General features: G+C 40.8%; 1 protein-coding gene across 1 annotated transcript; it reads left to right on the top strand.

The window, feature by feature from the left end:
- The first annotated feature begins 16757 nt into the window (after positions 1 to 16757).
- WIF1 (WNT inhibitory factor 1) lies at positions 16758 to 54924 on the top strand. Its single transcript, XM_030960589.1, has 10 exons — positions 16758 to 16941; positions 17033 to 17172; positions 34847 to 34955; positions 40742 to 40882; positions 43999 to 44094; positions 45674 to 45769; positions 47101 to 47196; positions 51070 to 51165; positions 51764 to 51859; positions 54091 to 54924. The coding sequence occupies exons 1-10, from the start codon at positions 16806 to 16808 to the stop codon at positions 54210 to 54212; spliced, it is 1128 nt and encodes a 375-aa protein (XP_030816449.1). The 5' UTR covers positions 16758 to 16805; the 3' UTR covers positions 54213 to 54924.
- Positions 54925 to 72089: the final 17165 nt, after the last annotated feature.

The following is a 72089-nucleotide window of genomic DNA, read 5'->3' on the forward strand; positions in this document are numbered from 1 at the left end:
AGAAGGTATGCTGTCCTGCAAGAAAATGAGGATCCTGCCATCCTACCAGTGCAATTCCTATCTTCTCTCTTTTTATTACAGCAAGGGCATGAGTTATTTTATAAAACTGTCTACTTAGCAGCAGGAGTACGGTAAATACTATAAATAGTTAACAATTGAAAAATCACCTGCAAAACTTGAATAATCTCCTCAAAAATGGAATAATCGCCTGCATGTGGATACATGGAACAGCTGACTGAGAAGTCTACATATTCCAAGTCACGATATAAAATCTGTGTGCCAAAATATTTTGAAATGTTTAAAAAATATGTCTTCTGGTTGTACTGAAGTTAGGATACTTCCATTACCAGTCCAAAATCACATTTCTTTCATAGAATACATTAGTATCAATCCCTTATTTTTATCAATATCTCCACATAGTCAATTTTTAAGTCAATACGGAAAGCGGTTACTTTTCTAAAGTACTTTTCTAATTTTTGACTGCAAGGAAAAAATGGTGGTTGTTTTTTGGATAAGAAATTTTGGGTTATATTTTCCCTCTCATCCTTAAAGAACTGGTGTTCTAATGAAACTGCCAGTTCTTCCATTACGTGAAAAGCTGTTCTGGAAGTTAGCAACCATACTTAACGTTGACTTTATTAGACTGGTACTTGAAGTTGTATTTTAACTCCTCTCTTATTTTTCTTTCCTGATTCCAGAATTGTGTGATATTTATGCTTTTTTAATGTTCTTAGAATGTGTGAATGACAGCTGCCTTTCAAATGTTAGCAAGTCTCTCACTGCAACTTCCTCTTCAGTTAACACAGCCCACTCCCCATACAAATCACTGTTGCATACCTGAAGCATGTAGAAATCATGAGTCACATCTAAACGAAATATTATCCTCTTGTTAAACTTCCAATATTGTAAGTGCTTGTGTATTTCTATTTACCTTTCTATTTTTGAGCCTTAAGGTATGCTGAGATCATATTCTCTTAGGAATGTGATGGTAATGAATGTGAATGTTAGTAAAAAGTAAGAATGTGCCTTTCCTGTCTTTTTTAATAAAAGTGGAGATAGTCACACAATCACAGGCCTCCAGGAACTAGTGGAGTTACTCTTATGGCAGTATGCCTCAGAAGAAATCACTCCACTCTGAAAGCAAACTATACTAACCTATTTTTAAGCCTATTTACTCTTGTTTATCCAGTTGTTTCAAATACTACATGATGAACATGAAATAACCTTTTCCTTTTAACATTGAATGGGCTTTTTTCCCAAGAAAACTGATCTTACATATTATTGTTACTTCCACATTTCTGAGTGAACAGACTCACTTGCCTTCTTTTAATTTCTTGTTTCTCCTCCTTATAACTCCCATATGAGTTTTTTTAATAAGAGCAAATCCATATTTGTTAAAGTTAACTGTGGTGTTATGGTACTAATATGTACTATTTGTTTATGTACTGACCATGCCATTCAGCATGTGAGCCTATGTATGCATTTTTCTTTCCTGTGGGCATCCTATTAATGTTCAGAAGGCTTATTCTGTCTCTTGCCTTTGCATTGCTGCTTTTGCTGCTTTTTTGTGGCTAAGGTGTGGGCACATGCAAAGTATCCCTTGCCCACACTTCCCACATGGTGCTGGACCACTCACATATTGCAGCAGCATGAACACGGTGTGCTATTCGCTACCTCCTGCAAAGAGACCATGACCACATTACAGATTACAGTTCTTTCCTAAGTGTCCCACACTAGTTCCACTCCCACAAAGTTAGTGATGACCTGCTGTTGACTGTGCAGTTCTTGCTGCTAAAAGTGAACAATCCTAGTTCATGACTCTGAGACCTCAAAAAGGCAACAGAATCCCCTCCTGCAGTTAACGTGTCAATGTCTGTATAACTTAAATGGATCCATAGCATATCCTCTATTGGGTAGTCATCCCATATCAGGTAATATAATTTCTGCTCACTTTATGATATCTGTATTCCTGGGCATTGGCCATTTTGATGAAACTGTTTGAGGCATTACTGCTGACCCTGTACTTTGAAAAGAAATGATCCACAAAGCAGAACTCTAAATCCAAAAGACTGGCTTAAAAAACTGTATTTATTTTTGAAAGGACAGTTTATTTACATATGAGCTTTTCACTTAAATTTACTTTCTGTATTCAGTTCTCTTCTCAGAGACCAGAATAGGTAAGTATATTTATTTTAAAACCCGAATCTGAGCCATTCAATTCCTCTGGAACTGAGCTTAAAGAATGTCAGCTATCAGAAAATGAGAGATTTCATAACAAATTGTGACAAAGAAATAATAGAATTTAAGAAAATGCCAACAAGAGAGACAAGGACTTTAGAAGTAAAACAAAGGAGTAATAGTGACTAAAAGTTGATGTTTATTATAATAGTCAACTTTCTCCTTCCAGCTTCTTCAGGAAGCAAAAATGTAGCTACAGAGGGGCAGATGGATGAAATCATGAATACAGATGAATGGTTGAGGGGATCATCCTGAAGCTATTCAGAGAGAATGGAAAAATCTCATTAGTAGGAGAGTATCAAAATGCTCACCCACCTGTTGGTCCCTAAAAGCTTCTTGCCCTACTATTTTATGTCTCAGAGAATTGTTGCTAAAGACTACCGCATGTTTTAATCAACACTTCTAACAAAGTGGCAAATCAGTTCTGTTTTGTTCTCTAAAGCATTGTACAGTTACAAACAGAGCTTTTTGTTTAAATTTGAAAAGGAAAAGGTGAAGCTGAGCTTGGTGGTCAGGCAGAATACTTTATTATTGGTTCACTACTCTTAACATACAGAAACTCCATCTGGGTAAATCATGTACTTGCCACGTGGAATTGGCAGAAGTACTTCTACATATATAATGACCTCCCAGCACACTTGTGACCAAAAGTTGTGACAATACACTACTCGGGCTTTTGAGCATCTACTTTCCTATGGTTAGGTGTCCCTTGCAGTATTTCCAAGATCTAAGGAACGATAAAAACTAGAGTTGTAGGCTTAACCACAGAGGAATACTGGGAAGGGATCCTGCCTTTCTGAAATCAACAGAACCCTGAAAACCTGGAGATGCCTGATTCCCTACGTTCTTGTACCTCTCTCACATAAGGAAACGCCTGTTAACACCATACAGGATGTAGACATGTTAACTACTCCTGATGAGATTTTTTTTGCTGTGACCCAAACAACCTTTAGTGTGGCTGTAAGTGTGGCACTGTAGCCTGAAACCTTGAATATTGTTTGGCACCAAAGGGATGACCAGCATAGATGGAGCCATAAAGAGCTCACTGTTTATAATTACATCCTTGACTTTGATCCAAAGCTAATTAATGTCTTAAAAACTTAGGATTATTTAATTCATTTAATAATGCTTAAAAGAAGAGCCATCATGTGCAGAAAGAAAAAATGAAGTTTATATTTTACCTTTTCGTACAAGTGTAATTGTATAATGCATTTTTCCTGTGCCACAGAATTTCTAGTTTCTAATTTCATTTCATTCAATAACTAAGCAAAATATAAATTCATAGAGTTGACAAAAATAACCACATCCAAGAAGTAAGAACATGGTCACCATTCTGTTTTCTGTCCGTGTCATTAGACTGCTGCAACGCACTAAATTCAGTGTGTTCCAAATAATTATTGGTATTGTCTATGCCTCTTTAGGACTTGGAGATCTGACCCATTTTCCTTGCTCTTTTGTACCTGGCTCTGTGCAAACACAAGAGAAGACACTCCCCCTTGAATACCCTCTTTCTTCCATTACCTCTGACTTGAAGTGCAGACAAGGTACATAAGCAGGAAGGCAGTAGCCCTTAGAAGATTCTCTCTTTCTAGAGAAAGCACTTGTACATTTCAGCAGCGCAGACTGCCACAAGTCTCTCTGTCTCTCCTACTCTCAGCTTCTTACTCAGTATTGAATCAATTCTTTTGTTGTTAGCGAGCAGTGGTGTCATCCTGGCACATTTTAAAGACTTCCTTAGGCTACAACATTATTTCCACTGTTTATAACTTCACTCACATAGAAAATATCTCACAAAGAGGAAGGAAGAACTTCCATAAGAACTACTCACAGACAATGGAAAAAAAGTACCACTAGCCCTAAGACAACAATTTCCTTCTCAAAGTACATGCTGCATTTCTAGAACTTTGTTTTCTCCTGTAAAAATCAAGTACTTTTAGGGAACATTAACAACAACCAATTTTTGGCCTACACAAACATCTCCATCTAAAAGCAGATTCATGCTGTCTGAACTGAATCTTCTGTGTCACACATCATGGAAGTCCCTAGCATACCCAAACTCTCTGGTTTTCTTAACACGTGTGAATGTCGTCATTGCATTCGTTTCCTTCTGTCCTTAATTCTTATTGGTCCTTACAGGCCAGAAATCTCTCTCTGCTCTTCAATGTTAGACTTCCTGTGAAGGCTGGATCCTTCATCTCCACAGCATACCATATAGCATTCTGTACAAAGGTTTAATTTCTCAGACCAGAGACACATCTGACACCATTTGTTGCTGTACCTGGAAAAAAGATGGCCTTCACCTTGCTGAACTTGTATTAGAACTGCAGTCCTTTTACTGTAAACTGTTGGAACAGCTCCAATATCACTTCTGAGAAATCCTCACAGCAGCAAAACCCTACTCCTCTCCCTGCATAGCCAGACATGAGCAATGATTTCTGCCAGTTCTCCCCATGCCTCTATGATGAGTTGGCCTGGAGTGGAACACCTCCCTTTTCTCATGGAAAAGAAGCATAAAAAGGGAAAAAACCCAAACAGAAATGAAACAGAGAGATGCAGTAGATACAGCAGAAAGAGTATCAAGAAGAAGTAAGAAAGTTAAAGGGAACAGAAGAAAGAGGGAACAGTGAAAGTAGTAATACTGAAAAAATTAAAAACCAAATACTGAAATGCCTGCTTTGTACCCCATGAGACTTTGTAGGACAGTGAAGAGGTACTTTTATAAGGAAACCTAGAGGAAATTTTTGGAGGAGATCTATGTGCAAATGGGTAGGGCAAGGGAAAAAGTAGGTTTTTTGATTCATACACACTGTGTAGGGAGCAGTAGTTGGAGGAGTGCATTCTTCTCTCATCTGCACCCTGAGTTCATCAGGAGTGCAAACAGTTGTTCTCCAGATGTCTATGAGAAAGGAAAATAGTATTTGCAAATCTGAAGAACTGGGGGCCCATCATACACAGGCATTGTACCCTTTGATCAGCAGAACACAGGCTCCTCTAACTCACCATTTTCTGTCATGTACAGACACAAGTTTCCCCTGGCTAGGATTAGTCTTTGTAAGAACTTCCTGGGCAAAAAATAATACAGCATGAAAAGAAATTTAACAGTATGCTGAACAAAAAATTCTTGGTTTCGTAGTACCTGAGAGGAAGGATGAACCATGTCTGTAATATATCTGATGTATCAGTGGAGAGTTGTCGTCCAATTGTGATCATTAAAAAATTAATCATGCACTTCAGTGTTAGGAGAATAAAGGACCCAAAAGGTCTTACCTAAGGTTATAAAGAAGACTGTGGCAGAGCTGTAAACTGAGTTAATGTCATGAGGGCACCAGGCAGGAAATGAGGAGCCTTGTTCTTTGCCCTTGGCTCTGCCACTGATTTGCTGCATGGCAAATTACTTCCTCTTAGGTGACTCAGTTTCTCCCATAGGCAAATTGAAATAATGATTCATCTTTGTAGAAGTACTTCAAGAATGATGATGGAAAATGTTATAGAAAAGCGAAGTAGGAATTCCACTCCAGTGTACTCCCCAGGCTATCATTTGTCCTCTTGCTGGATCTTTGAAAATGATGTCTTTGTTATGGTGAATGGTATATTTTTAGAGATAATAAAGCTGCAAAATTATATAGCAAAAGCAAAATTAAATGCTGGATGACTTCTATGTGCTATATGTTATGTGCTATAGCAAACAAAAGATGTGCTAAAAGGAAGTTATCTGTGTAGCAGAGTCAGCCAAGCAAAAAATGAAACGCCAGTTCAGTACTCAGTCTGGAGGAAAAAGCAGTATATGACTAAGGAATTTTAAAATTTGTCATACTATAAGAAAAACAAGGTGGCCATGTATTATTAGACCTTTCAATGTGTCCTGAAACAGGCACAGATATAAAAATGAATGAAAATATGTTAGACCATAAAAGGAAGGCTATAATTTAAAAGTCAACAACCTTATTTACAGCAAAAAAGGGAAAACACATAGCAATTAAGGCACAAGAGAAGTACAGTCCTTACCTTGTGGTTGGTACCCAGGGAAACTGAATTAACCCTGCAACAAGCTTCAAGAAGTAAACCAAAGTTTTCAAATGAGCCTTTTGTAATGTATTCCTAAATATTCAAGTGTCCAAATTGAGTTGTAGAGAAGACCAGCTTTTAGAAAAGTTAATTATTCACAAATTTAAATGAAATTAATTGGAAAACCATCTAGAAAAATATAGGAGGGTAAACTTACCAGCTAAGATTTTTAATAGCTATTATTATTATTTACTTGAATGAGAATTTTCAATATCATACATTTGCACATTTACAACCTAGTATGCATCTGACATTTGTTATAAGCCATATGAAGAAGCCAGCAGTATCTTATATTGACCAAGATGGTACCTTCGAATTAATGCTTTAATCTACATTTTACATATGCAACTGAATGTACATAGTATAGAAATCATGCTTTGATTTTATTTATAAAATATTTTAAACACTTTGACATCGAGAATATTGTTCAATCTCAGTAAAACCAATGTCCAATAGGTCTTAAAACACAATTTTGTTTATGCTCTTACCCAACCAAGTTTTTCATGCTCCTTTATCCTCAGCTCCAGGACAACATCATGTCCATTCCTAGATACATCTAGACCTATTTTTATCATCTGAAAGGATATAAAGATATGTATGAAGCTGAATTGCTCTATAAAAACACTAACTGCCTAAATAGTTTCCATATATTTTGCATGATGTTATGACATTTATTTTATATCACTACCTTGTAATTGCATTTTAGATTTCTTTAATAACATTTATTTGCTTTCCATGGCTTTTTTACTAACTCTTTGGACCATTTCCTACTTCAATTATCATTTACTGAAGCCATGCTTTAGAACCTATTACTCCTTGTTCCTTCCCTGAGGAAACATTTTACTATGCACAGTTCAGCAATTTTTATATTTTACATCATTCATCTTGACATTGTGTTGGCTGTAAAAGTTCCCTCATTCATTCTGTGAACTGTGGAAGTCAGGACTCTTTTATCTGCAGTTGTCATTAGGATTTTCTGAAGAATTGATGCCAGGCAAAATTTTCTAAATACATCTTGTACATAATAGATACATTTTAGCACTCTCATTATCCATTTTTTGCTCTCAGATTTCATGTTTTACCTTCAGCTTTCCCATAATCTCACATTATTTCTTCTCTTTTTGACAACTGGTAATGAGTGCTGCAGCTTACATAATGAATGGATTGCTGAGGATACATACAAGTTCAGCTACTCCATCACTCCCTCCACTGAATCCCTTCATTCCATGGGTTTCTGTATTGAATTTGTTTGTTTTAGCATACCCACTATGCTTTGCCTGTTTGGTACTCATTGTGGAGTACTCAGATTGTGGAGTACATGAGCTATGCAATTCAAGAACATCCTGTGTTTGAAGGGATACTTTAACCTATTAATAAATATGCTATGAGGTGGCTGTTGTCACTCTGTTTCAGGTGCTGCCTGTGCAGTTTGGAGCTAAAAGGCTCTTTCTTGTTCTCTCCAATCTACTGCTTGGGTGAAAATATTTCTGGTCCTGGCTATTGAGAAAACCCTAATCTCCAGCAATTGATGTGACAGAGAGAAATCCCAATGGTGAGCTCTCCAAGCAGTGTAGTCCCTTTATACGTCACTATTTGCCACAGACACAATTCTCACAAGTTCTCTGGAATGCCTACTGCTTTCAGTTAAAAAGCTGCAACAACCTTCTCTAGAGATGCAGAAGTCTTATTTTCTCAGAATGTCCTATTTTAATTAGATTATTTCCAAACATGTCATTACATAAACATGAAAGATGTTTAGTGCAATTAAAAAGGCTTGTGGTGATTGTGTTTAATGCCAAACATGTTGTATGCCTTTGCTGATTGGATCTTTTCGTCGTTTTTGACTTTGCCAGCACCCCATCTTTCTACATCTGTTACTGCATTTCTTCTCTTAGGTTTCTTCCCTGAGTGCTGGGGATTACAGCCCTTGGCATTCAGTTCCTCAATTTCTTTACCAGCCCAGGGTGACACTTCAGCAGCAGCTTCACAGTTGTTCCAGGAGGATGGGGGACTTTAGGATGCATACTGAGACAGAAATTCTGGCCCTGTTAGGTCAATGGCAGTTTTGTCACTGCCTTTATTTAGGCTAGGATGGCATCCTGCTTGTCTGACTCATGTTCTACCAAAACCATGAATTGAGTATCAGGGTCTGTGCCCTGCCCATCCTTGCTCTTTTGTTTCCTTGCTGTTCCAGCACAGGGACTGTTTGAACCCCTTTCTTACAGTTCAAAGTATTTTATAAATTCTCATACCTGCTCTAGGGTAGTGTACAAAGTCAGGAGGAGAACATAGTTGAATGGCTCTGCTTCAAAAATTACATTATTTTTGGATTATTTTTGTTCTCCCATTGAGTTTAATGCCAGAGAGGGATATATGGCTCCAAGTGATTCTTTTCCACTTTACAATTCACATATTCTTTATCATATGTAAGGCATTACTTCATGCTATGGCATATATAATCTTTCCCATGTCTATTCTTCTTTACAACAGAATGGACAATATACATTTGGTCTTTCTGCTCCTGAGGCACTGTCATTTTGATGGTCATTTTGGACACTGACTGTGGTTTTCCAAGGATGTTCCTAAGAGAATTTGAGGTGCTTTTTTGTTGTTATTTGTGTGATAAATTGTAATGATATCTTTAGTTTTAACCTTGATTCTGGAAGTGCCTGAGGTTTTCTTGCTAGGCAAGTCACAGACCACTAGCTAGCTCAGTTATCAAAGAAGCTTGCATGATCCTATAGTTGCAGAATTTGAGCTTTTAATCTCCAGTATATGACAAAAGCACCAAAGGCTTTGTGGGCAGCCACATTCAGCTACAGATCATACTGCTGTCATACATTTCATTCCTTTTCAGTGAGTAATATTTACACAATCTGGCCATTATCTCCTCCAATAGATGTCGACTTTAACCCACTGGAGCTGATTCTGCAGGTAAGTAAATTTGATAAAAGAGATTGCTTTGTTTGGTACAATATTTAAAAAAAATGTGAAGGATTAATTGCTCAGATCTGTTACTCATGTTCTCTGTAAGTTCTAAGGCAGAAATTTAATTGCATCCACTTTTCTCTCCTTCCATTTTATTTTTTACCTTGTTAAAATCTTCTTCCTCTCAACCCTCTGAGATGCTGGACCTACAGCCTTAAGGTCCTAAGGCTGCCTTTTCTGGGTAATGCTACATCCTCACTCAAACAACTCAGTGCAAAATAACTTGGTGAGTCTGCAGTCACTAAAAAGCACTAAAGAAGTTCCATGAAAGCAAACAATAGAAGAAAACTGGTAGAAATAGTTTCGTATATACATACTTCAATATAAAAATTTCATTTTCATTATTTCTGAGACTATTTTACAACGAAATGCTTCAATGAAAACTTAAAAAAACCCGAAATTAATTTTTAAATCCAATTGCAAATCTTATAAATAGGGAAGGTGCAATGAATTGTGTTAATAGTAATGTAAGTATTTAGTTTGTATATTTTTTTAGTGTGTTAAGGACACAATTTGCATTGCAAATATATTTTTCAATGAAAAATTCAACAATCAAGATTCAAGAGAATAGAAGCAATTAAAAATATACTAGCATGGAAATTATTTATAGAAAAGCAATGAACAAAAGAAGACTACTTTTCTTTCTTAAAAATTACTTTAGTCTGACAGTTTAGAAACAAGTATTCACATCTTCCAGTCATACACAAAATTGGTTTCCAAAATGGAACTTGAAACCTGAAGCAAAGTTAGAAGGACAAAGAGAATCACCAGATGAGGTAGCTGGGAACTGAGGCCTTCAGGATAATACCAATGATTAGTCTGGGGATTAATAAATAAAAATAGCGTGCGCTGTTCTGTGGGAAATGGAAAACTTCTGTGGGAAATAGAAACTTCTACAGATTCAAGAGGATTTGATCTGCAGCCTTGGAAGGAGCTTGGATTGATGAAAAAATAAAGTACATAGACATTAAGTAGACAAATCATAAAGTTATATTTTTATAGTTGTAAGTAAGAATACACCTTAAGTAAATAAGAAACTGTACTGGGTAAGATGGTGAAGAGTTAATAGTATAGTAACAGGATTGTATAGAGTAAGTTAAGAGTTTAAAAGTTATAGTAGAAGCAAATGTGTGTACATGAGTTAGAAGCCCATTGGGTGAAAATATCCACAGTGCAGTAGAAGAGAGTAAAGGTGATAGGTTAGAAAAGGAAAATAACTGTCCATTGGATCAGAAAGTTATATACTGTCTTGCAACAAAGAACTTGGGACTACTTTGTGCTATGGCTGACTGCCTGCTCCTCTAAAATCTCACGGCCTCTAAGACTGATGCTTATCTGAGCAATAAATCATTCTTAGCCCAACAATTCTTAGCCCATCCCTTATTTAAAACAGTGGCAATGATACTATTTATTTTAAACATTAAATAATTGAGGTCTGAATTTACTACAGTCTATGAAAGTAATGGAAATTGCAATAGTTTTAATTAAATTAAAGCAGTGCAAGCATTTACTAGTGAAGTTTAAAAGGTTAGATCTGCTTTTTTAGAAGCAGGGAAATGTCACACAAGTTTTATATTAAAAAAACTCCCAAACCATTGAAAATTCAATTACTCAAAAACTTTAAAAACTTCTGGGATAACATAACCAGATTCTGGGATTTTACAGACAAGACCAAAGATCTGATGTCAGCTGCTCTAAAATGAAGAACAAAATTGGTGACCAGCTGGGAAAAAGAATGAAATAACTTGCCTATTGCCACTCAAAAATATGACACAAGCAGGACAAGGACATCTCTCTCTAACTTCTCTAACAATTTGATAATTTTTATTTCTGCAAGCTTTCTTTTGCCACAATTTTCAGCTTCAGTAAAGAATGGGACACTGGCTGTAAAAATAATTGTCTTCTTCAGTACCCAGCTGGGTTCAAAGCCAGACTAACTTCGTGTTCTCCAGTGGATGATCCAGGACTATTGTAGGAAAAGAAATGAAAGAGATAATGAACCATATCATAAGTGATATAAAATAGAAGACTTCTGCCTCTAGAGTATTGTGTGTTACAACATTCAGTATTGCTTTGACATAGTTTTTTAAACTACAATAAGGAGTATGTTCAAAAATAAATAATTGGGATGTTATATTCAGAATAATTGAAGGTGGAGTCTTTAATTTCCCATTTGAAATTTCAGAAACATCAATTTATTTCGATGGGATTTTCTCCTGACAGCTCTTAATGACAGTTGTTGTGGCTTAATTTAAAAGGATCTAATTCCCAATGCATAAGCTTTGTGTCTGCAGAGACTGGCAGGAATTTTATGATTCACTTCAGTGAACACATGCAGTGAAGGCTGAGCACTTTTGAAAATCCTGCTGCAATTTGGCATCTTCTTGTTTATTTAAATTGTGCAGGTGTTAGTTATTATCTACCAGTGTTTACCACATAGAAACAAACCAATAAAATCTGTATTTGCTATTTCCGTACACCTGAGGTGAAGTGTCACAGCTGGTCGTGTTCAGAGTGCCGCGACCTTCCTGAAGAAGCATCTTGAAAAAGACACCTCAGGGGCAGAGGCACGTCTGTGCTCCCTTTATTTATTAGAAAGGCTTCTTTATTTACTAAGGCTTCTTTATTTATTTATTCTTTATTTATTTAAAAGTCTTCTCCCATGGCTTTTTTACAACAACATAAAAAACATGAAAACATAAGCAAAACAATAAAAATGACAATAAAAATCTACAAAACCTTTTTAACTAAAGCAAGCCCCCAACCCTTGAATCCCCACTGTCCAAAGAATTGATTAATTCTGTCAGTGATTTTTTCTGTTTGGATCTGTTGGACTTGTCCATTCAGCAGCTGGGGTCCTGCGGGGCTGTGGAGGGTTGGGTAAAGGGTTTGGGGAACAGGCTGGAGGTAAGTAGGGGTTGAGGAAGGGAAGAAGGGATGGGAGTGTGAAGGTAAGTGTTGGTTTTCTTAGTTTTTATAGAGATGGGGTAACTGAGAGGCATTTAAAAAATTATTCTATTATAAATCTTGATGGATAGTGAGACACAAGAGATGTAAAACTCAACGCTATTCTATCAGAAGCTAACCTATTTCTTGGTTACAATACCTTATAAATGTTTTCCAGCCTATTAGCTTGTGCCACACAATGCTGCTATTACTTCTAACCTATATTATTACCTATATATTACCTATATTTTTCCCTACATAATTCTGCTACAATGCATCTTTTTCAGTTTTAATTCTCTAAAACATCTACTTGTTTTGCAAGGCCATATTTTGAAACTTGTTTCTTGTTCAATCCCTCCCTCAACAATGTCATCTCTATTCCATGGCCTTCCTAAGTCAGTACACTTTATCTCAGCATTTGCACACAGATGTACAAGATTGTGTGAGCTTTGAGTCAGGTTTTGAGAATTCCTTACAAATCCATTTACCACAGTCCTATCAGGTTCTTTTTTTTCTTGTTGAAATGTCAATTCATCTGTTTCTGTTCAGTCTCTTTGTTTACCTTTTTTCCCTGATTTTAGGGATTTTAAAGGGAATAATTGTGACAAGTTTTGGTCTATTTCCCTACACCCAATTTCATCTGGGTATAATTGATTGTAGTCACTCCATTTCAAATTTTTGGGATTTTTCAATTTAATTTTTGATTGACCATATCTCCTTTCAGGAGTGTTTGTTCAACTCTGTCCTCCAATTTCAAGACAAGAAACAAAAACTACCGAGGCAGGGAAAGCAGGGGTTTATACATGGATTTTGAGGGGTGGGGCAGAACACCAGGGCCAATGGGATGAGGGCACAGGGGTAGAATGAGGGGGAAGGGCCAATGGGATACATTGAATCTGCATGTCACAGCAAGGCATGCTGGGAGAAGCCTTTTTCCTCACCCTACCAAGGTGGTTGTGGCTTGAGGGGTTTTGCCTCCAGGGGGAGCATTGTGAATTCACTCCTTGTTGGCCTCCGCAGTGAAGCAGCATCTATAAGCTTTGGAATGAAGATTATTGCCTCAGGCCATATTTATGCCCAATACTGTTATTACTTGTCTTTTTCTCCCTCTTTTTATATTATTCATAGCTGATGATCAAAGGGCATCAGGCTCTGGCTTCCATATCCTTCCCTGGATATGTCATCATTCAAACCATTCATTCATTTATTCATTCCAAGGCTGTCATCAGGGGGATGCTGTCAATTGCAATGAATGTCAGAGCAGGCCACAAACACACTATATATGCATTCTTATGAAAATTAGTGGAACTTGAAGCCATATTCACAATACAATTCTGTTTTCATATATGTTTTCCATTTCATTAAACAAAGAACCACAAAATATTTGTTTTCCCGAGTATAATCCAATCCTCTCTTCATAATGCTCTCAACTCATTTAAAAAGAGACTATTCTTCCCTGAAATATGTTGTGTAATTTAGGAGAGACATTTAAAAAAGGGATCAAGAACTATACCAAGCTTATATCTAGATCTCCACATCAAATGCAAGCAGGCAGTACGAACAAAAGTTTAGCAGACCTTACCCTCAGTGAATCTCATTGTGCCACAATACTACAGCAGACAGTAACTGGAGAGTGCATACACTGCAGTACAACAGGCCAGTCTCAGCACCAACAGAGGATTCACCTAAGCCTTGGCAGGTGCTGGAGGAGAGACTAAAACACCTACAGAGGTGCCTCTGGGCTTGGATAGTCTGTTGGTACAAACACATACCCATCAAACTGTACTTCAGTCGCTAGGCACCACCTAATTTCTGCAGAAAGTAAGCTTAATTGCTATTGCATTTTTACTCAGGAGTTTCAATTGTATCATCACAGTTTTGGAAATTGTGTTCCAGTGTTATTACTTGGCAATTACATTTTCTTCTTTTGTTGGATCTTAAGAAAGCCCCTTTAGGTGATAAGTAACAATGTAAATCATTGCATTAGAATATTAAATATTCTTGCCTATCTTGAGGTCCAATTTTAACCTCTTCCTATAAGTTTCATTTTAGATACTATTTTTCCCCACTATATTTATCTTTTGTAATACAGTTAAAAATTCTTATGTATTTTTAAGCTGAGGAGGCTCAATCACATTGGCAAGCGAATCTCTGGGATCAGGTATTTACGCGGTTGTTCGGGGAGTCGCTGGCAGCGCATGCTGCGGGGACGAGGCCCCGCGGCGGCCGGGGCTGCAGCGGCGGCGGCGGCCGGCAGGGGGCGGCCCGCTCCGCAGGGAGAGCCGCGGCCCTCAGCGGGACAGCCCGGGCCGCGCGCCCACGGCCCTCAGCGGCGGCAGCGGGACAGCCCGGGCCGCGCGCCCACGGCCCTCAGCGGCGGCAGCGGCACAGCCCGGGCCGCGCGCCCACGGCCCTCAGCGGCGGCAGCGGCACAGCCCGGGCCGCGCACCCACGGCCCTCAGCGGCGGCGGCGGGACAGCCCGGGCCGCGCACCCACGGCCCTCAGCGGCGGCGGCGGGACAGCCCGGGCCGCGCACCCACGGCCCTCAGCGGCGGCGGCGGGACAGCCCGGGCCGCGCACCCACGGCCCTCAGCGGCGGCAGCGGCACAGCCCGGGCCGCGCACCCACGGCCCTCCGTGCAACCACATCAGCCAGACCGGGGAGTACAGCGGAGTATGTGAGATAAAAAAAGCATTTTACACAAAATAAATGGTTTGGGCTGGAAGGAAACTTGAATGATCATCTCAAGTTTCAAGTCACCTATGACTAGGTTGTGCAAAGCCCCGTCCATCCTGGTCTCTAACACTTCCAGGAATGGCGTATCCACAACTTCTCTGGGTAACCTGTGCCAGGGCCCCAACACTCTCACAGTAAAGAATTTCTCTCTGATCTAAACTTACTCACTTCTCTACCCACTTTGAGATTGAAGCCATTCCCCTTTTTCATATCACTACAGGTCCCTGTGGAAGTTCCCTCTCTGGTTCAATTCCCTCTCTGGATCTTTTCTAGGCTGCCGCTAGGTCCTGGAAAGATGATCTAAAGGTTTTTTGTGAGCCTTGACCAGGATGAACAACCCCAACTCTCTCACTCTGTCTTCATAAGAGAGGTGCTCCAGCCAACTCATCATCTTCATGGCCCTGCTCTGGACTCGATCCAACAGGTCTACATCCTTTTGTTGGGGGCCCCAGAACTGGATGCAGTGCTCCGAGTGGGGGTCTCACAAGAGCAGAGTAGGAGGGGAGAGTCACCTCCCTTGACCTGCTTTTCACACTACTAAATAACCAAAAAATAGCAAATAATCACCCCTATCTAGCAACTTCTAGGGGTGAGGTGTTTCTGTTAGAGTACATACACTGATTCCAGTTTTTGGAACCTAAGATTTTTCATCTGGGCAAGTTACTAGGGAATGCCACTCAATTACATCTGTCTGGAAAAGAAAGACCAACTTAATGTTGGTGTCCATTACATAGAGAATTCCAGCCCTGGTAGTATTACCGAGGTAACTTTAGCAGTCACACTAACAGGATCAGATGGAGTGCCAGCAGCATCTAAAGCAGTAATCACAGGGAGAAAATACCCTGCAACTCCTTCCAGAACATGACAGACAGAAACTTGGGGGTTTTACTCAAACTTTATCTATCCTGCTAAGTTTTGAATTTTTGGACCTTTTTTTTTAAGGCTTTTCTTTTTGTAATGGAAAAATCCAGAAAACTTAGAAACATTTTTTGTATTCCTTTAGAAGGGGTTCTGATAAAATAATTTTTGAATAGAAGATTCTTTCAAGCTTTATTAAGTTTCTATACCGAGACAGTCCCAGTTTCTGCGTAAATGGCAACATTTCAGTGTTTTTCAGTCTCCACTGTTCTCAAGACCTTCGGACAAAAGCCAGGTGAAAGCCTCTTCTTCCTTTAGCACGTCGCCTCATTTTCTGCGTCGCTCTCCGGTGCTGGGAAGCGTGTCCCTGTGCCGGTGCCCAGATGATGGCTCGGTTTAGGGCCTGACCTGTCCAGGGTCGCGGGTCCCCGCTGCAGCCGCGGCCGCGCCGCACCCACCTGCCGCTTGGGTGATCTCTGACTCGAGATGCCCCCATCTCTGACTCGAACCCCACGTGTGCCAGGGGGGCGGCTACGCACGGACTTCGTTTCTTCACGCAGACACGAGTGACTCCAGCGACTCATTTGCGACCGTGGCGGTGCCACCGTGACGGCCGGAGTGCCGGGGTGCCCCTGCGGGGAGGGTGAACACAGGGAGTGGGGCGGGACGCGCGGCAGGGTGCCACCCGACGGTGTCACGGGTCCCCTGTGACAGGACGGGTGTGGGTCACGGTCCCGGCTCTCGGCTCTGCTCTTGCGGGAGGGGGCGGCCACCCGCAGGCCCGTAGCGCTGACCGCCCTCCGCGGCGGGGAAAGGACCGTGCGAGCGCCGCGCTCCCGGCCGCCCGCGGCGCCGCCCGCCGCCCTCCCCGTGCCCGCCCCGCCGCTGCCACCGCCCCGCCGGGCCGCCCCGCGGCAGAGGGAGGGAGGAGCGGCAGCGGAGCCGGCGAGCCCCGGGCGGGCGGTGCGGGAGCATGGCCCCGGCGGGGCGGCTGTGCTGTGCCGCGCTGCTCTGCGGCGCCCTCAGCCTCTGCAGCCTGCGGGCCGCGCCGCGCCAGCCCGACACCCTCTACTTGTGGATCGATGCCCAGCAAGCGCGGGTGCTCATCGGTAAGTGCGGCCGCTGACCCGAGCGGCGGGCGGGAGCCCGGAGCCGAGCCCGGCGGGGCCGCCGCACATTGCGCCCCTTTGCCTTCTGCAGGCTTCGAGGAGGATATTCTGATCGTGTCCGAGGGGAAGATGGCCCCGTTCACCCACGACTTTAGGAAAGCCCAGCAGAGGATGCCCGCCATCCCCGTCGGCATCCACTCCATGAACTTCACTTGGCAGGCAACGGGACGGGTAGGTGCCGATATGGGGCCGCGGCAAGGGGCAGGGGACGCTCTGTAAACCCAGGCAGGTGTTTCGGCCTTGGAATAGTTGAGGAAACCCTCTCCGAGGCGTGCTGGGGCAGCCCTGGGTGCGGGGGTCCGGGGCGCGGCGGGGGGGCTCGGGGAGCAGGGATTGCTGCCAGCGCGTTGGGATGGATGGCTGGGAAAGCGCGCGGGGAAAGGGCTGGAAGGTGCGTGGGAGCGGGGCCGGAGAACCCGCAGGCTGGTGAGATGTGAGACAGAACTCACCAGGAACACCCCAGTCGCCTGTGCTTGCCGTAAAATTTTGTACCGGACGATAGTTCAGTGGATGCAGTTTTCTTTCATCTTTAGCTTATGGACATATGCTACAGGCTCTTCATTGATCTCTAGGTACTAAGTGTGCAGGCATAATTTGTACTTCTATTAAATCACAATTCTTTTCTGTAGACTTAATTTTACCAAGTTAAATTGCAAAGCCACATAAATTTGCAGCTTATTGAATCCTGTTGGATTCTTTTGTTGAAAATGTAAGAATCTGTGATGTATTTTTGTGAAGAAACACGTATGATTTGACACACTGACAACATATGTTGAATTTGCATAAAGCTGAAACTTGTTAGTGTACATTATCATGGATGCAGAAAAAACATGGTGGTATAAAATCCTGGATAAAATTATTTCATTTTTACAGTGCTGAACATTGACTTTATACAATAAAGAACTTGATATAGATGAAACAATATTTCCATATAAATTTTGATCATTGATTGTATAATTCAGGTAACTACAACTTCACAAATTTTGTTGGGGTTTTGGTTGTTTTGAAAGTACTCTATCTACAGGACTTGTTTGGCTTCAAGGTGTTGTCTGATGCCCTTGTAATTTTTGCTGTCCTCACAAAGCCTTTGGGTTTAGGAAATGCTTCACCCCCTCCTCCAGAGAGGAAGGTGAATGTGGAGAGACAAAACTTACTCACAAAGGCTGCCTTGCTCTAGGTCTTTGGCATTCCCATCAAGCTTTACAGAGAAAACAACTTTGTATGCCTAGGACTGGCATTTAAATACCTAGAAATAATTACTGTCTTTTGGGACTGTATTTTCTGTTCCATTTCTCTGCCAGCTTCAGTTGCTGTTGATGATCAAACTAGCTCTTTTTTGAATGGGTGATCAAGATGTTAGACTGAACACTGTCCTCTTGGGTTTCCTTCTTGTGCTCTGCTCTCCCTCCTTTGCTGCCTACAGCTAGGTCATTAGGAAAATGTGGTTCCAATACTGATTTCAGTGAGAAGAGTCACAGGCTTAAAGACAGTATAGGAAAATGTTCTGCTTTATGCCACTTGCAGGATGAAATCCTTTCTGAGCAGCTGCAAAGGTGTTTAACCTAGAAGTCCTCCTCCTATTTTCTGAATTACTGAATTCCTCTTAGACAAAGCATAATTAGTAAGTGAAATACCTAAATGGTTAAAAAAGTTCTGTGTTTGTCCAGAATTTTCAATATTTTATGAGGGGAAGAAATGAGTACATTTTTACTTTTTTCCGGTGTTCTGTTTTGGTTTTAAGTATACATGTTCTTAGAAGTTTCCATTAACACATCCAGGGAAGTGCTAGCAACTTGCTACCTTTATTCTCTACTTTTCTGGGAATCTCCTAATTGAGGGAATGGAAAATGGGAAGTGGAAGGGAGGAGGAGAGGAAAAGAAAAGAAGAGAAAGGGGGAAGAGAAGCAAGAAAGAAAGAAGGAAAAGAAATGGAAACTAGTACTTTTTGAAAGAAGAAAGGCATTTGAAATGCTGAAGTGCTAGACTGCTTTCTGCAAAATAGCTGTTAACTAGCATACTGTGGCCTCCTGTTTGGTAAACTGAAATAATTCTTCTGTGGGTGTTGTGCCTTATAGACCTCTTGACCCTGTATCCCAGTTGAAATTTGAAGATGTTTCTCTGGGACTCCAAGGTCTGGGGGCTCTCAGTAACATATGCCTCACCTGTAGGAATAGCTAGACCGTTTTTGGGTCTACAGATAAAAGGCTTCTCCTGAGTAGATGCAGGAGATCCTGTCTATGGCATTACATGGTTCCTGGTCCTGGTATCAACAAGATGGGGGAGTGAGAGAGCAGCTGGGTGGCTGTCTGGCAGCCAGACAAGGTCAACCCACACACCTGGGATCCCCAGCAGGGCACCTTAGCATGTATAAATATCCAGTGGGTAGATCCCATCTACCTGCTCCTGGGATAAATGGTGATCCAAGTTTGAGGTGTAACTCAACCCAGGGAGTAGCAATGCTTCTCAGTCCTGCATGGCTGAATATTCTAACTCAAAAATGGCTTGTTGAAAGGCACATTTTAAGGACTAGATTGCATTTGTATTCTGTGTAAACAGAAGTGCTTGAAACTCACTAACTAGGTGTTACACTTCTGGTGCAGTGGCCTTTGTGTCCTGAATACATTTTATGTGAAAAAGATTTAGTTTGTTAAGCAAACAAAATAATTTTCACTAGAAAGCATTAACCAAAGAAAAGCATTAGTTGCTTTTAATTGCTAGCCCATGACTTCTAATTGATTATTAAGAAATATAAGGGGAAACCCAAAATTTAAGGGTCTGAGGGTGCTGAATATATAGGTTTTTTGCTAGTGAAATCAGGATGAGCCAGGAGTGACAAGAATGTTAAAGTACTGCAAAACAGGATTGTCATGTTTTTATGCACTTTATGCATCTACTTATAAATTAAAGCATAACATTACAGATGCTATGTTCTCTTTAGAAATGTAATCTGCATAAATTGACAGTTACAAATTTCTTTGAATTGAAAGGTTTAAAAAAGCAAAAATCAGTGATAATATGTAGTATATAGTATGCATCCATGTAACCACTAGAGCTCACTGGTGTGCTTCTTGCTCTTATTCTGGATGGTTTTTGCAAAAGAAAACACAATGGCTTTTACAGACCTTGTCCTGTGTGGAAGATTGAGCTAAAAAACTTCCCATTGAGACCTTATCACAGTGATTAATGCTGCAACATGTTTTACTGTGTCCACTCGTGGAAGTTACCGAAGATTTCAGTGATAACGTAATCTCTACAGCATTTAGAAATTTGTGACAAGTATTTAATCTCCAAATCCACAAAACCCAGCATGTAATTTTAACTTTCAGTGGGAATTCTGACAGCTGCAGAGTTAGGTTCACATCCTGGAGAATATTGGTGGAAGATAATCATATTAAAAGGTTGATTATTTCCCAGACAGCAAATGCTCAGTGACAGAGCAGCAGCCTGGTTGATTTAATAGACAGGAGGTGAAAAAAAGAAATCAAAAAGCAAGTTGGAATTTTTGTTGTGTAGCATTCTCTGGTCTGATCCAGAGAAATAGTCAATCTGGGCCACAACCTGCCCAGGCTGTTTTCTTCCTTTCAGATATGGGAGAAGTATTTGTGGTCGCTTGAATTATTGCAGCCGCTCACTTCCCCCTCCCCAGTGTTATGAGTAGCCCATAGCTCCTCTCCTGGTGCATGGTTGAATGCATGACATGGCATCTGAAATAAGTCTCAAAGAGATATTGATAACCTTGAGTCAATCAAAAAGGTGCCCGCCTCTGAGAAAGAGGGAATGTAATGTAGTGCATTTTCTATCATCATTTCTATATTGTAAAGTGAAGGTCAGGAATGCTGTGTAGTTAACAGCTCCTGGAGACTAGTTCTGATCTCAGCAATGTGACCATCAGCCCTGAATAGCTCAGCTGAGTTGTCTGAAATTGTCTTAAATTGCTGAGATGTAGCCTGACCATAAAGATAAAATGGAATATCCAGCTATGCCAGGGGAAGATATGTTTCCTTGCTCAGAGGAAAGCTAACAGACCACCAATTTTAAGGCATTAGTGGTGCAATGAGGTGCTCCAGTCAAACATGGCTATTTCCCTGATAAACTGAAAGAAAACAAAAAGTATCAAATTTCAAAACCTAATTCTTCAAAGGAAATTTTTCTTCAAAGAAATTACTGAATTTTTTTGTAAATATCTTATTCATAACCAGTCATTACAGTGATGCTTTTCAGCTTAAAAAATGTCTAATATGCAAAATTTAGGAGGTATTTTCCAATAAAAGTATGGCTCTTCTCAAAATTTGGTCAAGGTAATTGCGTAAACTCATGCTCTTGTGATTTTCAGTGGTACCTTCATGTCACCAAACCGGAGAAATACTTTGTTTTCTGACCTCTGTTCCAAAATTTCCATGTGGAATGTGAAGATGTTTACATACTGTGAGCATGATTTTTAGACAGGGGGTTCTCAAATCAAAAGCACAACTCAAAACCTTTAATATTTAGATTCTACTCAGCTGTGGTATTTTGCGTCTCAGTGTTGTAGACATGCCACCAGGGATCAAAGTAATACTGTAGAGATCCCACTTTCTTAGTAGAGCAGGCATGTGCCAGCCATCTGTTCTCTCTGCTGATAGAAAACAGCAGTAAAGTTTCTCAAAGTTTTGCCAAGAAGAAAAGGGGGATTTATTGCTCAGCAGAGATGAGTTACAAGGCACCTTGTAGTGTAAGCTGCATCTGGTTTCCATAGTAATTTACATGGCATGTGGTAAACTACACAATTATTCTTTTTACACAGCAGTGTAAACCTGTGTTAAGTAAACAGTTCTTCAAGATTTTCATTGTTTATCATTTCTATAAATAATCCATTTTTAACCAAAAAAAGCCTGTCATAAAGTATTTTCACTACTTTTACAATAGTAGCTGCAATGTGCAACATAACTGTTGAAAAGCATTGGAACTAACAAGGACATCCCAAACTTCAAGACTATATATTGTGAAATTGTACAGACTTCACTCCTTGTGTTACTAACAATTTTTCTGAAATAGAAAATCCAGGCTTTCCTCTTGTGTTGCCTTCCTCTGTTTCGCTTTCCTGTTTGTGGAAGTGAAAATACTTTTTGGCAGCATTACCTCTTTTTACAGACAGTTTCACAGGTATGTTCTTAGTGGTCTAAAATTGATGCCATTAACAAGTAATGCTATAGAGAAAGAACTAACAAAAATGAGAACTAACTGGACTAACTGAAATAATATTTCATGTATTAAACATCTTCTCTTGCTTTCACACTTTCCAAAGAGGTTTTTTTTGGGGTAGCTACAACTATTATTGACTTGATTCTAGCCAAGTGGCTTAGGTACATACAAAACAAATGTAAGGAACCACACTCTTCCTAGGGCATGCAGATATATGAGGAATAGGGTGTGCCCCAAAGTTTTCAAAACTGATATGTAGTAGATATTTGCATCACACTGAATAGAATTTCAAGAACTGAATACCTTAGCTCAGAACAATGAGTTCCTGATTATTATTTTTAAAGCTTTCAAGAAAATGCATCTCAAAACCTCTTCTGTTTTGCCTTTCTGTGAGTTTACACTTGGTTTGTTAGGGTTTGTTCTTCTTTATTTGCCTTTTTCTGTACAAATTCCAACATCTGAAAGATTGTACTTTACTTGTACTAGTCTCTTTTACCATGTTGGATTTTTTTCATTTTGCTAGGAGGTTTTTGTTTGTTTTTTGACAGTTTATTTGTGGCCAAGCTCTTCACTGCATCAGTGAACTGTAGCCCAGTCATGGTGGAAATGTAATACCCACCTTGACTGGCTGGCAGGGCTGTGCCTGATGGAGCCCAGGCCTTCAGCACTACCTCCCACCACACTCCAGCTGCAGAAGTGAGAAGTGGCACTTAGATGAGCAAGGTGCATTGCTCCAGCTGGAGAGCAGTTGCTAGTGGTCCACCTCAGAGGTCAGTCCTGTGTCTCACAGTGAAGCAGCAACCCAAAATCTACCTCAAAAAAACTAACAAATAAGGCAAAGACACTGATACTGTTGTACAGAGGCATTAGGAGGCTTTACCCAGCTATGATACCTGAAGTCCACCACAGTATGTGGAATCTTAGTATGTTCTGTTCATAGAACACCTTAGCAACGGCTTTCAAAGATTTGGGGTGAAATTTTTTTCCCCAGCCATACAACAAGAAAACCCCTGGGATTTTTTTTAGCATCTAGAATAAAAGTTTGCTTTGTTTTCCAACCAGCTGGTGGAGTCCATCTTTTTTGGCCATACAAGGAAAAATGGGCAATTATCTTTGAGCTGCTTCAGAACTTGCTGTCATCAGTGCTAAATACTTCAATAAATAACTTGAAGACCAAGCACCGCTTTCAGAGCTGGTCTCACAAATTCTCTGAAGTTGCCCCTTTGCCTGGATAAAAAGCTAGCTAAACCCAGTTGATCCTAAAAGAAATAAATATGCCTAACATCAAACCTGGCAATCTCCCAGCCTCAGGTTTTGGCCCATCACCAGGCAAAATAAACTCCCAAACAGCAGCCCACTAATGAGAAGATCTGTCACCAGCTCTGAACACTGAAGCACAGAAACCTGCAGCAAGAGCCAGAGAGCCAGCCTTTGCAATAACAGCTGTCCAGAGAAACAGAGGGCAGGCTCTTGGACCATCCTGACCTCAGAGAACAGAGCTTTCAGTACTGTGATTATGAACCTGATTTTTCTCAGAACACATGAAAGACATGGACAGATCACAACTTCTGCTCTTGATGAGCAAAAGTTAAGCTCTTCCTGCAATATTTTCTCCTTGCCCTCAACTTGCAGCTGTGAATATTGATACAGCCAAAGGGAATCTGAGACTTAAAACCTCATAGGCAAATAATCAAGTCCACTGAACACCTTCAGTAAGGAGTACAAGTACCAACTTCAACCTGTTGCTTTTAAACTGCAGCAAACACTGGTCTCATTTTGCCAAGTTTGAGCCTTAGCCAGTTCTCTTTCTTGCAGAGGTTTTGGGAAATAAATTGAGCTGTTGAAGCAGAGTCTACTTGAGTAACGAAGTTGAAACAAATTTATTTTCCTGTTGTGAAGCCACACACACATACATAAAGTTCCTGCAAGCAGTTATGTGGCCTAGCAGAGACTGTCAGGGAGAACAGGCAGGTTGCACAGCAGGGCACACTTCAGAGAGGAAGAGGAGGCAAAATACAGTTACCTGGGTCTGTAATCATGAGCAACAGATGATATGCGTAACATACTAAGAGCTGAGAATTCATTTGCCAGCAAAGCATGTTGACAGCTACCTTGATTGATATTTTTATTGTGTTTTGTTTTGTGCTGGCTTTCTTTACCTCCTTCCTTCCAGTTTTGCACAGGAACCTCTATTTATATTGCATAGGCTTGATCTGATTTCTGTATTGGCAAGGGAGGGTAGCTGAAAGCTTGTAACCCAACTTGTTGATTCCCTCTGATCAGACCTGTGACATGTTGGTATTAGGTACAGGGTGGAGCAGCTTATACAGATCCTTAAGGGTAAAAATTAGAAGTCTTCATCACATCAAGAACCATGGGTTTCACATTTTTACTTGATCTAACTGTACCTTTCCTTTGATGGGACAAAATCTGCACCTTATCCTGCCCACTGACAGCATCCACATTTGAATTGTATCTGTGTGAATATCCTGCTTAGTTAATATTCCCTTTTTAGTTGTCTTGCCAAATATTCACAGTAAACTTCATCATTTTTATAGTATCATGATGCCACTGTTACTTTCTTTCTATGATTCTATGAATCACCTGACACCAGAATTAAATGTAAAACATTTCAACAGGCATATCATATTTATATAATACCTTTATACATCCAAAAGTAAGGGCTTTATCATCCTGTAAAATACAATCAAACAGTGTAAATTTATTAAATTATGCTAATTAGGAAATACCTTAAAGGACAAGCTAGCTGAGAGTTTCTGGGCAGGAGGAAGGGTGACCTGGGGGTAAAAAGCTCACAATCTCTGCAACTTCTTGTAGAATCTCTTGCTTTCCCACCTCTTCCCAAACGCAACTACTCCAACAGAAACTTCTGTTTCTAGGTTTATATATGTGTTCCTGTCCCTGATTGCAGAGACTGAAGTAAGTGCAGTGAGGTCTTTCTCCCTTCCTGATTTAGAGTAGGTGATGGATCATACCAAGGTTCTTCAGCCATTTCTGTGCCCTGTAGTGATGTAGAGAGCAGACCTGACTGCTCAGCAAGGTTTGAGGTGTGGGACATTGTTCCCCTCCAGCATTTTTTTTCTTTCTGACACCATTCAGCCCAGTGCTACTCACTTCATTCACCAATAAAGGCTGGTTTGGGGTATTTGGGGAATCTCCAGCAGCCTATGACTCCAGCAGAAATTAGGGATTTTCAACATATCTGGAATGTATTGAGTGGCAAAAGGAAAAATTTGGTCCCAGTCTGCAACAGCAGACCAGATTTACCACAGATATTCATCAAGGAATAAATTACATTTCTGATCTTAGCAAAACTCTTGAATCTCAAATGAGACAGTTGTCTCATAGCAGAGTGCACACTTTTGCTCTCATTAGACTCCTGCTTGTTTCTCATCACAGGTAAATTTGGGCTTGGGGAGGTCCACACATTCATTTCTGAAGCTGCTGTTCCTCTTGCATTTTCTCTAATAAAAACGAGGTTAAGGTCTCTGCAAAAGATTCTTCTGGGGAACTTTCAGCTGCCAGCCCTCCCTGTCAGGATTTAGACTGACACAGGATAGGTCACATTATCCAGAATCAAAAAAAACCACAACAGAAGGATGAAGCTTTCCGAGAATAAACTTCCTGCCTTTCTTAATGGGCCTTATTCCTGCAAGTGTGTTTAAAAGGTTTATCTGGAAGCTCAACTTGACCCTCTGTCAAGGCAGCAGAGTCCAGGCCTTGTGAAGATGACTATGCTGCAGATAGGCTCCACCTGCACCCAGGGAGGAAAAGAAAGGTGGTTGAAGACAGCAGGTAAATCAGATTCTAGCTGGGCTGAACTTTCTTCTGCAAGCGCTGGTCTCTGTCCTTTGCGTGTACAGGAAGTCAAGGATGAGCTGGTTTTAAACAAGATACTTCATTTAAATACTGGGAAATACACTGGACCTCAGCTCAGAAGACTGGACCCGTGAGGCTGGTACTGTAACTCAGGGATGAAGCAGTCCTGACCCTGCCTATGGAAATAGTCCAGAAGACAGAAGAGCTGTTTGTAGAACCTGTTCAGATTCCCACCAGAAACTGGAGATAGGATTATTCTTCCTTATTTTACTCTGAAGAGAAGTCCATCTTGCTTTGAATAATTCAGGGTATAATTACAGAGGACAGAACTGTGTGGCAGCCTCTATAGTACATGGAAAAATGACAGCAATACATGTCCGCTTAGCAGAGTCTTCATTCAGTAGAAAAATCAGTGTGATTTCAGGTACAACAGCAAACACACGAGTTCCTTTTCAGATACACTTAGAAAGCTCTTAGTAGTGAATTCAGTTCTTCTTTCACAGTAGTATCTAGAATTTGCTTTGATCAATGATGAACAGCCTATGAACAACAGCCTAGGAAATAAGAAAAAAATTACTCTAAATTTTCACAAAAAATGTATTTGAAAATCCATGCAGTAGGTATTAAAAAAGAGCAATGTTAAGAAAATCTTTCCTAATGACTAATCAGGACAGAGTTGAGTTTTTGCATCTTTTCAAATTTTAAACACTAGTCTTCCTGTAAAATAAGGCTGAAGACCAGTGTCTGCTGAGCAGTAAATAAAGAAACTCTCAGTTAGAGGTGCTGCAAACTTTCTCTCACCTGGGTACACAAAAGTGGAGGCATCCCTCTTCGAAACCCTTGAAGGACTCCAGTCTGATAGAAGCTGTTGTGAGATTTCATAACTTTTGAGAAAGTTCACTGCTTACATTTTGAAGAGAGATATTTATGTTTATTATACAGGAGTGCCAGTTAAAGCCAAGATAGAAACACATGGACTCAATAAAGGCCAATTATGTGACCTTTGCTGTTTGCCACGCTTTTAACTTGTGTAAGTAATTGATTACACTTTCATGAGATCATAATCAGAAGGTTGTTCTTTGGTAATGGTGTGCTAGAGGAGCTTTATCCTCAACTTCAAAGCTATTCTGTGAGGCTTAAGAACAAAGGGTTGGAAGTTTGAAGCGTGGCCAAAATGAATCTGTATGCATTATCCATGTTTACCACCATTCAAGGGGTGGATTAGCTTATTCTTCGTCTGTGAGCTTTCCCTCATCACATCAGATGACCCACCATCTCTAAGCTTTACATTTTCACTCTTAGAACTATTCTGCTTAACTAAATATAGTGTCTGTTCAGATCCCCATCATAACTAACCTAAATGCTTGTCAGTGCCATCACTCCCCTAATTGTAAAGATTTTATTGAAATTATTTTACATTCCCTGTAAAGAATTTTCAGGGTAAATATTAATTATCAATAAATATATCCAAAGCCTGAAACTGTAAACAGACTGTAATCTAAAGGTGCCCACCCAGAATCAGCCAACCAAGCTACTCACTTACTTTTCAAGCTGTGAAGGGGGAGAAAATAGCCCTGTGGGTTTTTCTCAGTGTACATAGAGCCACATAGAAGCTTTGCAGGTGGCAGTGCCAGGCCTGCAAAGACTTGTTTTCTTAGGAAGTAACCTGATGAGACAGTGTTTTGTATTTTTTTCTCTAAGACCAATAATAATTTTCTCCTTTTCTATTAGCTTTGGGAGACGGGTATTTTGAATGTCCATGATCATTAAATGTCCACCAGAGAGAGCACTAATCTTTTCCTGGGTAAACAAAGAATGAATTAGACCTTGCTGTGCTGGAACAAGAATAAACTTTTCAGAATAGCATTTATTAATTTTCAGGATACCAGAGCAATATGTTTTGTTGAAGATAGCAAAGGCTTGTGTATATATTACTTACTTTAAATCTGAACTCTAATGGTATATCTCTTTTTGGTGTACTGTTTACTTCTCTCCCCTTCCCCAAAGCAGAATTATCTAATTTTCATCTGTAAGACATAAGAGAAAACAATTTAAAGGAAGCTTGTGCACCAGGCCTGGTTCATGCAGATAAATAGCATTCCTTGCTAGAAATTTTCAAGACATAATTAACTGCATATTTGTCAAAACCTTAGTGATTTTATCTTCTTTCAGCTTATTTTTTTCAAAAGTAATCTAGTGAAGCTGTACTAAAATGCATTACAGAAAATGTGTTAAACAAAAAAAGGTCTAAATATGGGAAGTTGGGCAATTTTGCTTTCTTTGTTTCCAAATAAAGCAAGAGAGAGAAATGAGAAACTCCCAGACTTTCATCACTGAGGAGCTGTAAATTTGTTGTGACTGTTTTAAGAAAATCATGCATGCTGCATGCCTTTGTCTCCACGTGCTTGTACTTAACCTGGAGGTTGCTGTGCATCTCTTTGCACAAATGCTGCTGTCCAAGGCTCCAGCCTGGTAGAGCAGCTCCACTGTCCCCACTGCAGGTTCCTGCTGCATCAAGGGGTTGTCTCTGATCTAAACCGAAACTGTATTGTCATTAGCAGGCTAATGATGTACAGGAATGTGTACTAGGCTTTTATTTGTCCCTCTGTCTCAGGAGTCTGTTTTTTAGGCATGATGATGATTTTCAGAGTTAATGCTCCACTGGTACACTTGGATTTTTCTTTTTCACCTCTGTTCCTCTCAAACCCCAGTCTTTCTAGCAAGCCCTTCAGCTTCCAGTCTGTGCTTTCAAATGACTGCTTCAAATGCTAGAGTGCCTCCAGAGCTCAGGGTCTGGTGAGAGAAAATAATTGCTCAAAATGACTGAGTAGGAGCCCTGTTTCCCATGCTTCCCAAAGAGGAGACAACTGCCAGAAACAATGCCAAAAATAATCTAAATCTATTATGTTGTGACCTCACCAAGCTTCTTGACAGTGATTTTTTCCTATTACTTATCTTAATAGAAATTATTTTCTTATTATTTGGAGGAAAAGCTGATGCATTCTGCAAAGATTTCAGACCATCTCCCCAGTACAAAGCCTTCTTGGAAACCTGTAATGTCACCTTTCAAAATCTGAGGCTTCTTTTAAAAGCAAACGATAAATTTCACTTTTCCAATTTCATAAATCATTCTGTTGGAGGATCTGCTCTGCCATCCACAGCTGAATGCCACAGGAGACATTAAGCACCAGTTAGTCATCTTCCATTGGCAAAATTGGAGTTTTATACCATTCTTCTAAAACCATTAAAACCACAAGAAGTTATTGTTGAAAGTTTCATGCAGGGATGCACTCTATTGTTAAAAAGTCTTCGCTCTTGTGCATGGATTTTCTTCAATCTGCCATGGTTTCCTTAATGTGAAGAAAGCAGGCATAGAAAAAGCTCTACAGATTTGTGAGCATTTCACCACAGCACTGTCTAATTACTAATGTCACATAATGTATTATTCTTTGAGGTTACCCATTTCTCTGAGTTCTAGTTTGTGTCCTTTTTTTATTTATTTGAAACAGCAAATATCTCTATTCCTCCTTTTGTGTGCAACTCTGTTTTTTTAACCCTGCTGCTTCAGTCCATTCCCATATCCTTAGCAGCTGATACTGGAAGATAGTCAGATTATCCTGTCTTCTATGTAAACTGATTTTCTCAGAGCAGGTTTCAGTCTTGCTTCATGTTGTTGAGCATGCCTCCCATTTTAAGTCTACCTCTTGAGGCTGACAGCAAGTTTCTGAGCGTTACACTGAGGTGTGAAACATGGTTTACCCACTCTGTGACAGGACCAATTCATGGGTTCTGTCCCTAGCACAAAAATGGGCAGTCTGTTGGCAGACACATTATTATCTGCTTGTCTAAGGAAGCTCCATTATGTTGTTCATGACAGCCGTGTCTAGACTGCACTGCAGTAACAAAATGCTCACATATATGTACAAATTCCTACTCTGCCAGACTCCTTCAATAGCCTGGTATGCACAGTACAGATAATCTTCGTTGGAATTTATCTCCCTTTTCTTCATGCTTCATCTTGGAACACAGACCAACTTCTCTGACCTAATGCAGTGAATATCTTGGAGAAGCAATGGTCCATGCTGTAAACACCTAACAAACCCATACATTGTCTCACTTTGTGACTTTGTTTATGCCATATGCAACTGTGAGCATCTGCTATGGATAATTCAGGGTAGAATCTTCCAGTGTATGCATAGCCAGAAATATTCATGGATCTGGGATAAAAAGGAACTTCTTTGATGTGTTTCTTCCTTTAAATATAGAAAATTGGCATTAAGATATATTTGTCATTTAATTGATAACAGAACATTCAGCATTGATCTCTTAAATATAATGAGAAGAAAATATAGTTAATTTCTTACATCTACTTTCAAAGCTAACATACATTTGCTTCTTAATTAGAAAGGGTGCAGATTTCATTAGGTTATTCTCGGGGCCGGCTGCTTGTTCTCTGCCCCCGAGGTGAGTTGGGTGGTCCAGGGAGCGACCCCAGGCTCTGAAGAATGAGACTGGACTCTTTGCTGTTCGGTCTTCAGGTTGTTTATTAAGTCTTATCTACAAAATTTTCTCCCTGGCAGACAGAGGTCTGACCAGCAAGGCAGCCACGACGCTCTCCGACCGCTCCCAAGGCTGCGCTGTCTCTTATACCACAAATTACGTATATCATATTTACCTTTACCTTCCAATACCTATCACCCATGTTGGACAGTGCACCTATATTCTAAACCAATCCCCAAGTGCTGACATCACAGCAGAAGATGGAGGCCAAGAAGAAGAAGGAGAAAGGCTGGACACACCCAGTTCCCTCCATCTTGCCTCCCGAACCCCCATACCAAAAAACCCAAAATCTTCTTTTCCAGCCTGTGATAATTTCACTATTATTCTACCTAAACTGTTGTGGCTTGCTGATCATCATATAAGGTTGATAATTTGCTCCATGGGTCATAATCAAAACCACAGGTGTCTTGGGCTCTGTGACAGGGTCTCTGAGACCCCTAGCAGGGGTCCTGGTGTCCTGGACAGCCAGAGGTGTGTCCTGGGTCCCGACAGGTTATTGAACGATAACATACAACAGTTCAAGCTACTCTGCTTTGCTTTAGGTACTACAATTCTATGTCTATTGTGTCAAATGAAGAAAATATAAAGCATATTATTGTGAATTCTTTGATAAAACATGAAAGAAAAAGCAGGCAGAAAAAACATGTCATCTGAATGATAAGAGAACTTCAATGCAGTAGATCTTGAACCAAGGAAAGGAGATTGTAGGAATTTTAACTGTATATTGTTTAAAACAGAACTGCCGACAGATGTTCTCTACAATACTTGTTAGAGGGCTTCATTATTTTTATAACCTTTTAAATTCCTCTGATTTATAGAAAACGGCCATTCAAACTCCATAAAAGTTAATCCTGACCAAGGAATTATTTGCCTAAAGTGAAATTTCCTCTCTCTGCTTTACCCACATGGGGAACTGTTAAAGGGCAGCTGCTTGGGGCTACCTGCTGCCTGAAAGCACCGGCTCCCCAGACTGTCCGCACGCAAGGTCTGCAGGGGTCCTTGCCTCAGTTTCTGAGGATCTCAAACAAAGATTTTCCACAGAAGTAAAGCATACTTCTCCTTAGGTTCTTCCTGAAGTCAAGCCAAAAGTTCTTTGTTGGTGCAAAGTGTGCAATTGTCAGTGATCAGCAATTTAATGCAAACCCCATTTTCTTCCCCACCTTTGACAACACTGTTCATCTAAGATTTAGCTTCACTACCAAATTTAGATCTTCACATACCAGAGAGCTTGTAGGCCACTTTAAAAACAAACAAAAAACCCCGCAAAAAGCCAAGAGAGTGCCTTCATAATGGAAAAGGGAATTGCAGATTATTTTTTTTTTCCCTTTACTGTCAACAATATCCAAGCAAATTTCATTCTCTCTACCAGGTCAATCACAATGACCACTTACAGCATAAATTACAATAGTCACTAGACAATATATTAATTGCACAAACCTATATCTTCAATTAAACATTCATCACTAAACTTCATCGTAGTTTGGAGGATGGTAAATATTTGCTGAAAGCACATTGTTTGCTTTTCAGTCACAATGATTAATTCATGTTAATTGGCAACTGGAGTTGGCGATCAACTCCAATCCAAGCAGGACAATATTGAAGACTTGATGTAGGGTTAGTGTCAAGACAGATTTTCTCCAAATAGATAGGATTTATGGCAGTCAAATCATGTTTTAGATTCACAGATTTGAGGAGTTAAACTACTCTGCTTCACTGTGCAGCCTCTGTAGACTGGGATTTTTGTCTATAACTTTTATGTCAAAATTTAACCAACTCGATCCAACACACAGGATTTGCAAACATACTCTGGAGCACATGACTTTGAAGTTATGCTAGCTGGACCTACCTGAGGTGTTTCAGCTCTTAGATACTATCATTTCAAGAAGTTCTTTTCCTGTCAACTCAGCAGATGTACAAAGTTTTGCAGAGAAATGGTGAGAGCAATTATCTCTCCGCAGTGCAATGTGTGGCTTTTCTTCTGAGCAGCCTGTTGCTTGTGCAATGTCTCTTCCCATCTTTTGAATGTGCCATCAGAGCATACTCCTGCCTCAGGCATTAACCACTGCTACGCCTCTGCCCTGCTTAGAGGAATTACTTCCTTCAGCAGCAGTGAGTATTGTGGCTCATGCAGCAATGGGTTCCCTTTTCCACGGGGAACTTTCTTTTTGTCTTTGTCCTTAGGCACTAGAAAATTTGCTCTAGAAAATGAGATTCCAGTCCTTTTCCTACAAATTGGGAATCTGGCTCACAGACTGACCTTCTACAACAGTGTGTCTGGAATGGAAATACGGGAGTGGAGCTATTTGGACTAGTTACCAGTTGTTGTTTACTAGAATAGTAAGAACATAATGTTTTAATATCCCAGGTCATAACTCATTATGACCTGGTTTAGATACGACCAAACATCAAAGCTAACCAATGAGAAACAGACAGTAGAGCCTTGACTCACTCACTGCACTATTCTATAGATGTGTGGAGACATACAATTATTTTTCTCAACCAAAGTTTTATTTGAAAACAAAAATGTTCACAATCTGACTTTATGGCTTTTTTTCATATTTTGGCATGGTATACTGTATTGGAAAAAAAAAAGTTTTTAATTAAAAGCAGCATTTTGAACATTACCCCAGACTTCATTTTTCATCTCTGGTTTTACTGTTTCTCTCCATGTCCTGTCTCCCTCACGCATTTACTCCATGTGTTTAACCCCTACTTAAAACCTTTCATTGTTTCCTGCCCTATTGTTTTGCAAGTCCTCTGTGCCTACACAACACCTTCTGAATTTTGTCCATGTAGAGTGCAGCCGCTCATGCCATCTCCTCTCTGTTATGGGGTCTCCTTACTGTCCTACAGAGCAAGTGGATGTGCTGCCAGGGCTGATCAGGAATTTCATAACAACCATTCTATCCAGGTCATGAGTGCTTTTCTGGTGTCACCAGTCCTTCTTGTACTAGGGAACCAAGATATTATAGGAGAAGAAGGACCTTGTTCTGGCTAAGGATATGGACAAACATCTTACAGACATAAACAAACTATCATTTATCAGCCCAAATTTTGGCTTTAATCTCTCTTTACTGCACTGTTTTATCTAAAAAGTAGACAGATCAGTACCATCTACTGTCAGTGAGCAGATGGAAACACATTTTTGCCAGTGCCCATGCTAAGGTCTCAAGCATTTACCTGAGACCAGCAGATAGAATTACCTGTAATCCCTCGTATGCTTCATGGTAAATGAGATGCCACAATTTAACATACAAGTTTCATTTCCACTTGCTCTGCACACCAGCAGTTGTGCTACTGACAATAGTGGAAGCCTCTAGTGACTGGCTAAGGTGAATACATCTCAGCTGTATGTGGTGTGTAGAGCCGCACTGCAGACACATGATGGCACTTTGCATCAAATGTGAAGAAGTCTTGAACAGATGACCCAACAGAGAGGCCAAGTTCCTATGGACAAGAGTACCAGAGCCTGCAATCTGTGCCACAATGCAGGTGCTTATTGGGGGTAGGATTTAGGTAGTGGAAAGTAGTTTTTAAATCATGCCAATACTTTCTAGGGTTCACCAAAAACAGGTCATTGATGTTGCAGTTAATGAGTGACATGGAAGCCAGCTTGGTAGGAGAGCTCTCAGCTCCACCTTTGGAACAATGTAATGGAGTGGGGTTGAACAAGGCAGTGACAGAGCTGTAAACAAGATATGTGTCCTGTTGCGCCCCAGCAGCATGGCTACTCACTGCCTGGCGCTGTTTGCCCAAGGCAATGAGCTGTGCAGACCAACCAAGAGCAACTCTGGATAACCTCATGCCACACTTGTATATGCCCATGCCCTTTATACTGCACTCGTGCAGTATAAGGAAGGTCATCCAGACTCACCAGTCATTTCCAGGAGGATTCTGCCCAAAAAATGGCTTTAAAAATGAGCTTAGTGTTCAGATATTTTTCTTGTCTACCAGATGAATGGAGTAGGTTGTAAAAAGCATCTTCTCTGTATAACTATATATTTCTCCACAATATGCATGCCATTTTCCTTGCTGATATGCTGCATGCTGATTACTGTGTATGGTCACTCACAATCTATGAAATAAGAGGAAATTTTCTGAAAATTATGTTTAGATGAAGAGGTACTCAGGGAAATTATAGAAACTAATCCAGTGAATGGCATCATGAAAAGTGTAGTAGTTCTGCTATAGTTTATGTGCTCAATAGTTTGCTTCTCTGAATACAATTAAAATAAATATAGATTTTTCATTTATTTTGTTGTAGGCTGAGTACTACTATGAATTCCTGTCTTTGCACTCTTTGGATAAAGGCATAATGGCTGATCCAACTATAAATATCCCCCTGCTTGGAACAGTTCCTCATAAAGCATCAGGTTTGTACTGTTGATATTATAAATTTTCTTTCTGTAAAATATATTCTACAGCCAGTAAAGTCTAAATATTTCATTATGAATTGTAGTTCTGAAGTTTATTGCCTAAAGCAATGCTTGCCACAGTGCTTGGCACTGAACAGTTTGTAATTGCCTTGCCTAAGTACAGCAGTATGTTTTGTCTGAGTCAAGACACATGAAGCTTTTATGTGCGGGTAAATCAGCAGAAACTTGTGCAAAATTCCTGCATAAAATTCACAAATGCTATTACTTAGTTGTACAACTTTTGGAAAACAAATTCTGTGATCACTATTGGAAAAGTAATCAAATTATTCTGTTTCTCAGAATTTGCAGTTTGTGGATGTTCTGCTTTCATTTAGGGTCATCAGGCATTCAGCTCAAAGACACAAGTTCTAGTTTAGGATATTATCATTTATTATTTATCCCTTAGTTGTGCATTCTTAATCCTTCCCTGGAATTTACAGCTCCACAGCAGAGGCTGAGCCCAAGCCTATGCAAATGCTCCAGAAATACCATGGTGTGTAGTGAGCTGATTTGAGTAAAAAAAGCTTTCCATGAAAGATTATTGAATCAAGTTAGCTCTGAAGGGGATGAATAACAGTTTATGTGATCTGTTTCAGGGTTCATACATGGTAGCCTCTGGTAGGAAGGCAGAAATGTGCATCTTGATGACAGCAGTGTCTTAGTGATTATCGTTTCCTAAATTGCCTTAGCCAACCTATGGGATAAATATGGGAAAGAAATGAGTAATAAAACAGGAGTATTGGACTGCAAATATACAAGTTTTCATCTCTGATGAGTCTTTATTCCTTCTCTCTTTTTCAGTCAATAAATTCTGAAAGTCTGTGTATAATATTCTCCATTTTCAGCTTGTGGTAGATTGGCATTGAAGGAATGTTTCAACACAGCTTTTTGCCATGACACCTGGAATTTAGCATGAATGATTGGTCTCTACATTCAGTGTGGATTGAAGGAGTAGTTTGAAAATAGATTTGGGTGAAAGATGGTATGATATTTGTACCACAACTGCTGCAATTGAATTAGTTCCAAGCCCAATGAATGTCAAATAAAGATACTTAAAAGCAACGTAAAAGTCATAGAGGCCAGGTTGTTCTTAAGCATTATTTACATCTCCATATAATGCAGGTGAGATTTGTGAAAAGCACTCTCTGCTGCACTCAGCATTCTCTAATATAACCTAGTTTCTCCCTTTATTTTTAACTATCTAGAAAGGGTAGACCAAAATTACTCCTTTCTGACTGTGTTTAGGAAAAACTTAATCTGAAAGTGCAGGGAGGCCAGAGATGAGAGCTCACAGCTGCAGCAGAAGGTCTGTTAACCATCGTGATGGGAGATCTTATTAAAGCCAAAAATGACTTGTCCTGTTGGCAGCACTGGTACATCAGTTCCAGGACTAATAGGGGCATGTCCATGGTGTTCCCTTACATGGATCATGTGCAGGGCACCACTGCACTGGGTGTATAGATAAGCAGTATTTCAGTCCTGTTTGGTGTTCCAGTGTTCAGTACCCATACAATATTTGAAGCATGTACACTGTTAATGGTGAGACACTACTGCGATGGTGGGTTTTTTACACTCCCTGTTAGCTGGCCAAAATTAACTAAGTAGTCTCAAGTAAATACATGCTATCAAGGTAGTGATTGTTTGCTACTTTGTAGTTATTGGTATAATTTAAATGTTGGCAAAACAGAGTTGGCAAATCTAGTCTAGTTTGTCTGGATCTACTGCATTACCAAAGAATTTTTCTGTACATACAGATGCCATAAGAAATTCAACCACAAGCTTGTATTTAGTAACAAATCAACAATTATGGTATTTTTTGAAAAAGTGTTTTACTCCAAAGAAAATTAATTGCCCTTACAGAGAGTTAAGGAGAAATAAAAAGGGAAGAACAACTGTAGTAAACATGAGCGTGGGAAACAAGAATGAGGATTAACAGATACCTTATTCAGAGGTAATTGAACCCAGTGGTTTTATAAAAATCAGTGGACTCTTGAAACTTTTTTGAGGATATTTGTCTCCAAATAAGGCATATGAACGGCTTTATTGCTGTAGGGCCTCTATAGCTTGTATTTGTCTTATGGCCAATTGTGGCCATAAGAAGACCTGTGGAAGAGCAAAAGGAGGACAAGCACATGTGTTACTTCCATTTATCCTCTCAGCTTTTACTACTTTCAGCTTGATTTCCTGTGTCTTAAGTGATCTGTCTACTTTGTAAGCCCATATGAGTTATAGATCTCTCTTTTTAGTACTTTTCCAGGCTGTCCTTGAGTCCATATCATCTTCTGTTGTCTCCAATTACCTTGGCAAGAAGTTCACTGCCATCCATTGCATGAAGATCCCCCTCCTATTGTTTCAAGTCTGACTGCAACAGCTTTATCTGATGGGCACTGGTCCTTGCACTGGTAGAGACAATAGTCAATCCATCCTGTTCATCCTATCCATGATTTTGTACACATCTATTATGTATCCCCTGATTTTTCTTCTCTTTGCCAGACTTTGAAGAGTCACAGCCTACTCAGTTGCTTCTCATTGGATGCAGCCTTGTCCTTCTCTTAGCTTTCTCTAATTTGGTATATCCTGAGATGAGGTACCAAATTCTCCTTGGATTTAAGTGAGACTTAAATCATCTAGGTTCCTTAGACTTATTGAAAACCCATTGCCAAGTCCCAGAATTGGTAGCTGATTCAGTGCTCACAACATGATATTGTTACACCTAAACACATGGTAAGATGTTAAGAGGACTGGAGATGCTTTTCAGGGAGCTTAAAGAGCTAAGACTGCTCAGCTTGTGCAAAAGATATTTGGGAGGAGTGTGGATACCTGCCCAGTGAGAAGCAGCTGGCTGCTCATTTCTGACTGTGGGGAAAAGCCTATGAAGGTCCAGTGGCTCAGTCTGAGGTTGGCAAGTTCAAAACAAAGTGAGTCATTTTGTGGCAGTGATTAACATCTTGAGCACCACACTCAGGGAGGTAAACACAGCTATAGGTGTGTGCCCAGAAGCAATGTAGTGGCCTTTGACTGAGAAAGATCTGGCCCCCTGAGTGGCCCGAGCTGGCCTCTGCTGTCCCTGTGTGACCCAGGCAGGGCAGTGCTGTGGCAGGCTGGTCTGACCAGGCTGCTGGTGCAGCGCTGCTTCGTGCATTTCATGCAGCCCCCACAGCCCACCAGCCAGGCTCAGGAGACCTTTGCTCCCTGCCCACTGCTGGTGTTGAGACATTAAAATATAGGTGCTGAGCATCCAAATAGGCTGAAAATCTCTCCAAGCTCAGCAGCAGAAATCAGTGTCTCCTCTGAGTGCAACACCATCTCTGCTCTTGTCTGCTGTGCTGGTAGAGTGGCAGTGGGCTGCAGGACTGTGTATGGGCTCCCACTCCTCTCCAGACCTTTCATGCCTGCTTCTGTTGACATTGGTCATTCTGAGATGTCCAGTAAGCAATCCCAGTGGAGAGTAAGGGTGTTTTTTGTTGTTGGCCTTGGCACATTTGCTTAGTGGGTAAGGTAATAATTGCTTGCAAACTTGAAGGGCTTGCAGACATCCAGGAGTTACTCTCAGCCTGCTTCTACTGAAGAATTTAGGGTACTTCAGTTTCCTAAGCAGAGGGAAAAGGCATGACCTCCTAGACAAAAGCTATTAAACCTGCATCCTAGGAGAGCATTCTAATTACTACCTAAAATTAAATTAGGTTTAAGTCACTAGGTTTCCTTAGGTTAGTTTTCAAATTTGTTAAACTTTCCTTGTTCCTATTAGACCCATTGCTCTGCAGCCCTGGATACAAGTGCTCCAGAGGATACAGAGATATATATGTGCAGGAGAGGCTGTTTTCTGGCCTGGTTTTGGGAGGGTGGTTAACAGAAAGAAGTCCATATCTATGATTCCCTCTCCTTGTTTCTAGTCAGTGATGGACAAATGTAGACTGCATCCTGAATTAGGGAAGCAGGGACCAGAGCTGAGGTTTGCCCTACTGTGGCCCTGCTCAGCACCGTGGTGGGCCACGGGAGCTCATGGCCATGTTTTCTGATGCAAGGGACTTCCCTCTGTGCTTTGGTTTGACTGGTGCTGTTGGTGGCTGCTTAGCATTACTCAAATAGGCATAAAAATGCCAAGATTCAGGAAGAGCTTAGGGGCTTTATTTCAACTGTGAACCACCACAGAGTTCAGCCAGGATCCAGGTGCTTTTTGCTCACAAGAGGGTCCTTTACTGCATATCTGTGTGCCTGTTCAGACACATGATTAAGTCCAAAAATTCCAGAGTGGGCAGTGCTGGAATAAAAGGTTTATGATCTGTGGCCTTGGACTCTAGTGATGCATTGCTGGGTTTTTCCCTAGGCATTTAAACCACAGCTAGATCTCAGGGGAGTTCAGGGGTTGCTACCAATTCAATGAAATCTAGATACAGCTATAGTGATGTCATTAGCAGTCTGCCACATCTTCCTCCCCATTGCAATTTGTTCAAATAAAACACATCCTAATCCAAGCAATGATTTCCTGCACTCATGCTATGAGAAGGTTACTACAGTTTAAGAAGTTTACAGCATTTTAAATGTATTTTTTAAATAATAAACTGTGTTTTCTTCTTGCCACCTGGTTACATGGTTTTGGTCTTTGCAAAGGTTGGTGCAAAAGCCCTTCGACTATGTAATTACTTTAGAATGAGAACTGCAAGGCACCTTTCTGTTTGTAGGACTTACCAGAGGCAGAATGTGTTTTAGCAATAAATTATTCTGTATTTTACCAAGGCACCAAATAACAATGACCAAATTATGGCTTGCAAAATTTTTATAACAAGCAATCTAAAACAACACAAATGTAGGGCTTTTAGCTCTGTATTTTATTAGGAAATCTCAGACCAGCTTTAGAAGAAAGAATAAACAATTTCTATTAGTTGGATTTGACTTATCAAGCAGCTAAGAAGAGCCAATTTTGAAGAAAAGAGATAAAATAATTTCATCTGAAGATTATTTAAGATCCCTTGTGACAATCACAACAGACAATTCCATAGTTCTGAGGTATTTGGCTTACTTCATCATTGAAATACTCCAGATTTACTGGCCTTAATTAGTTGCTTAAACTCTTTGTATTTCAAAAGTGTTTGAATACTTTTCCTGGAAAGGTAATGTCCAAATGTCACTATGCTTAACTAGTTCTATCAGAGTGATGTGTCTATGTCTTCTTTTTAAAAACTGCACCCATGATCATACTTATCAAGTGTACCATTTGTCAGCACTTTATGGAGTAAGTTTTGGTTAGCTCAATATCTCATTTAGGTAATAATTGCAATATCCAAATGAGGAAAACTTACCTAAAGTAACTTTTCCCCTAAATATATGTTTTTACAGAAGTCATGTGACAGCACAGAAAATTTAGACTCAGAAGTGAGCAGTTCAACTCAGAAAATTTAAAGTAGGCTTCCAGCATGTTTTGATATATCCTTAGATACCTCCACATGATTAATTTCCTCATCTGCAAGAAAAGTATGGTTGTGTTAAGATCATTGTCTGTGCTATAGACTCTTGGGGTTATTTCAGCAAATGAACATCAGCTCTTCTCCTGTCCTGCTTTACTTCTAATCCTAGAGCCTCTGAATAAAGAGGTTCTGTGTTACATTGTTTCATCAGTGGTATTCCTCCAAAACTTAGATACATCTATAACTTGTGGGTTTTTTTAGTATTGCAATGTATGCTTTTGTATGTATGTGTATATCTGCATGTAAATATAAGTGTTATTGGTATTATTATCCTTTTAGTTGTTCAGATTGGATTTCCTTGCCTTGGGAAACAAGATGGGGTCGCTGCATTTGAAGTGAACGTGATCATAATGAATTCAGAAGGCAATATTATTCTCCAGACCCCTCAGAACGCCATCTTCTTTAAAACCTGTCAGCAAGGTAACACCGAAGAAAACATGCTGGGATGCTGTTAGACCAGGTCACCTAAATGTCTTATGTTTCATTTAGGATAAGAGATAGAGAGGATGGAAGTAAAGCAGTCACACAATGTGAAGCAATCATGGTGAATTCCAGGCTTTCTGGCTCTGTGTGCATTTGCTGATCATTTACTACATGTTTACTGAGCCTTTTCTTACAGAACTCCCCCAGCACACTGGGTCGGAGACATTTCTCCCTCCTGCTGTTCACTGCTCATCACATTAACATCAGTAGGTGTTAATTAAAGACATTGATAGAGATGTATCATATGAAAAGCCCCTACTAGCAAACAATTCAAGGTTCTTGGAGGAGAGCTAGTTCTGTGCAAGCAGGCTGAGGTTAACTTTTCCAGAAATGGCACATCATCTGGGGAACTGACCTCCTGGGAACTATAGTGGGGACACTGAGGACAATTAATGCTGTCAGTGCCTCAGTTCCAGCTTGGTGTCATTAGTTCCCTAAATCTCAAACTTGCGCATCCAAACTGAATACAAAAATCTCAAATCAGAAAATTTCTGCAAAACTTGGCTTTACCTTCCCCGTAGCTCAGGTGCAACCTCTTGGCTTTTGATACAGGTAAAATGGTGGAAGCTGGTGTTCAGTACTTCCAGTTATCAAGCAGTAAAGACACAGAAGACATGCTGGTAGGAGAAAAGCCATGAAGTTTTTGCAGTGTTTGCTTGGAAAGAAGAGCACTTGTTCAATCAACTGATCTATGAACAATAAGCACTATGAAATAAGACTTTCTGAATTAATTCGATACACCACAAACAACTATAATTATCACTTTAAGCTGAGGCTATAGAAATTGAAAAATCAGTGTCCAAAACAAGATAATTATCCCATATCATGTGCAATTGTATCAAATTAACCCATGACAGGGCTGATGTACAAAGAACAAGATTTTTTTCTTCCTCTATTAAATCTTTGTTCACGGTCCCACATTTTCTTCTCTGCACTATTTTCTCTGAGATAATTGGCTGTAGTGTGGCTTCAAAGAGTGAGCAGTGGGAGCAAGAGCTGTTTATTCTTTGAAACCTCACTAGGCACAAATAGCAAAGCTGCTTGTCCCCTTTGAAGCCTTGCTGCTGCCAATTAGCCCAGGGAAAGTGGAGGAGGGGGAGAAGAAGTGGGCAGAGAAAGAGGAAGAAAAATGGAGGCTTTAAATACTCAAAAACAATCAGATCTCATGTATGAAGTAGTGTGTCTGGTGTAAATACAACATGAAACTCTTCCTATCTTTTTATTTTCAGTTCAGCTCCAAGATACTGAACTTAAAAAGCTTTGGAAATAGCATTGGAGTATTCTAATAGGGAGAGCAGAGTTACGGTTATATTTTGGAAAATACTGGCCTAAAGAGGAAGGGCTCCAAACTCAGTTTAGTTATAGCAGTCATCCAAGTTATAAGTTCTGTGTTATTATTTGTTCTTACCACTTTTATACTAGCTTTAATATCTAATGATTTAGCAGTATTGCATCATATGACCTCTCAGGAAACCTGGGGTTGATTATTGTCCCAGTCCTTTGTTCATGGAGCCAGCTGAGAGACAGAAGGAAGATTTCCCAAACTTTGGAGACATGCCAAGGAGGAGCTTTCTACATCATCTCTTCCAGCCCATGTTCCCCACTGGAATAACTCCCATTCCTGCCCTGTGTCTACTGAGGTGGAAACAGCAGTGTTTTAGGACAGATGCTGAGAAGGATAAGAATGTCTTTAGTGGTTGGTGTTAGAGTAGGTGTGAGATTCCTTCCTCTGAAAGATACCATACACGGTGAAGAGCTCCTGTCAGGGCTCTAGTCACTGTTTCTGGTTATTCTTGGCCATAAAGAAAGGCCCCAGCAGAGAAAGTGAGTGGAGCAAGGGAGCAGTGGATAAGAGAGGATTTGTTGTGGCTAAGAGGTGGTCACAAAGAAAAAATACATGTTTTCCTATTTTTCTGCTTGAAATGGAATGCATTTAAGCATGCATTTTTTTTTGGTAATGAATAGCAGCTCTGCATTTGAGTACAAAGAGAGAAGCATTTCCAGAAAAATTCCTAGAATACAGTGTTAGAACACAGTAAGACCAAAAACCCTTTGCTACAATTACTACGGCTGCAAACAGCTTTACTTTTAAGGCATATCATTTTACCTCAGAGGTTTTGAACCTTCTCACTTGGAATGTCACACAACAGAGCATCAAGATGAGGAGATTGTGCCTACTACTGATCCCTACTGGTGTTGAGTTTTTCTAGTGGGGATAGGCGGTCTCTCCTGACTAATTCTCCATGAGGGATCCGGGAAGGCATTTTTGTGTAATTGTTTTTCTACCCAGCAGCCCTTTTTGATGGTGTTCCACAGGGCTTTGATTTAGTTTGCCTTCTTGTTTGATGGACTCTGGTGTTTTGAGGATAGTGGTGGCACCCAGAAGTATCTCTCATCCTTGTATAATCCTGCCGGTGTTGCCAAATGCTTTTATGTATTTGATCAATAATTGAGATATGAATGAGAGCTGACGATGATGCAGAACTGTTGTGCAGGAGTGCTTTCATCTTCCTTTCTGGCCTTCTCCCATTTAGCCTTGATGCTCACTCTTTCATGTGAACACAGATTTCATCATTGTCACCTCAGTAGTAACAGATGTGGTAATTAATGCAATGCAAGTTGCAGTGATGTCTACTTCAGGCTGCAGAAATCGAAACTGGTCCTGCACACTAAGGGTAGGTCTAACCAGCCATGCAAGTTCTGCACTAAGCTGTCTGCTCATTTCCACACAGAAAATAAAGTACTGGATTGAGCAGAGCAGAGCATCCACATTGCTCATGCACTTATAGAGCAGCAGGGAGATGAAAATACAGAGTCCACCAACAAGTGCATCACCTATGTGAACATGTGATGGAACATCTATTTGTAGACTACTAAAAGAAAAACTAATTTATCTTGAAGAAATCTTAACTGAATTTCCATTTTTTCAGTGTTTGTCTGCCAGCAAAAATTTTAACTCTTGTGTCAAAGAAATTTATTAATCCCACTGAGATCTGGCTGGCAGCTGAAGTATATAACATTTTAATTAAGAATTGTTGTTATATTTTATGAAGCGGAATGTCCAGGAGGATGCAGAAATGGAGGGGTTTGCAACAAAAGACATGTCTGTGAATGTCCTGATGGATTTTACGGGCCTCATTGTGAGAAAGGTAATTTAATAAAAAAATCTCAACTGTCTTCTTTACCACAATCTCAGGAAAACTGTATCTCTGGCACTGTAGGATCTCCTAAAATTAAGAATGGCCTATTCTGAAGATTTTGTATATTTTGAGATCAAAGACATAAGAGAATTGTTATTATCATCCATGGTTTTATTTCCATAGTGGAAATACAAATTGCTTCATATGAAAAATATTTTCTGTTTCACAAATTGCTTTTAACAAAACCTGATGCAACAGTTAAAAGTGATCCCTAATCACAGGGAATCCATCTGGCAAGAAGATTAAATAAAATTCTTCTGCTGATGAGGACTAGCTGTGAAAAAAAGCACAGTGCTTTAGTTGCTCAGCATTTGTTTATTTGCAGATAAGATCAGATTTGTAAGCAGGCTGAAAACAAAAATGGGAAGATGAAGGGAAGATTCTCTTCCATGAGTGGATAATAGCCCAAACCAACATTTCCAGGAGTGAAGAACCATGAAACTGATGTGACTTGGCAAGGAAACTAGATCTTCCTATCCCTCCCTTCCTTTTCCCAGTGGCAGTCCCTCCCCAGGGCGACTGGAGACACCCACCCCCATGGGCATCCTACTCCAATACAATCATTCACTCCCAGATACTCAAAAATATTAAATACAAAGGATCAAGGACTGTTCTCTGGCCTGGAGAGCAACTGGCACAGCTTACATTCATATGTTTAATAAACTCTTACCTTCCTACAAACCCATTACAAACTCACTCCTGCGAGGAGCCTGTGGTCACTACTCATCCCAGGACCATGGCCAGGAGGATTTGCTGGTCAGCTGGGACAAAGCCAAGCCACCAACAATTTCACAAGATGATTGCACAAGGCCATTTGGCCCCATGCCTGGGTGCTGTTTAACTCACCAGCATGGACCCAACCTCACTGTGTGTACCAATTGTGGGCAGCCACAAAGTGAAGCATTGCCCCCTAACATGCCTCCCTGAAGAGTCTTTTGAGGTGGCCACAAGGCAGAGAGGTCTTGGAAGAGCACAGGGGCTCCAGAGAAGATTCACTGGGAGCATGCAGGACAATTTGGCTGCAGGCTTTCCTAGCCAAAATTAGGTAGCCATGCTTATGCTCAGGTCTGCAGGAGTAGAGAAGGTTCATTGTAAAGCCTGCCTGGGAACCCCACTGAGTTACTGACCCCTCTGAGATAGTCCTGCCTGCACGGCTGAGGAACCAGAATACAGCTGTATTCTGGGGGGATTTTAAAAATCCAGAGTGTGTAGGTGTATGTGGGTACTTTGCTCTCCCCTGTCTGGTATTAAACTATACAAGAGGCAATTTCTGCTTGCATATGGAGTTAGATTTGATCTTCAATTAGCCTACAATTTTTAGTAGCACTATACAGAAATTGCCAGATACAAACCAAAGATATAATAGATTTAACCCCTTAGCAGAGGCACTTTGCAAAGGTGACTTAGAACAATAAGCAGAAGGAAAAGTAGCTTAAGGAGTCAATGCGCATGTATTTAAATACCAGGAAGGTATTGACATTTGGACATTGCCACCAGCAATGCTTTTTCTGCTCTCCCCACTCCTCAGCACTGTGTGTTCCTCGCTGCATGAACGGCGGGCTCTGCATCACACCCGGCCTCTGCATCTGCCCCCCGGGGTTCTACGGCATCAACTGCGACAAAGGTAAACGCCCACCAGAGCCCCGGGCTCTGCGCGCAGCAGCCGCTCCTCGCTCAGCTGTGCCCGGTTCCCTCTAGGAGGGCATTTTGGAAAGTCAGGCAAGCAATAAGTAAATAAATTTTAAAAATATTGTGGTTCTTAAAATAGACACTGTAGCACAGCCCAGCAGCTGCTGGAAGAATATAGGAAATTGCAGGTATCCATACACCCCAGCTCTGTGAAGGGTTGTTGGGGTAATCACTTCAGTTGATCCACTGAAAACTGTGGATCTTACCACAAAAATAACTTATATTTCTGGGGTGAGAAAAAAAAATACAAAAAATAATATCTCTATTTGAGCTCTAGTTTCCTGTAGTAAAATTAATTTTACTAATTATTTAGTACATTATTGTGCTGCATCTGGACACATGAAAAAAATATGCAAGCTATTCATTTTTTGTAGCTTTATTGGGACTCTTGAAGGGTAAAAACCAGGAATCAATTGTTCAGAACAGTAATTGGGAGCAGTCTAAGCTACCATGTAGAAAGAACCAAGTACTTTCCTGCAGAAGTGTAACTGACCTGCTCATGGCAGAGTCGTGCTCCATTTGTCATTGCAGGTCTACATGAAGTAAAGACTGAATGCAAAAAGTCCTAGAGGCCTTTTCAGCAAAATAGTGGGAACTTTCCTATTACTTTACACAAACTGTTGGTGTCGATGCCCTCACATCTTCTATCTAGTCAACAGACTTTCACCACATTTAGAAAATACTTCAAATGTGCATTTTAATTAAATGCTCCTGATGTCTTGAAGGATTAATGTGAATCCCCGCTGTTTGGTGAAAAGTCACATCTAACACAATGTAAGTTATTTGGCAGTTGAAAGTCAGAGCATTTGCATCTATGTCACCACACAGAAAAACTCTCAGAGGTTTCTTTTCAGTCAAAGGATTACTTAAGAACTGTAGTGAACTATCCTCTTGTAGAAGTAGTTTCCAGTCTTAGGCTGTGCTCCTTTTATCAGACACTGGCAGTTTCAATAGCAATAGTGCCTTAATCCTTCAATGAGCTTTATGTGTGAGGGTTGATAAAGATGTAGCACAGACTGTCCTCAGAGAGCTCACTGCTGTATTGTTCACTTGTCTCATTCTATATTGCTTTTTGTGTGTGCTCATGTAAAGCATTATGTAGGAATAACTGCATTTCAGTCTTACTTTGTAAACCAGATGAAAAGAGGTTAATCCTGCTTTTACAACCTACTCAATGTTTATTTATGATGAACAGCAGAGAACATTAAGTCCAAGTTAGTTCTAGTTCATATTAATTAATTAGTTAATTCTTTTTATTTGTTTCAGCAAACTGTACAACAACCTGTTTCAATGGAGGGACATGTTTCTATCTGGGAAAATGCATTTGTCCTTCAGGCTATGAGGGAGACCAATGTGAAATTAGTGAGTAGCATCTCTGTGTGCTTGCTTTCATTTACAGCTTCTTCTTCTGTCAATGCCTGAATGGTAACATGTGAGCTGCTTCTGCTGGGCACAGAGCAAGGGTCTCACACAGCAGTTTGGGACCCTCTGAGTCAGATGCCACATGCCTCCAAATGAGTTTCCTACTCAGAAGTTTAATTCATTGCTGGACCATATCACCCCTGCCCTGTTCTGTTTTCAGTAGTAACCAGGCTTGGTAATAATCCTCAAGCCATAAGTATGCAAGCAACGCCCTGTGGCAGACGTGCTGCCATGCCAAACCTGTGGGGTGCATCTATTTTCAAACATTATGGCAAATCACACCTGGGCACAGCAGATTAAATTTGAGATGTCACCTCTGAAAGGACTACTATAATTTGAGAATTAAAAGATTTGGGGCAAAAGGAGAACTAAACTGTAAGAGCTGAGAGCTTTCATGTAACATGCAAAGTTACATTCACAAGGTAACTTGAAGATGTACAACCAGACCTCATTCTTCCTGGACTTACAACTTCTAACAGGACACTGCGCAGGAAAGCTTTTCCTGCAGTAAATAATCCCACCAATATTCTCCAGCACCTTCACAGGAGCATGGAGAGCAGTATTTTGCCTAGGATATGTAAATGCTGATTTTTTAATACAAATCAGTAGAAACAAGCTCTCCTCACAATTAGGAAATTTTAATTACTTTGGAAACACATGGAAATAAACTCTTAACTTGCTATCAGCCAATACACTACAACAAGTGAATTACTATGCAAAGAAAGTACACAGGTACAGTAAGACCTACATTTTGCTCAGTCTTTATGTGTAGATTAACAGTAGGTGTATGTAAATGTTTCACCATGTCTATATGCATTACAAGGCATTTTGCAACTCCTTTTTACAGCATTAAAAATTCAGGGAAAAAAGAAGCAGCAAAGCTTTATTGTTTTTAAGTAAATGAAGATTGCCCATTGATATAAATTCAGATAATATACCACAAGAACAATAGTGTGGGTTTTCACCGGATTTACCTTTGCTTACATCAAGTTCAAATTTGACTATTTGGCAGAGCCCCATTTCTTTCTTCAGTCCCCAAAATGTCAACATTGTTGACATTTTTAGATGAAAATTAAAGTTTGATTTAGAGAGAAGCATGTATTTTATATTTGGTGGTGGTTTTTTTGAGGAGAATTCTTAGAACTCTTATTGCAGCGTGTATAATTAAGGGCAGTCCATTTAATTGATCTATCTGAGGAACTGAAGCTCATATTTGTCTACTGCTGCTTGGGATAAGTGCAACTGTTTTGATTTCCTGGAAAGGTTTACCTGTGAAACTCAAATTAAATTAATTAAAACACAGGCAGTAAACTAGCTTCTGTACAAAAGAAAAAAGAACAAATTCAGATTGTGGTAAACTGGGACAATGTCAATGAGAGCAAGGAAAGTGATGGCTCTTGTAAAGCCAGGACTGCAACTGTTAGACTGTGATTGACAGCTGTCATCACCCCTGGGCACTGCACCAACACAGCAGTGGAAGATTGCAAGAAATCTAGACAAGGCTTAGAAATACCAGAGCAGAAAACATTTTCTTAGATCCAGGGCCAGCTACATTCAATCATGGGATTCTTAAAATAATGAGGGGGAAAAACCTTTCAACAGGCAGAAAGCCATCTTCTCAAAATTGCAAGGTTTTGTTGTTTTGTTGGTTTTTTTTTTTAGAATTGGGTATAGGTTTTCAGTGCTTGTGTAATAATTGAATCCCTCTGTAAGACTCCTGGGAAGTGTACTGAACCCAGTCTACAAAACTAACAAGCATTCAAAGTCTTCCAGGTTTTTTCCTAATTAGTGTTTCGCTTTGAATCCAGAGTTTTATTTTGCTTTGGATTCCTCTCCTACTTGTCACCAGCTGTTTTTGTTGGGTTTTTTTCCATTTCTTAGTCAATAACAGAGAGTTATTACTCTTTCCTTCATTCTGTGACAATATCTTAGTCCAAAGTTAATTGAGATGTGCTGAGCCAAATGCTTGCCTGTTGCAACTTGGTGGAAGTTGATGTTACGTCTCTTGACCCATATCCTTCAGATTTGCTTAAAGAGCTAGGAAAGTTCATTGATTTCTTTAGCACTGTTCTTTCCAATTGTTAATTACTTGGGATGCAAATGTTTGTAAATTAGAATGCCTAAAGTTTCCCTCCCCAAAGGCTCCTGCAGAGGAATTGTGCTTTTACAGAAACTCTCCTCAGCACAGTTTGTTCCATCAGCTGCTTATGAAACTTCTTTCAGGGTTTTTAAAATAATTTTGTAGAATAGGAATGAGTGTTTCCTTTATATTGACAATACACATGTGTATCACAAAGGTCTGCAGGGGTTGAGGGCTAAGCAGGTGCTGCCTGTGATGTTGAGCTCCCAAGAGGAGAGTCTGTGATCATGAAATGAGGTTTTCAGCACAGCAAACTAGTATTGATGCTTAAATTATGATGTGCAGTTCTCAGTTAATACCTTTCTAAAAAAAACCCAAACAAACAAAAACAAACAAACAAACAGACAAACAAACAAAAAAAACCCAAAAAAACCACCAACCCAACTGTCGTGGGTTTGCAGGAAACAGCCAACAAAATAGGGGAAAGGGAAAGGAGAAGGGAAAAAGAGAAAAGGAAAGGAAACAGTTTGCTGCCCCACGTTCCAGTTTTTATTTGCTCACAGATACAGGTAAATATTAGTGTTAAATCTATGAAGGGTACCGTTGTTTTCTCTTTTCTGAAGAATCTAGGAAATCTAGTGGCATTAGAAAAGATAAAAAATTATTTTGGATCACAATGAGAAAATCTGCATTGGTACATATGGGCACCAAGATAGCAGAAAAGTGAGGATGCAGTTCCTGATGGCTCAAGAGTGCCCAGGAAGCGACAGTGAGCCTCCCTCAGCCTGGGAGTGGCTGAGTTCATGGGCACTGTGCTTCCCTTCCTAGAGAGGAGTGAAGATTTAATTAGTTCAGAAATGCAGACAAATTCTAACAAGGCAGTCTGATGGTGGGACATTGGACATTAAGTTTGTGGAAGGTCCCTGTTGTGTCATGCCCAGCATGAAAGAAATTGAGTGTGGCTCTCCACCAGTGGGGGCCTCCTCAGTCCCAAGCAATCAGGGCCAAACAAGACTTCCTACAACAACAACACCACCTGACCCAGCCTATGCCTTTGGCAAAGGCTGTTTATGAAGGAAAGCAATTTCCAGACCAAGAGCCTGGAAAAATGTCTGCCAGTTCCGATTACTGTTAGCAAAGTTGCTCTGTTCTGTGCAAACAGGAAAGAAGGGCATGTATTTTTAACATGCTTTTAGTTTCTGAGCTGCCATGTGGAACATCCCTCACTGCACCATTCACAGCACCATGGTGTTCCCAGCCTGTGCTGCAAGCTGAGGGGCCCAGCCAATCTGTTTACTGTCTGCAAGTAGCAGCCATACTGTCATTTTCTGAGTTTCTTACTGCTCTGAGATGTCACTAGATTTTCTTCTGCTGGGGCCCCTCAAGTTTGGATCCCACTCTTTGGAACAGCATGGTCTGCTTGCCTCCCTTGTAAAGGGTGAGGAGAGCAGGAGTCAGTACTGACCAGTCATGAGGGTGATGCAGAGACAGAGTGGAAAAGACCTGGGCAAAAACTGCAAGGTCACACAGGCTTTGGCCATGCCAAATTATTGTCATATTCTCAAAGGAGAAGAACACTTGGAAGCACAGACTTGCAGCAGAGTCTTTCCTGGTGGATCCATAGTGCACACTCTAACATCTGGTGAGTTTTCAGGTACAGGCAAGCTTGTCTGACAGTTGTCTCCAGTAGGCACAGGGACTAAGACCATTGTTTCCATGTTTTCAATTTCTAGGTAAATGCCATCAACCCTGTCGAAATGGAGGCAAATGTACTGGTAAGAACAAATGCAAGTGCTCCAAAGGCTACCAGGGAGACCTGTGTTCAAAGCGTGAGTACCAAAGCCGCTCCCTCAGTCCCTGTGGGAACATCATGCTCACTGTGCAGTATCTTTTTTACCTAATGTCACTGCTAATTGTTTGTTGTCAAATTCAAGTTATTTTACTTTCTGGATGTACATCATGCACCAGACTTAGAGAAATTATGAAACCAGAAACATTTTTTAACAGAAGTGTCCTCACAGTCCTCCTCTCTTCTGTACTCTTGAGTTTCTATAAAAGCAGTGTGTCAGCTCAGCAATGGCAGTTTAGTAGTAGAGAAATGCTTAATAAAATGTCAATACTTTGCCATGTAAATATCCACTCTGAGTGGGGTGCTGGGGACTACTCTCCTTCTCTGGCTGGTTCTGACGGATGCTCAGCTCTGCTGTACAACCCGATTCTCTTGCCAGGGGCTGAGCCAGACCTTGCCAGTAAAGAATGGGTGTGGACTGTTTCAGGGCTCTGACTGCACTCAGTGCAAAGGTATAGGTTTACTTTGACAGCCACAGCCTGTGCCAAGACCAGCTCATCATGTGAAATAGCAGGGAGAGCAAATGTGTCTCTGGATGAAATGTCAAGAGACCAGGTGTGTGTGTTCACTTTTTGCAGCTGTCTGCGAACCCAGCTGTGGCCTGTACGGCACCTGTGTGGAGCCCAACAAATGCCAGTGCAAGGAAGGCTGGCACGGGAGACACTGCAATAAAAGTAAGTGAGAAACAAGCCCTGAGAGTCAGATCTGAGGTGTTACACACCCAGTGCTATACAGAAATGACTGCTTCAAGAGCCTTTCCAGCATCATTAATCATACCACACTCCGTTTTCTCTAGTCTTTAATCCAAGCAATAAAACAAAGGCTTTCAATACTCCATAATTTTACCTACTTAAAAAAAAATCATAATGATTTGAAAGTGTTTTATCACTACCATTTTTGTATTAGAAATTCCAGAATCTGATATCAATCAGAGGAGGACTTGCATGTCTTCCCACCGTAGTGTGGAAGGGATCTAATTTTTTCAATACTCCTCAGTAATGTCAGCTAGCTTCGGAATGCTGGATAGGTATTTTTAAAAATAAAACTCTATCAGGTTTTTAAACTGCTTGAAACTTAGAAAAAATATAATGTCCTTTAGAAATTTTGGGGAAAACTTGAAGAATTATGCAAGATCTGTTCTTAGCAACTTCACATTTTAATTCTCCTCTTCCCACCCATGTTCCACAGTATACAAAATACATTGCCCCAAAGCAAAGTTAAAGTTCTTGAAATAAATTTCTGTTGTGCTTTTTGGTCCATTTACCATCTATTGTAGTAACTGATCATTTCACTGGGCTTAAAATGGTACTGTATAATTATTTGAAATACAATAGGATATATCCAGTAAGAACTTCAGATTTAATTTTATGTTTCATGTGCAACAATACTGTAAGAGCAGATCTTCAATATGTGATCTTTATATACTCCCAAAAGATACTAATGTATATCACTGTTGGCTACCAATTCAAAGGTTGTGTTTTATGTGTCAATAATAAAAAAGTTTGCAGCTACAAAACCAATCAGCCATAAGGAATGTGAACCTTGTGTTGCAGCATCAACTGAATGTTCACTTTTATTAAAACCTGTTGATGCATATGATTTTTGTCACATCAAAATGTATTAGAATAAATACAGCATTTTCATTGAAAGCTGAGTATTATCCAACTAAGATGGATTTTGCTGTGAAAATTAGATTTGCTGTGAAAACTGGGAGTCTGCTTTTCTGTTGTTACCTAGTGAATTTGTGTTTAAGTATTCATGCTACTCTCTGAAGGAGAAATACCATTAATACAAGTTATGGTTAGAAAAAAGATATAAAGAAATGAACCACCACGAACTACAGTTCGTAACTTTGGTATGAACTTTTTCTTCCTGTCATACTCTTCCTATAAAGAACTCAGATAGCAAATGAAAACAAATACATACTTTAGGTAACCATCACCAAAGAAGTAATTACCTGTACAACAGAACCAAAGCTCACACCTGCCTTGTGATAAGAAGCCAATAGTCTCACATTATTGTAAACTCCAAGGTTTTGCATCCTTCATTACTTGGATACAGTCCTGCTGAATTTAGTGCTGCAAAACTCTCTTTGTATTCAGCAAAGAACCTGTGAAATGGACATTTGGCAAAATTCACCCCCATTTTAAGTGTCCATTAATGTGCATGCACTGCAGTTCCCTCTTTTCAACTGAAACCAAACATCACTGGGTCTTGAGAGGAGATTTATAGTTAACTTGAGAGAATTGCTTCATATTCCATCAAATGAATGGCTCTTTGGTGAAGCTGTTTTCGTAAAAAAAGAAGTGGCTAAAAAATTGAACAGAGGACTTCGTTTTTCAAAGTAATTTCCATGAGCTTTAAGTAATGAGATGAGTAAATGAATCTATAAAGAATTACAACATAATACTTTGAATTCCATTTTTATTGTTCACTTTCATTTCCCACAACAAAGCAGCTCTACTAAGCCTTTTTCAGATGGCTTTTCTTTCCCCCCCGGGTGTTTATGGTCACTGGTGTTCTTTTTCTTTGCACTCAGCTATAAACCAAAGCCCAGCTCAGGTAGCTGGTGCAGATTCTCCCCAGGGGGTCACTAATGCCCCACTCTAGAGCTGGCAGATCATTATGACTGTAACCCACCTGGCATGGGGGTTGCAGATGTGAACCTCAGGCTGAGTGACAGCCTGGCTGTGCTGGAATTCCTGGGCTCCCTGGTCAGGCCAAGCATCTGTCTGTCCAGCAGGACTCCGTTCATCCTGAGGGGTAACAGGCATGTGAGCACTTTTGTAAGGCAAAGGAAAATCCTTTGTTCAAATGGGTAAGACAGTTTCCACTTGAAATATTAGCTGTGGATCATGAGCCCACTTCTGTGGATTCTTTTTTCTTGAACTAGATAATTTTCCAGGGTATGGAGCCAGCAGTCTGAGCGCCCTGAGGCCAGCAGGCAGCAAGCACAGGCAGCACACGCCTTCGCCAAAAAGGGCTGAGGAGAAGCATGTCCCACCCGAATCCAATTATATCTGGTGAGCTCCAACATCTGAAATGGTTCGTGTTACACAAAGTTCACAACCTTCATTAACCTCTCATGGATTGAATGTTAAAATGCTGTTCATTACAGTTAAGATTACCGGCTGGAATTTTATTAGCTTCATTATAAACCACTGAGCTGACACTTACTATTCCTTTTAAGTTTTATAAATACTTCTGTAGCATGATTATATAGGCTTCTTCTCTCAGTGCTTTGGATGGTGTTTTGTACCACACTTCAGTTACAGCTAAACTTCCCTTTTATTGCTTATATAGCAAATATTATCCAAAAATTAAGTAACAATAGTCAAGGAGAAAATCCTGTAGATGCTAACCCTGAATTATTTCAATGAGTACAGATGCAATTTGCCTAAGACAAAAGAAAGATGCATTTTGCAAATTTTTACAAATTGTGTATTTAGACTTTTCCCTAAGAAAAACAAACACATAAATAAAAAAGTTGCCTAATTTAAAAACTGAATAACTCAATTCAATGTTATTTTTGGCTTTACAGTTTTGTGTATTAAAAAGAAACTGCAGTGGTACCATTTAACCGACATAATATATTGTAAACAAAGTAGAGCTATAATGTAAGAAGTTTCTGCATCAGCTTGAAGCAATATAATATATTGTAAACAGAACAGCTCTTATGTAATAAACTTTTTATACTGATTGTTATGTATAAAATAAAGACGCTGTTTTAGTTTTTTGAATATTGCTCTGTGTGGCCTCCTGCGGTCTCATCGGTGCTGGGTTGGGACGATGGCTTTTCTAGGACACCCTCATAAAACAGTGGCACTGTTGGACTGGTCTCCCTCTGTCTGCTTTTAGCCCCACAGCTCTTCAAAATACTTCAGAAGAACAACTTCTTGTGCCTTGGCCAAGGAGGGGAGAACATGCAAGGCTGTGTGTTTCACTCCCTGTACTTGTCCTCCTTGTACCAGGTCCTCCTGTCCCCAGCACTGCCAGCCAGCCATGTTGCTGTGCCCAGCTTGTGGTGCCTCAGGTGCTCAGAATATTCTTCTTACAGCTTCTGCCCCAGCAGGTGATAGTGCAGCCCTGGCCATGTTCCCTGCTCAAGGGTGATGGTCCTGTGTTGTGTTGGGATCACGCTGTAGAAGGCTTGAGTGCTGCTTGTTGCAACAGTCAAGGGCTCTGTGATTTGTAATTTGATGTGGCTTGGAAGCAGAAAACGTGCTTTCCGTCTGCACTGAAGAAGAGTAAATATCCAACGGTTACTGGCCCTGGCTATAGTGTATTTCTGGCAATCTTATTATTTGGGAGAAAAATAAAAAAAAAATAAATGACATAAAGTTGGGAGCATTGGAGCTGGGCTTTTCCCCCCACTGAGGCCAGAAAGAGATGTGGGCAGGAAAGGTGCTCAACCTCTGCCCACAGCCAGTGCTGTCTGAAAAGAACCCTATTCAGATTAAAAAAGGATGGAAAAGGGGCAGCCTGAGGCAGAGGAGAAAACATTTTGTTGATGAAAACCTGGAGGGAGCTGTTCATGAAGGAAACATTTTTTGATATTTTTCTTAAAAGTGCTGAAAGGAGGAGATTAATATTAGGCTGAGATTAAATGTGTAGCTGCTCTGTATGTCCAGGGATGCCTCAGGAGCTGTGTACAACATGAATGTCACATTTGCATGCTTTTTGTTCTTTCTGTAGCAAAGATTAAGTGGTTTATCACACAATACAGTAAAAAGCCCAGAAAATTCTTACTTAAAATTCCTCAGATATTTTGGCTGAACATTTTCTGCTCCTGTCAATTTCTTAGAAAGTGGTTCCTTAAAAATAGCAAGTGTATTCTTTTATACAGAGAAAATTTTTTGCTACTTGTCCTAAAGACACTTAATGCTGCTGTTTTGTTTTCAGAGTTTCACCACGGATTTTTGGAAATATCATTATCATGAGAAGAATATAATCAGAAAGGTTACGAAAGGAAAAAATAGTCCTCAAAGTGCACACTGTACCACAACTCTGTTTCTTAAATAACATCAATTGTCTACACAAAATCTCCATGGCTTTGCCAGTCTGAGCACAAAGTTTCCTGTGTAAGAGACAGTTCTTGATGTCAGAGTTTTAAGTTAAAAGTCTGTGACAACTGATAATGTTAAAAGAAGACATAAATTTTCCAGAAAAAGTCCAGTTGGAAGTTGGAAGCAATTTGCCATTTAAAAATAAACCACAGAATTTATCACATTCTGTCACTGGACAGGACATACATATGAAGAAAAAAAGATCTGCCAGAGATGAAAATGATTTTAAAATAGCAAAAAAAAAAATTCAAAATACCAATCCACTAGAGTAGGTCAGACAGAAACTGCCTTTTCAATGATATTTGGAAAGTTTGTAGTTAGCCAGAACAAGATGCCAAACACTGCACTAGTGAGCAGCAGCTGTAAGGTGATGAAAATGAGTAAAACAACAAAAAATGTTAAAATCACTATAACTTTAGTGAAGAAATCTTAATTTGAGCAACTGACAAAATGATAGCTTTACAAAAGGCTTCTAATGGTACTTGATAATTTGGGTATTTAATATTGGCATCCTGCTATGTCCAGGTGTGCACAAATTTCAAAGGACAAATACTCAAGGCAGACAAAGAAAGCAGAAGCAGACATCCTAAGGGCAAACTGCCTTTTTTGTACTGCTGCTATTACTGAACTGATGCACATGCTTTTTGGGGGTTGGTTTGGGGTTTTTTTTTGGAATTTACATTTCAGGTTGGCTCAGTCTATGCTGTTGGATTTCAAACATATCTCTAACTGTGCCTCTTCACATCTTCACCTGACTTCTGGGGAGCTGGAGAGAATTGTGGCCTTTTCTTGCTCACGCTGTGCTTGGCCTGGCAGCCTGTGTTGGTTCCACCTGCAGGGCAGGGGTACCAGGGGGCAGCAGGGCCCAGCACACACCGGGTGCTGCTCACGGGGTCTTTCTGGCCAGGAGGCAGCGCTGCCTGCAGGGACCCAGCACACTTTCTCCATGTGGTGGGACTGAATGGTCCGGTTGTTCAGCTTCAGCTGCATTTCAAGGAATATTAAGGAAAAAAGTTATAAAGAAAAAATTCAGAATTGTTCCAGATGACTCGCTGCCTGTAAGATTCAAACTCCAAAAGCCAGACTTAAAGCATTGGCCAGACTTTCTGGTATTAATTCAAAAATGTCAGCTTTGTTTCTGCTGGACAGATTTGTTACCTTTCCTTTCTTCTCACTCCTCTACATCACCTGTTCTACTGGGATTGCCTACTGCGGAAAAAATTCCTACTTGCAGATGCTGACAGGAGATCTGGCAGCAGCAGTGAGGGAGCTGCCTGAAGCAGCCTGGAGTTGTGCCAGGCTTCCCCCAGTGCCTGCACAGCCCACAGCGTGGCATTGGGCAGGGGGAATGTGAGAGTGGGTTTTGAGGCATCACTCAGAGACATGGCTTCATGGCAGCTCCAGGACTTGCAGTCATTTCAGCTCTAGCCTAGAGGAACTGCCTCAGTCAAAAGTGCTCTCATCCATTACAGGGATTAAATCCTACTAAATCCCACAAATCTTGCAGAGTGAATAAGACTTTGTGTTCAGTGAGGTGACGAGCTGCTACGATAGCCAGGGCATAGCCAAACCTTAAAACCCTGACTAAACCAGTGCCAGCCTCTCCAGCTCTAAAGTGTGCCAGCAAGATTTGCTCACATGACGCTTTAAACAAAAAGCAACCAGTTAAAAAAGTCTCAAGTGAAATGTGTCCCAGTTGCTGTTTATTTTTGCTTGCATCTCTCTGGCAGGATGGCTGCTGAGCCACAGAGCAGACCCTGAGTGGCTCCCAGCACCCAGCTTCTGCTGAAGCACAGCTGGCTGCACACTCCTGGGTGCTGGCTGAGGGCAGCAGCCCAGTCCAGCCATGCAAGCTCACCCACACCCAGCAACAGTGCAAAGCTGAACTGAGCACAGAACAAACGGGTTAGGAGAACAGCAAGGTTTGGAAAAGGCATGCGTGCAGATCTGCGAAGATGCATTTCTTATCTTGGTGGCTTTAGGAAGTTCAGTTTCAATGAACCCTCACAATTTTAAGTTAAAAAAAGCCCCACTCTATATATATTTTTACTTAGAACACCATATTCTGTTATACGTATTAGTTACAGAGTTTGCATTTTAATCCCTTTCCACACAGCCCATCAGAAGACAGAGCAGCCTCCTTGCAGGAATCTTTCCATGAAAATATGAATTTTTCCAGAGGATTTAATACACATACCCTATCTTGCCAAACCACATCTCCAAAGTAGTTCAGGTGCTTATGAGGGACATCCCCACAAGGACTTTCTAACACTTTGTTTCCTGGCTGAGGAGCTGGCGCTGGGGCACTGCACAGGGTTTACAGAGCTAACTGGCTCTGTATATATATATGTATGTGTATATATATATATATATATATATATATCCTAATCAGCATGCTGCACTTGTACTGCATCCTTCCTGCCCAGACATCCTTGTGAGCCTCACTCCTAGGCAAGGACCGGTGGGACTCCACAAATTCTCCAGCAGGCAGTATTTGGAAAGGATGGCCCACAGTGTTTATACTTTGTTCATCAAGTTTCTGTGCTATCCATCATCTCCAGCTTGCAGTAGCCTTGCCCAAATGGAGCCTACCATGACCCTGGGCTGGAATTTTCCCCAGTCCTCCTACTACAAATTGCCAGACTTTGTTTGACAAATTTGGCTACTATGGGAGTTTCTTGTGTGCTGCACTCTGGCTTTCTTCAAATCAGGGTAATCCAGCTGAAAGTCTGAGCATTTAATTAAGGTCATGGTTGTTATCAGCATGCACAATTCCACCCTTCAGTGGCCACTGTGGGTATCACCTCTCCCTTGGTCTATCTGGAGAGTGACTGCCAAATGTATACATCTCCCAGATGGTGTCACTGTTAAAAAGGTTAAATGAATGTTCAGCACAACCCACTCAGTGCTTTTTAAACCACTCTTTTTGTGTAAAGGCATAAAGACTTCTCCCCTTTTACAACTACAGCAGCAATAAAAGAATTGACTGTACTGCTTCCCTGTATTTATTCCGTATAAGTCTAACTCGGCAGTGATAGTTCCACCTCCAAGGCTTATGCCTAAAAGGAATCAATTGTATTTGAAAGGCAGGCAAAATGTTAACCTAGTCTGACAGTTATGGGGTCCTGAGTGGTTCACATGTCACAACTTACAGCAATCCACTTAAACAAGATGTAAGGGATTTCTAGGGAGAGGTGAGTTTGGAGTTTCTATTCCTTGTGATCAATGAGAGCAGGAACTCCCCCAACACCTGAGGACCCCTCTAGCTGGTGTTTGAAAAATGACAGCAACAGCAGGTGAAGTGTGCATAGTGCCCCCCTGGAGGTGCATCTTCATTGCCACCAGGGAGCTGAAAGAGGGATCACTGTGGATTTTGGTTGTTGTTCCTGAACATCTTTACAGTGTATGATTTAGTAATGTAGAACCACAGAGTGGTTTGGGTTGGAAAGGACCTTAATGTCATCTAGTTCCAGCTCCCCTCTTTCACTAGACCAGGCTGTTCAGAGCCCCATCCAGCCTGACCTGGAGCACTTCCAGGGATGGGGCATCTACAACTTCTCTGGGCAACCTGTTCCAGTCTCTCACCACCCACACAGTCAAGAATTTCTTCCTTATGTCCACTCTAAATCTACCCTCTTTAATTTAAAAAGCATTACCCCTGTCACTACAGGACCTGTTAAAAAATATTTCTGTCTTTCTTATAAGCCCCCTTTATATATGGAAAGGCTGCAAAAAGGTCTTCTTGGAGTCTTCTCCAAGCTGAATAACCCCAGCTTTCCCTGCCTTTAATCAAATATTTTATTTCGGTTTTCCTGCTCTACTATGCTTCCTTTTTTTGATTTGTCTTAAAACACACTAACACCAAATAACAAATTAACAAACAAATAATATAACCCAAGTATCTGAAATCCCCAAGAATTTCATTTGTTTAGGATACACCACTTCTGGTCTTTTTAGAGCAACAATTTGATATTGCAGTAACACCACGTTTAACTCTGCACTTGGAAGTCCCTGGAAGTACTATAATGTTTTTGAACACCTTGTGGCCCATCCACAAGGAAGAGGAGCTGCAACAATGAGGCCAGCAGAATGCCTTGGATGTGATATTTCCTTGGGTTTTTAGAAGAGAATAAGAAAATAGCTTGATGGTTAGTATTTGACTGAAATCAGTTTTGGTCACTCGGATGAGTCTATTCTGCTCGAGACACAGCAGTCTTCTCTGAAGCAAATGAGTGACATGAACACTTAGGTAAAAAAAGTGAGCTGTCAAGTGCAGAAAGTACCCAAAAAGTGCCATGAGGTTATCTAGGTATTTAAGTTTCTGTCCATTTTTAAAGTTTATTATTCAACATATCACCATGCAACAGCTCTGACTGCACTGCAATCCTCTATTATCCACAGCAAAGGTTGTTCTGGAGGAATTTAAGATAAATAAAAGATTCGCTGAACACATCTTGATCAAAAGAGGAATGCAGAATCCTGTGTTTCTTTCTAACTCTGCTTCCTCTCCTAGCAAAACACATTCCTTTTGTATGTGTTCCCTTCTGCATTCCTGAAAATAGAGAGGGAATAATTACATGGAAAAAGTGGCTAATTGGGAGCTATGCTTTTTCTGTCATGCCCAGCACAACAATTAAGGTCTCAAAAAGTCAAGACAGTGAATGTCCCTTTTGTAATTGGTGGGGGGGGGGGGGACACTCTTTTCAAAACCTGGCAAGCAATTAACAGTAATTACAACTTCATTATTACTGCCGCCTTTCTATCTGTTGTGTAACACTCCTCTCAGGTTTCCTCATCTTATAAACAGCCAGTGATACAACACTGCTGTTTCATATCTGTGAAGTTACTAGAAACAAATGATATTGTTGTGAAACTGGAGTGCAGCTATAAAGTTGCTGCCCCACTGCTTTGGATCTGAAAACACAGCTACATGGCACTAACGTAGCTTGGCTCTTTTACAGGATGTATTTGGAGCCCAGAAGTAACTTCTGCTGAATGTGTGGGGGTTTATTTGACTTTCAGCATGTTCTGGGCCAGTGGTGTTAGCCAAGCCCTGGAGACTGTCCCAGACTCAGAGCCATCTTAAGCAGTTTGATCCTGCCTGCTTTCCCAGTTTAGCAGAGCTCTCCCAGCTGAGTTACCCATCAAAGTACAGAGGGGAGCAATAATTAGAAGAGGACAGTGGCTCTCTTCAAGCAGTACTGAATCATAGCTCACAGGAAAGGGCAGGAGAGGAAGAGAAGCTGATGTAATTTTCTGTAACAAAATTAAAGATCTTTTTATTAAAGGTGTGTAGGACTAGTTCCAAGAAAAAACCAGTCTGCTTCATACTGCTTCTGCAGTATCCAAATTTCAAGACATCACAGAAAATTTATGAGAATTCAGAAGAAATTTGCAAGAGCTATTCAGAATCATAGAAAAGTGTGTGTCACAGTGAGAAACTTCAAACATGTTTCAGGAGGAGTGGTTGGGCTGCCCAAAACACTCCCTGCTGCTAGAAGAGAGGTTTTTTCTTCATCCCATACACTATCCTCAGCAGAAAAAACAAGCATTTTCTGCTGAATAAGTGAGCCTGACCAGCTCTCTGGTAGATCAGCAGAAGGGATGAGATCTTCAAAAGGTATCCCAGCCATTTCGGCTACTTGCAAAACCAACTCCTTGTCACAAAAGTGTCTCCTGGGCCTGAAAATATTTGTTCTAGAGAATTTTCATACTGGAACCAGGGTACACCACTGTTATTAACAGTGGATTAAGTAAGTTTAAGATTCTATCTGGGACTGCAGCAGATTCTTCATTATCTGGTCTTAAAAGCAGGACCTTCTGAGAGATACATTAGTAGTTAAAAAATAAGTTACAGTCTTCCAAATAGAAATCACAAGACAACGTTTTGGCTCCTTCCACACTGTGGTCGCCTTAGATTTGGTCTAAGAGCTTGGTCTGGTCTTAAACATATAAAGTGGTGAATAACCCCAAAGCTGAAGCCAAATCCTTATGCAGGTATTTGATTTCTGAGTGCATATACAATTTCACTCCAGAGGTGGAGGAAGGTGAGTTATAGCTGAAGTCACAGCAAGGTGCTGTTCATACACTGATATTTGGTCATATGCCATGACTTCAGCTTGTCAAGGACAAGGCAAGGAACTCAGGGCCAACTCAAACCCTAAAATGTATAATAAGAGTAGTGGCTTTTTTATTTCCTTCCTTGTTCCTGAAGTGTATTTTTCACTGTCCCATGGCAAATATTTCTCCCCCGTCTTGCTATGTGAGAATTAGAAATAAAAAACTATTGTGAAGGGATTTTGAGAAACACATCAAAAATTCACACCATTTGAAGAACAGGAACAGAGAAGAGCTCATGAGGGCACAGAACTACAACATGCTTTGATACAAGCCTTCATAAAGGCAGCTACTCACAAAAGGCCAACAGCAGAATGAATGTCTCAGTGTATTTCAAATGATGTGTTTTCACAGATACACTCACAGCTGTGATGCCTTCACTTTCCTGAGTACCAAGTGTGGGTCACAGGGACAAATGTGATTGCTCCTGTCTATCTTGGCACATTGGGTTTTTCAGTCCTGGACTGAGTCCACCTTGGACAAGTGTTGCCTTTATTTGCTGGCAGATCATTCGAGGGATCGTTTTGTGTGAGTGACAGCTGAAAGGCATTAAGCAGTACAGTAAATCATTTAACTGGAGCCTAGAATGTGTGAACACTGAACCACAAGCTCTGATGGAAGAAAATTTATTTTGTGTTTTGAACAGTCTTAATATTAGTGGCCCAGTTTGACCACATGTAACGAGCATAATCTGTTCAGTTTTCAGCAAGGTCTTTAACCAGATATTGTATACCCCTGGGGTGGTTTCCTCTAATTATTTGAGGTTTCTTACTTGGGAATGGTATTGTTAAAATGAACTTTTTCATTTGTACAACCATCAGAGAGAAAGCCTTGGTTTGAGGGAATATCGGTGTACTGCAGCCAGCCTAGGTCTTGGAAAAAGGTGATGGATTGAGGCTGGAGCATGCAGCCATCTGTTTGCCCCTCAAGCTGCACTCCACAGGACCTCCTGCTGCAGGGGGAGATGCTGCACTCAGAAATGACCTGTGCTACACAGAGATATCACTTTCTGTCCAAGAAAGGTCCTCATGATCACCAGGCTGCCTTTCCTCCAGCCTTTCTTGCTCCAGTTGTCCACCCATTCCTTGGCTGCAGCTTCTGAACAGGCAGAGCCCATTCACAGCCACCAGGCTAGCAAACCACTGGGCTTAGCAACATTGGGAACCAACTCCCAACAGCAAAACCCACAGGAGGCATACATCCCCAAGACACCACATGAGGAAAGGGTCACATGGACACAACAGCGACAACGTGACCCTGCTCCCTGAGTCTTGGCTGCCACCTTCTCCTTCTCCACCTTCTCGCAGATGGGCTCATTAGTGCAGCACAGCAAGCAGGGACCGTGGTGCCACAGAAACACTCACTGCAGCACAGCCAGGGCACACGCGTCGCTGTCATTCCTCCCAGCAGCTGCCCTCCAGCAAGCAGGTAGGCCTCAATGGCTCCCAATGCTCACTGCACCCTGCCACCACCCTGCTGGCCTCTCCAGCAGCCCAGAGCCCTAGGAAAGATGCTCCAAGAGTGTTGGAGAGAAGGAGAGCTGAAGGACTCTGTGTGTGTATCTTTGGTACTACAAGGCACTGCCAAGCTGCCCCACTGCCACTCTGGACTCCCACGATGGTGGAGTTTCAGCCTTTTCAACTTCCAGCAGTTTGGATGCCTCCTGTGATTGAAGCTGTTGGAACCACATCAAACAACCCTGAGCAAAGAATGCCGTTAAAGGATTTATTCAACCTGGATATGAGTGCTGCTGATGGGAGAAAAGGGAACAACAAAGAATTCTCAGCCACCATTGTGATCTACCCATTTAAAATATATTAAAAAAAAGGAAGATTCCATTTACAAATTAACACCATTTGGCTGAGCATTTTACTGCAGACCCTGAGCTAGTTCCAAATTGCTTGGCTTACATAAATACGTCTACCACCAACAGACCTTCACAGAAGGAAAAGGTTCATAACTGAGCAGTAATTGACAATCATGAGAGACATGTTTCAAAAGCAGAGTGTCAGATTTTTGAATTAGAAACCCTGTAACTAGAACTATAAATCCCAAAACAATAAGTAGATTAAAACAGAGCTGTAATTAACACTGTAAGAGTAATGCCTCTGTGTAGAAAAGATAATAAATTCTAACTTTTTCTGCTCAGGGGGCCTGATTTTTGGTAACAATCATTTTCCTTAGTTCCTCTTCTTCTTTCCATATTTTATTCCAGATACAGGGAAGAACACCAGCTCAATATATTTTCACCTTTACATTATGTTTAGTGCATTCAAAGAAGAGCACAAGTCCAGTCCACAAGCACTATTTATATCTGCACTAACCAAATCCACCCATTTTAAGAATTAGTTTGCAGTGAAGCTTTCCCTTCTCTCTTCCTATCTAACCCCAGTTATATCTCTTTAAACTGGGCATTTCCATTGCCTTCTCATGCTGGTCTTTTAGAAGGAGACGAGCCATCCATCTGTGATCTGAGCTCGTCTGTAGGGCTTTCCACAGTCATTGGTACTGTCCCTGCTTTAGCAGTGTGTTCCATCACCTGGGTGTTTAAGTAACACTCAGATTTTTCCCTTCCTCGCTTGCTTTTATTTTTCCTTCTTGGCTACCATTACAATTGGTGCACCTAAATAGAAGGTATAGAGAAGAAGGGACCATACTCTTCCATCAGGTGCACAGCAATATCAAAAGAAGCAGCAGACATAAAACATAACAAGACATAATCCAATACAGTAAGAAGGGGAAAAAGGGATTTATCCTGGGTATGGTGGAACACTGTATCAAATGCTGAAGGAGGGTATGGAGTCTTGATCCTTGCAGGTGTTCACACTTGCCCAGACACAACATCTGTGGCCTGATGCAATTCCCAGCTGGTCCTGCTCTGAGCAGGGGTTTGGACCAGGTAATCTGAGGTGACTCCCAACCTGAATTATGTTTCTGTAATGGCCGTCATGGAAGGCCACATACAGATACAGATACATATGTCTGGGATCTGTAATAAGACCACAGATAGGTACCTAAGTCCATGTGCTAGTTCCACATATCACATGGAGATGAGTTTGGGACAACTGAAAAAGCCATCTGTGTCAGACAAGTCCAACAAGAACAGTTCCCTTGGATCCATTTCGGTTTTTTAAAGATAAATCTCACTTGAGCTCAATTCTTGGGATGAACAAGTATCACCTGCAGTGCTCAACCCAAAATGCTTTTTTCCATAGCAAAGTATGAGGGCGTCTAGAATTTGAAACAATGTAGGCCCTTGAATGTGTATATCAAAAAGACAAGTTTTATTGGATACCTTAGCATTGATAAAGAGTACTGCAAGTTTAAGGTACAATTTGAGTGCAATTGCCACACTGCGTCATACTCATAATGCCACCTTTAGCAACCTCATTAATGACCTTCCTCACACACAGCCATACTTTGCAAAGGCTGTAACCATTGGATCTGTAGTTTCCTCAGGGTCTGTCTGTTACCATCTTCCCTGCTGTACACAGGGTCAGAGCAGGAAAGAATTACAGTGGATAGAGACAAGACCAAGATGACAGAGTACAGCCAAAACAATTGCCTACCAAAATGCATAACATCTAATTTTTTTTAAAGAGTAGGTGGCATGAAAGGTTGCTGTCTTGTTTTCTTTTTTCTCCTCAGAATGGAAAACAGTGTCCAAGTAGGATTGTCCTTGGAAGGGGAAAAGCAGCAACTAACTAATGAGAAAACAGACAGGAACCTGAAGTGCAACCCAAACACTCCTGCCTCTCTCTCTGACTCGTGGCCACTTATCTCTTATGCCTCCATGTAACACACAAAGCAAATGTCCTCTCCTTGTAGTGCTTCCTTCCCATCTGGTGAGAGGCACAGCTCTGAAGTACCTGAAGTTTCAGTTAGTATTCCATGCTAGTTTGGAAATATGTCAGGGGATTTTATGTGTGTAATATAAATACTCCCACTGCAATTAGTCCCTGCTACTGGTAGAGAAACAGACTGCATCAACTGTGCTTTTTTTTGCTGAAGTGCTGCTGTAGTTTCAGTTCATCCCACAAATGTGGCATTGTCTCCTAAAATTACATTACTAATTGCAGCTAATACACCAAGCCCAGATGAATGAAACTTTGATCTGAGTAGCACCCCTACGCAATCCCTCTGGCATGTAAATGGCAATTACAAAACACAGCTCAAATACAGCTTGAAAGCAAAGATGTAAGGCCAATTTATTTAGTGCCCCTAGACTAGAAAAGGTCCTTATTACAGTGCCAGATTATGATTGACCAAGATTTGCTCACAAAACATTTCCCACTGAGAGTGTGCGACAAGCTGCAATTATTACTAGTCCAGCGGGTTTAAAAGAAAAAAGGAAAAACAAACAAACAAACAAAAAACCCACAACCAAAAAAATCCATCTTAACTTCAATTTTGGCTGGGCTGCCTGACAGAGATCAGCTGCCAACTACAGCAGCAGAGCAGGCTGAAGGGAGTAGGTGTGGGGGTATGAAAACCAGAATAATATGGGGGAGCGGCAAGGAGCAAGGAAGGAAAGAATGAGAGAGAGGAGAGAGAATGTAATTGAATGGGACAAGGGAAAAGGAGAAAAAAAGAGAGGTTAAAGGTACACAAGGACACAGAAAGCAAGTATGGAAAAGTAAAAAACAGATGAGAGAAAATGAAGGAAATTGAGAAAGAAAGCAGGGTAGATGAGTAAAAAAAAAATAAATAAAATAGAAGGACTAACCCAAGATAGTTCCCTTGAAAACTTGCCACAGACTAGTTCAGTAGGGCAAGAGCTGGACCCCATGCTTTCAGCCTTGGGAAGGAGTTGGTTTAGGTTTCTTGTGCTGCAATCAGGCCCGTGAAATCTTAATTTCTCATATTAAATGGCTACAGGCATGAATTCAAGTGCAGAGTTCTCCTCAGCCCCGCTAGAGAGAAAGGGCTTGCCACGTGGCACCTAGTCCTGGATGCTTTGTGTGTAAGCTCTGCCATGAAAACCTGACTGAAAAAAGACTGAGGAAAAAAGAAATGCAGGGCCAGTAATGTAGCAGTACCCTGTGACAACACTAGAGAGCAAGACAGACATACACATGTGATTAACAGGTATGTAGCAGATAAGGTCTGTTAAAGGTAAAAAATTACCAAAGGAACTTCTCCACTGCACAAAACCAGAGATAAGCTTTTCTACACACTCCAAAGTTACAAGGGAATCACAAGCCAAAACAAAAAGCTCCTTTTTATTGTCAGTGAGGAAAGTAAATAATCCCAGAATTTTGGTTGATATATCAAAACAGAGCTGAGCTGGATTAGAAAAACTGATATTTAATTGCAAAAAACAAAAAGTAAAGCGATCTGAAGCCTTTTAAAAAGTTTGCTCATTTGAAGAGATACCAGAACTGGATTTAGAAGCTGAAAAAGCAGCCTTGCTTCTTAAAAAAAGAAAAACAAACAAACAAAACCAGCAAAATAAACAGTGATTATGTGAGAAAGACTGAAGTGAACAAAATAGGCAGATAAATTTTTTTAATCTTAGCATGGAGAGTGTTGCAGTGGCAGCATCTTCCTATTTAGCTCTGATTTACTCTTTTAATTCAAATCTCATTGCTGTGACTTAACACCCACATTTAGACACACAAAGATAAAGTCTGCAACTTTCAAACAAAATGCAGCTTTAACCCATGAAAATAGATAAGTTAGTCAAACACTAATGAAAAGGCACCTAAAATTCTCATTTGCAGTAAGAAAAAAATTGCAGATAGCACAAAAATCTTGATTAAATTCAAGCTGAGCAGAAACTATTTCAGTAGCAACTAAAGGACGTTTTTAAGCAGGAGGGAGGACCAAACTTCACAGGAGCATAAAATCCTTCTGATGACTCATCCCAAGCCTATCTATTGAAAACTTATATCCATGATAATTACTACATAATCATTAAGTCATGCTGACATGTGGGTCTAATTCGTTTTAAGAGAGATGAAAAATATGAATTGCCTCTTCAAGCAAGAGACGAGGGCAGGAAACCCTAAGGGAAGGAGTTCAGAGTCTTGTTTGTGTGCATTATTGTTTTCAAGTTAAATCAGTCAAGTCAAGCTCACAGAGCAGGTCTGACTGCACAATAATCCTTTGAGTGCTTTGGAGGAGTAAGGAAGATTTGTAGCTATTTCAATCCTCACTCAGAGCATCCTTTTCTTATAACTGGTAAAAAAACACCCCACAAACAAACCAAAGTAACAAACAGGAAATAATATATTCATATTATTTATTAACAGGAAATAATATATTCAATCTTAATGACAGAATTCCTGAAATCAAAGGTGTTCTTACATAAACTTATGTAGAAATTCCAAGATCAAAGAAATTTCTACTTTTAAGCAAAAATCTTGTAGAACACCTTATAAGCACAGTTTGTGATTTATTAACTAGTTTTAAGGCATCCTTCACAGACAGAAGGTGTGTATATCAAACTTAGCCAGATGGGTCTAACCTATATAACTTAAACTCCCTCCCCTTCCCTTGCTGTTCTAAAAAACCTTGCTAAAAAGAAGCAGCATAGATTTTAAGCTTATATTTTCCCTGGAATAAGGGAATATTCACCATAATAATGCACTGAACTGAGTCTATTAGAGCAAAATCAAACAATACTATCACAAACATGTTGACTTTGCCACACACTGAAATTTTTGTAAGAACAGGATGTCTGTGGTCGTGGCACTGAACTGAAGAGCCCTGGGTTGAGCTCTCTGCTGTCATGAAAACTGGGATAGTGAGCTTGGGCAAGGAAATTAATAAATCTCCATCTGTAAAATGTAGGTAACTATTGATTTAGACTTGTCCTTTCAGTTCTTGAAAGAGCAAATCTTCAAAGACTGTGACATCCTGTGTGCAGACAGTCATGAAGACACTAAGTAGCTGGAAGGCCAGGGTTTGACTGAAAACTGTTTTGAGAAGCATCTCTCTCCTGAAATAAGGCACCCCAGACAGCAGGACTGTAATGTCAATAATGAGCACTGCATTCTGTGGTTGCATTTCCCTGAGCCAAAAGCAAATGTCTCTGCAAAATATGCAATCAACAAGATGCTAAAATTGTTCTGTGGCTATGAAAGTGCTCAGAAACATTCGTTTTAGCTCTTAAATTATTTGGGTGGGCTTTTTAAGTGACTGCACAAACACAGTCATTGTCAGCTTCAGACCGGTGTGCCACTTCATTCCTATGCCTGTGAGTCTCCTGCAGCACTCGGGTTCCCTCTCAGCAGCACTGGCAAAGCAGTCCAGCTCTTGCCATCAGCTGCAGCTTTGCAGCTGCACAGAGCACTCAGGTCCAGCCAAAGCACAGAAAGTCCAGAAGGGCAGAGGAGGGTGGGGGTGCCCAGGCAGTGCAAGGGTGCCACAGCACATGGAGCAGGTGCTGGTGGCTGCTCAGTGCCATACAAACAGTCCTGGGATCAGAGAGTATGGGGCAAGAGCCTCCATTTCAGCTGGTTAGGAGGGAGTTCACCAAGCATCTAAATTTGGCACTAAAAGTTAAATGCATCACAGAATTAACGCATCATCTGTGAGGTGAATGTGATGCTTGGCACCCAAGAGTGACAAGGTGCTTGGCCTATTCCTAACTCAGGGGATCCATGATACTTTATGTATTCCCTCCTGAGCCTAAAACTGATTACCTCAGGACATCAGAAAGAGGAAGGGAGATGCTTTACTGAACCCCAGGTAAATTATTGGATTGTTTCAATGGACTTTGCCTGCCTGCAGTGAGCTCTGAGGCTTGCAGCCACCCCAGCTGCAGAGTGTTCATGCTTTCGGTGGGGCAGCTGATCCCCAACTCAATGCTTAACACAGACACCTGTGGATGCCTTTTCCTGTGTCTTTTCTGAGGACTCCTATACAATGAGTGTTTCACATAAAATACAGAACTTGGACTGGGAAAGGTAAGCAAGCCCTGGGACTGTCTCCTCCCAGCAAAGCCCACACACATTTTTGCTATATCATTGTTTCATGAAATTACTGGTATTACTGAAATTACCTCTCTTTGCAGATCTCTAACCATCACATTTTATAATAATGAGGAAAGACAGCAGCAAGCATTTATTTGGAAACCACAGTGTTAAGCGGATCTGGCGTCTCATCTGAAAGAAATGGCTTTTTACCCTATAGGAATGAAATGACATCTCCAAACCCTAAGTAGTGAGGAGTCTCATGTTTGCTAGCCAGCATGCTAACTACTGTAGCTATTCTTCTGAGAGTGCTGGACATCTTAGATGTTTAGATCAAAGCTTAGCTTTGTTCATGGTTGTAGCCATACACCAAAGCTGCTTGGTGCCAGACTGCAACACCCAGCAGGTTCTCAGGGAATGAGCTAACCCGAAGTCCTGCTGAGCCACACATAAACTCCTTTTAAAACCCAGCTATTCTTCCAGCACATAATTCATCTTTTACCACCCCTTTTTGCGTCTGTCTGGAGACTCCTGAGAATAATGCTTAAAAAAGAGCAGGAGCTCCAAATTTCCTCCAGGTCTCTGGGAATTTCTCCTGTAATTTAGTTCTTCCTCTAGGGTGAGAAGTCTCTTCTGTTCATAAGTACATATGATAAACATATGTTTATCATACCCTCTTAAATCACTTTTTCAGTGATCTTGTCACAGAACATAAAGTAAAATATTTTTATCTCCCCTTTTTAACCTCAAATCCAGCAGAACATCGTGCAAAATGCAGCTTTGCTAAAAAACTGGGTGAAAAGATTGTCTCTGTGAAGAAGAAATCTTTGCACATGGTGTTTTTATTCCATATCTCCCCCACCCCTTCCAGTCTATACCAATTATTCAGCCCCAGAAAATACTAAAACTTTTACTTGATTGTCCCTGACTCCTGCTCAATATGGGCCCTGCCAGCTGTTTCCTGACCATTGCCTTGCAAAGGGCCACCTGGCCCAGCTGTGGCTAATGCACAGCCAATAACCAACCAAAGGAGCTTCTGCAGCTTGATGCAAACTGTTTGTGACTGCTTTACCTGGAACAGACCCAGTTACAAATGGTAGGGCTGGGTTTCCACCCTGGGGCTGTCCATTCCAGGCATACTCCATACCCCCACAACTGAAAGCAAACTGCTCTCTGCTGCCGGAGGGATCCAGAAGAACTCACTGGCGATATGAATGGTTGTGTGTCATTTGGCAGCCTTTGACTCCAGCTCATTTCAGATTTCCAGCTTGTCTGGTTCAGCAGCCCTCACCACAGTGTGACTTCACTCAGGCCATCATTGTCCACTGGTAGTCTCCACTCTCTTAGACTTCTGCACTGGCTGTGTGGTGAGAAGGCCAAGTGGGGAGCAGGTCCTGCTGATCATTCCTGGGCTGTCCAGCCACCAGATCAATGTGTGCATGGAAACCAGGGAGTCTCAACTGGTGCAGGATGGTCGCTGGTGCATTGTCATGGTAGCAATGGGAACTTGCTCTTCTTTAAACACAGCAACCAAACCACAGACAGAGCATGTGCAAAACCAGGAAAGGTCTGGTGTTTAGACAGCTAGAGAGCTGTTTAATCTTCTCTGTTCTCAAGGCATCATACTGCGCACCCACTGGTACCCTCTCGGGTCTTTGAAGTACTCTCCCTTGAAGCAGTCTATGCCAATGATGCACAGAGACTCCAGACCAGTCAGAGTAGGATGCTTTTACCACTCATTCCCTGTTAAACTTACCTCAGCCTACAAGCCAGGCAGTTTTTGGGATCTTTCTGTCATTTAA

The sequence above is a fragment of the Camarhynchus parvulus genome, chromosome 1A (assembly GCF_901933205.1).
Source record: "Camarhynchus parvulus chromosome 1A, STF_HiC, whole genome shotgun sequence".
In the NCBI taxonomy this organism is placed as follows: domain Eukaryota; kingdom Metazoa; phylum Chordata; class Aves; order Passeriformes; family Thraupidae; genus Camarhynchus; species Camarhynchus parvulus.

What these genes read in the sequence shown, in the direction of transcription:
- WIF1 (XM_030960589.1), top strand. Translation starts at nt 16,806, where the DNA reads ATGGCCCCGGCGGGGCGGCTGTGCTGTGCCGCGCTGCTCTGCGGCGCC. An exon ending in CGGGCCTCATTGTGAGAAAG is followed by an intron (nt 44,095 to 45,673) that starts GTAATTTAATAA and finishes CCCACTCCTCAG; the next exon opens with CACTGTGTGTTCCTCGCTGC. An exon ending in CGGGAGACACTGCAATAAAA is followed by an intron (nt 51,860 to 54,090) that starts GTAAGTGAGAAA and finishes ATAATTTTCCAG; the next exon opens with GGTATGGAGCCAGCAGTCTG.